Source organism: Pan troglodytes, chromosome 11 (assembly GCF_028858775.2).
Source record: "Pan troglodytes isolate AG18354 chromosome 11, NHGRI_mPanTro3-v2.0_pri, whole genome shotgun sequence".
NCBI classification, from domain to species: domain Eukaryota; kingdom Metazoa; phylum Chordata; class Mammalia; order Primates; family Hominidae; genus Pan; species Pan troglodytes.
Genome location: NC_072409.2, coordinates 11,693,709 through 11,754,656, shown reverse-complemented (window position 1 = coordinate 11,754,656; position 60,948 = coordinate 11,693,709). Strand labels below are relative to the sequence as shown.

Sequence of the window (60,948 nt, the reverse complement as noted above, 5' to 3'; positions counted from 1 at the left end):
CATATGGGGGACGGTCAGGAGGAGGGCCACCGCATAGGGCCATGCAATCCCTAGCATCATGTGAGTGGCACCCTGGATGCAGGCAGTGCAGTGGCAGGTCAATGCCTGGCCTGCAGGGTGGTCAGCTGGTGGAGACGCAGAGCGTTGGGAGAAGGCTGCTGGGTTCCCCTCAGCTCCTCATCAGCAGGGAAGGGAGCACTCGGGGAGCACTCCCACGCACCTGACACTGGCTGAGCCTCCTGTGTCCTGCCTCACTGACACCTCGCAGCCCCGGGGGCAAATGATGTCCATTTGGAAGATGAGGACATGGCCCTCCAACCCCCATTCCTTCCAGGACCACCTGTCCTCCAGCTGCCACTGGTCTGCCCCAGAAGCCCCCTTTGGCATGAGTTTCCCCTGACTCTATGCCAGGCAGACCTTGACCCCAGGCATTGATGGACACGGGGACTCTGTTCATGGCTTTGACTTCAGAGCAACCCCCGCAGCCTGACAGAAGGGAGACCGGCCCTGGGCTGCTTCTGGCTTTGCCCTTCAGCCCTAGCTTGGCAGACCCTTCCCAGACCCAGCCCACCTGGGCAGAGCCTAAGAAGGAGTTAGGAGAAAGACTTACAGGACTCAACGAGTGGCAGGCGGATGGCTGTGCCTGGGAAAGCAGAGAAAGCCTCCTAAAGGAGGGACGTTCGGGCTGAGCCTGCAAAGATGAGTCCGCGTGCGTGGGGTGAGAGGAGGCGGGTAGGTGGAGCACAGGCTCAGAGGTGGGAGCTGCAGAAGTCTGGGGCAGCAGGGCACAGCCAGCTTGGATTCACAGTCTGAAGGCTGGAGGTGGCAGAAGGTGAGAGCCCCAGCACTACCACGCTGGGCATGCCAGGGTCAGTCATGTCCTTGGCAGCAAGAGACACTTAACATGTCACATCCTGTTCTTTGATTTAGCAGGGAATAAAATGAGCACACTACGAGATACTGGAAATGCAAAGGAGTGTATGTATTCTCAAACATACCTATTCATGGCCTAAAGAGGAATGATAAAAACCTCTTTACCCACTTACTAGACAAAGAAAATGTACATTTTTAATTTCTTAGAGTCCTGGGGGTTCCCCTACCATAGTTTCAAGAGCCTTCATTTCTTCACTGGGAAAACTGATCCCAATAGCTCAGCCACAGCACAGAAAGCCCAGAATCTCGTGGGAACGGGCCCAAGGGAAAGCGGCCCCTGGTGCATCTTCCCTCTGCATCGAACATGCAGGTGGCTTGCTGTGAGGAGCACTCCACTTTCACTCGTCGCCCCCAATCCCCCTCCCCGTATCAAATCTTGGGGCGCTTTGCTGTTAAATCCCCAGAACAGACCTGAATTTCGCTACAAACCTGCAATCACCCGTCAGGCCACGAGGTGGCGATCCGGAGTCAGTCAGGTGTAGCCCACGTGGCCGGCGGAGCGCTGAGGGGCGGCGGGGACTGCGGAGGCTCCTGATGGTGGCCAAAGAAGGCAGGAGCGAGGACGCCGCCTCCGCAGAGGCTTCTGTGAGCCCCGCACTGCGTGGGCGCTGCTCACCGAGGACACCTCGGATTCCCCCACGCAACCCTGAGTGGATGGAAGCGCGCATTCCCATTTCACAGGACAGGAGAGCGGGCTCAGAGATGTTAAGGAGCCTGCCTGAGGCCACACAGCTGGGAAGCGGCAGGCTGGGGTCTGAACCAGGGCTGGGGCAGTGCAGAGACACACGAGGAGGAAAACAGAGGGAGATGGGCAGGGAAAAACCAAAAACGATAGCAACCGCTTTGGAGCCTTGTTATGCCTGACCCACGGACTCCTCACGCCGACCCGTGCGGCGGGGACTGTTGCCACCCCGTTTTATTGCTGGAGATGGTGAGGATCAGGAAGGCTAAAAGCCTGGGGGGCGCTGCTTACCCGCAGCTCCGTGGCCCCGCTTACCCGCAGCACCATGGCCCCTGCCTACGGCGCTTACCCGCAGCTCCTCGAGCCCAGAGGGAGGGCCATGAGGTGGAAGTAGGGGACAGCTGAGCAGCCACCCCCCACCTCCCACCCCCATCCCCTGAGCTGCCACCTCCCACCCCCACCCGCAGCCCCAGCCCAGCCGGCCCCTTTTCCCTCGAGCAAGGTCAGCAGGCTTAGGCCCTCCCCAGGCCCCAGGCCAGCTTCCCCTTCCCCAGGACCGCCTCCAGGCACAAGAGGGGGTCTCCCCGACCAGAGCGAGGCTCATCCCTCCAGGGGATGAGCCGTCCCCTGTGGATACCTCCAGAGCAGGTGGATACCTCCTTTAGGCCAGGGAAGCTTCTGCCAGCTGTGTTTCCTGTGACACCAGCCTTCCCTGCCCCATCTCTGAGGCTGATGGGCAGCTGTCAGGGGAACAGACACTTGGGCCTCCCGGAACCACACGGGCTGCGCCAGAGGCGGCATCGAGGCCTGGGCAGTGGGAGCTTGTGCCTGCCAGTCCGCCAGCTCTGAGCCTGGTGGCCAGAGCACCCCATTCCCTGTGACCCGTCCAAAGCTGAAGTCGGGGCCCCTTCTCGGATCGCAGTGCAGGGATGCTCTCAGCCATGTTCCTCACCACGCGGGGGAGCCCTAGAGCTCACGGTCAATTCACAGGCAGAAGGAAAAGAGTCAGAGAGAGGGGCGGCCCCAAGGCTTCAGTTTATGGAGGCATTGAAGGGCTAACAAATACATGGCCAATAAAGCACTTATTGCTTAAGCTAGTTTGAGTCGCTGTCACTTCTCACCAAAGAGTCCGGATTAAACCCCACACCATCTCACAGAGTTTTGGGGTGAATAAATGAGATATTTTTAAGTTTCTGGTATAAAAATCAGTGCTCAAAAAAAAATAGTAGCTAAAATGATTCTCAACAGAGCACGATGACTGTCTTTGCACTTTCTCCTTCACATTTCACAGCATCACTCCGTCTCACTTACACACACATGGTCTGCGAAAACTCTACACCTCACCTGTGCACGGATTTTGAGCCTGTATTTAAGAAGAGGCATTGCTTTGGAGACATTTTTTCTGCAAATTGCATCCAACAGGATATTGTCAAGAGATTTCCTGGGAACAAATGAAAATGATGATTTTTGATGTAAGATACGCAATGGACAACATATATCATCGCTGCAACAGAGGTTCCTGCTATCACGGCTCTCGTGGTCACCAGCACCTGCCTGGTGTGGGGTCTCCTCTGGTCCCCCTCACACACACAGAGCAGGGACAGCTGTGATTTATCCACAGCTGGAACTTGAGTCTGTGCCTCAGGGACAGGCAGCAGGGTACTTCATATGCAACAGAGTTCAATTGAAAAAGTGAATTATTGGTGCTGAGTTACTAATAAGCAAATAATCAGTTTATACCCATCACAAAAATGTCGACAAACAGAGTGATTGTGGCAAGGGCAGAAAACTGCAATCATGCTCGCAAAAATGAAGTGAAGCTGCAATTCTGCACGAAGGCAACTTATTGCATTTGATCTTTTTGCTTATAAAATGCCCTGCCAACACCTAGTAATAGTGTTAATAACGAAGATGACCACAACGATGATAGCTGCTGGACTTTGAGTACTTATCATGATGGGTCAGTGCTTCAGACATTATCTCTTTTTTTTGTTTTTTGTTTTTTTAGACAGAGTCTCGCTCTGTCACCCAGGCTGGAGTGCAGTGGTGCGATCTCAGCTCACTGCAGCCTCTGCCTCCCATGTTCAAGTGATTCTCCTGCCTCAGCCTCCCAAGTAGATGCGATTACAGGCGCACGCCATCACACTGGCTAATTTGGTATTTTTTGGTACAGATGGGGCTTTTGCCATGTTGGCCAGGCTGGTCTCAAATTCCTGACCTCAAGTGATCCCCCCGCCTCGGCCTCCCAAACTGCTGGGATTACAGGTGTGAGCCACCGCGCCTGGTCCAGGCATTATCTCATTCAATTCTCACTCAGAGTGTTATTATTATCCCTATTCCATAGATGAAGACACCAAAGCTCTGAGGGGTGAAAGGGCTTGTTCAAGGTCACAGAGCTGGTGGACAGCAGTTCCTGAGAGCAGGTTACCAGCGTAAACAAGCAACTCTGCCTAGAAGAAAAGCCAGGACAGACCCAGACAGGAAGACCCCCAAATTTTCTGCAACTATGCCATTCTGAGGGGTGGGGCAGCCTTCACCAACCCAGGCTCTAAGCCAAGGAGTGCCTTGGAGTGGCTTGAGGGTCGCAGTAAAGGCCTCTTTACAGTGAGGACTCAGCAGCAGGGCTGAGAGGTGTGGCCCCTCCTAAGCTGCTCCCTGGGCACCAGCCAGCAGGTTGGTTCAGACATGACAAGACAAGAAGAACAGGGAGAGAGGGAGACTGACGGCCAGAGAGCCACGCTCCTTCTCTTGGCCCATCCCAGCCCCAAACAGGAACAATCTGGGCTCCTTACATCCTTGCCTTGTGCTGTTCAGAGAGGAAGGGCAGAGCTCAGACTGGTCAGCAGCTTGCTAAGGTCACATAACCAAGCACAGATAGGAAATGCTTTACAGAGTTGGAAGGGAAGGGAAGAGAATTTTCACTTTTTACAGAATAAAGGCCCTTCAGGAAAAGGCACTGGGTAGCGTAGGAGCCTAGAAAGTTGGTGAACAGCTGGGCCTGGTGGCTCATGCCTTTAATCCCAGCACTTTTGGGAGGCTGAGACAGGTAGATCACCTGAGCTCAGGAGTTTGAGACCAACCTGGGCAACATGGAAAAACCCCACCTCTACCAAAAATACAAAAAACTAGCAAGGTGTGGTGGCATGCACCTGTGGTCCCAGCTACTCGGGAGGCTGAGGCAGGAAGATCACTTGAGCCGGGGAGGCGGAGGTTGCAATGAACAGAGATCATGCCACTGCACTTCAACCTAGGTGACAGAGAAAGACCCCATCTCAAAAAAAAAAAAAAAAATTGGCCAACAGTAGGCAGGTGATATGGTTTGGCTGTGTCCCCACCCAAATCTCATCTTGAATTGTACCTCCCTTAATCTCCATGTGTCATGGGAGGGACCCAGTGGGAGGTGATTGAATCATGGTGGGGTGGGGGTGGTTTCCAGTGCTGTTCTTGTGATGTGAGTACGTCTCATCAGATCTGATGGTTTTATAAAAGGCAGTTTCCCTGCACATGTTCTCTTGCCTGCTGCCATGTAAGACGTACCCTTGCTCCTTCACCTTCTGCCATGATTGTGAGGCCTCCCCAGCCATATGGAACTATGACTCCATTAAAACCCTTTTTCTTTATAAATGACCCAGTCTCTGGTATGTCTTTACTAGCAGCATGAGAATCAACTAATACAGCAGGTCAGGAGAAGCAGGAAGGAGCAGGGATCATCCCATGGGGAGGCCAGATATAGGAACAGATGTAGGAGCTGGGATTGGGAGGCTGGACAAGACCAGACTGGGACCACTAGGGAGCCTGGCCATACTCCTTGGCCCCTTTCCAAATCACTGGAGAAGGTAGAAACCTGTGCCAGTGTTCACGTAACCAGTCAGCACAGATAGGAAGATGCTCAAAGCCAGGACTTCTCAGGCCAGGACGCTGCTCAGGAGGGATGTCCTACCACTGAGCCGGAAAATATGAAGACAAACTATTGTGATTTTTTTCCTGGAGTTTTTGCAAACAACACAGCAGCTACATATATATATACATAGCAGCTACATATATATATATATATATATATATACACACACACACATACATATATATATGTAGCTGCTGATATATATGTAGCTGCTGTGTTGTTTGATACAATAAAATTTATGATTGTTTTATGTTCCTTGGGGAAGGATGTACATTTCTTCATTAAATATTGTCCCTCTTTGTTCTGTTAAATGCTTTTGGCCTTGAATTCCACTTTGATAATATTGTTGATACTCCTATATTATTTTTTTGTTTACCTTAATCTACTATAGCTTTGTCTTTGTCCAGCCCTTTATTTAACAATCTTTCTTTGCCTTTTTTTTTTGTTTCTTATCTTTCTTTTTTAAAAAAAAAAAAGCAGCACAATACTGGAGTTTATTTTCACTGTGTTATATTTGATACATACACAAAGAAAATATACAATTGATGTAAGTTATTAAGCATAATAAAATGAATACCTATGCCATCGCCAACCATAGGAACTAGAATATTGCCAAAACCATTGAGCCTTCCTGTGTATTCCACTCCATCCCGTCTTCCTATCTCACCCCTGAAGATAATCACTATCTTATGTTGTATGTTTATCAATGGGTTGTTTTTATTTATTTATTTATTTATTATTATTATTATTATTATTAGTTTGAGACAGAGTCTCACTCCGTCCCTTAGGCTGGAGTACAGTAAGGCAATTACAGCTCACTGCAGCCTTGAACTCCTGGGCACACATTATTCTCTCACCTGAGCTTCCCAAGTAGCTGGGACTACAGGTGCACACCCCTGCACTCAGCTAATTTTTTATTTTTACTTTACAATATAGGGAGATGGGGTCTCCCTATATTGCCCAGGCTGGTCTTTAACTATATTTATGTTTACTTTACAATATAGGGAGATGGGGTCCCCCTATATTGCCCAAGCTGGTCTTTAACTTCTGGGCTCCAGTGATCCTCCCACCTCAGCCTCCCAAAGTGCTGGGATTACAGGTGTGAGTCACTGTGCCCGGCCAGTTGCCCTGCTTTTTAAAAAATAACTTCTAATCCCCTAATTATATATTGTTCAGTTTTGCTTGTTTTTGAGCTTCATATGAGTGATATCAGATATGTGCAGTCTTCTGCTAATTTCTTTTTTCCCTCAAGATTGTTTCTAGCATGCACCCACATTGCTGCATTCACATTGCCACCATTCACTAAGCTATATATTAATGACATTCCATCTGTTTTTGTTGTCGTTGTATTTTGTTTTTGTTTTTGAGATGGAGTCTCTCTCTGTCACCCAGACTGGAGTGCAGGGGCGCAATCTCAGCTCATGAGAATTTATTTTTTGGATAGAGATGAAGGAAGGATCCAATGTCCTATTTTTCCATGTGGATAACAAATGATCCCAGCACCCTAGGTTGAATAGTCTAGCCTTTCCTGGCAATCTGAAATACCAATCCCGTGATATGTCAGGTTTCCATCAGTGTGTTTATTACTGTCACATTGTTCTGTTGATCTATCCCTGTGCCTGTCCCACATAGTCTTAACTACTAATATTTTATAATGTCTCTATTGCACTTAGAACCGGTTCTTCCACCATTTCTTCTTCAGGAGTGTACAGCTACTCTTGAGCTTTTTCTCTTCCGTATAGGTTTTAGAAAGTTTGTAAAGTACCTTGAAAAATTCGATTGGGATTTTGATTGAAATTGTAATCACTCTTTTGATCAATATGGGGATAATTGATAAAATTATGGACAATTTTAGTCTTTCCCCCCTTGAAAAGAATAAATCCCAGGTTTATTTAGGTCTTCTTTAGCTTTTTTTTTTTTTTTTGAGATGGAGTTTCGCTCTTGTTGCCCAGGCTGGAGTGCAGTGGCGCAACCTAAGCTCACTGCAACCTCCACCTCGTGGCTTCAAGCGATTCTCCTGCCTCAGCCTCCGGAGTAACTGGGATTACAGGCATGCACCACCACACCTGGCTACTTTTGTATTTTTAGTAGAGATGAGGTTTCACCATGTTGGTCAGGCTGGTCTCAAACTCCTGACCTCAAGTGATCCGCATGCCTCGGCCTCCCAAAGTGCTGGGATTACAGGTGTGAGCCACCATGCCACGCTCTTTAATTTTTTAACAAAGTTGTATCATTTTCTGTATCAGGTCTTGCACATCTTTTATTAGACTTATTTTTAGATTCCTTTCTGTCTATTGCTATTTTAAATATTGTCTTTTCCTGGATTGTTTACTTTCATAAAGAAGTGTGGAGAAAAGCAATTTAGTTTTGAATATTGGTCTTATATCCTGCCACCTTGATTAGCTCTTTCATTAATTCTAATAACTCTCAGTAGATTACTTTGGATTTTTCTATGTAGATAATCATATAATCTGGAAGTGATGATAGTTTTGTTTCTTTCTAATCATTATACCTTTTCTCTCTTTCTTTTGTTTTAAACACCTTGGCTAGAACTTCCAATAAAATGCCGATTAGGTAGCTATCAATTGGGATCCTTGCCTTGTTCTATTAAGGAGAATGTTTTTTACTTTTTTTTTTTTTTCTTTTTTGAGACGGAGTCTTGTTCTGTCACCTAGGCTGGAGTACAGTGGCGCATCTCCGCTCACTGCAAGCTCCGCCTCCCGGGTTCCTGCCATTCTCCTGCCTCAGCCTCCCGAGTAGCTGGGATTACAGGAGCCCGCCACCACACCCAGCTAATTTTTTGTATTTTTTTAGTAAAGACGGGATTTCACCGTGTTAGCCAGGATGGTCTCAATCTCTTGACCTCATGATCTGCCCACCTCGGCCTCCCAAAGTGCTGGGATTACAGGCGTGAGCCACCACGCCCGGCCTTTTTTTTAACTTTTTACTACTAGGTGTGATTTTGCTAAATTTTGCAACTTAAAAAAATTCCCTTGTATTCCTAGTGAGATAAAAATTTTAATCATGAAAGGATATTGATTTTTATTAAATGCATTTTTGCACAGATTTTCTCCTTCAACCCACTGTCACTGAATATATTTACACATTTCATGTACATAAAAATAGTATTATATGACATATAACATGATATTCTAATGTGTAATATAATGTTATATATATAAGTAATATATAAGCCATATTTCTGATATTAATATGATGTTAATATATAATATGTATTAATGTTTAACCACCCTCGCATCCACGGTATAAACCCAGTTTGGCCATACATTTTAAAGTGTTTTGTTGTATTCAGTTTTCTACTATTCTTTCACGATCTTTGCACCTAGGTACATGCATGAGGTTGTTCTGGTTTGGGTGATAAGATTGTATTGGTTTCACAAAGCGAGCTGATGAGTGTTCCCTCATTTTTTTCCTCTAGAAGAGTCTATATAAAATTATAATATCTGGCCAGGCGCAGTGGCTCACACCTGTAATCCCAGCATTTTGGGAGGCCGAGGCAGGCGGCTCACAAGGTCAGGAGATCGAGACTACGGTGAAACCCCGTCTCTACTAAAAATACAAAAAATTAGCTGGGCGTGGTGGCGGGCACCTGTAGTCCCAGCTACTCAGGAGGCTGAGGCAGGAGAATGGCGTGAACCCGGGAAGCGGAGCTTGCAGTGAGCTGAGATTGTGCCACTGCACTCCAGCCTGGGTGACAGAGCGAGACTCCGTCTCAAAAAAAAAAAAAAATTATAATATTATAATATCTAATCCTTGAATGTTTAAAATCATTCGGGCTTCGTGTTTTGTTTTGTTTTGTTTTTTAACCTTTTTGTGTGTGTGTGTGAAACAGGGTTTCATTCTGTCACCCAGGCTGGAGGGCAGAGGGGCGATCTCAGCTCACTGCAACCTCCACCTCCTGGGTTCAAGCGATTTTCCTGCCTCAGCCCCCCAAGTAGCTGGGACCACAGGTCTGCATCACCATGCCTGGCTAAATTTTGTATTTGTAGCAGAGATGGGGTTTCACCATGTTGGCCAGGCTGGTCTGGAGCCCCTGGCCTCAAGTGACCCATCTGCCTTGGCTTCCCAAAATGCTGGGATTACAGGTGTGAGCCACCATGACTGGCCAGTGCTTGGTGTTTTCTATGTAAAAATATTTAAACTACCACCTCAATTATGTTTAATGGTTATGAGACTATCCAGGATTTTTATTTCTTCTTGAGTCTGTTTCAGTAAGTTATGTGTTTCAAATAATTTATCCATTTTGCCTGTTTTTAAAGGTATTAATACATCTTTTTCATAGTTTTTGTTACTCCATTTACTTTTTAAAAAATTGATGGTGGCCAGGGGCGTGTGGTGGTTTACACCTGTAATCCCTGCTCTTCAGGAGCCTAAGCTAAGGGGATCGCTTGAGGCCAGGAGTTCGAGACCAGCCTGGGCAAGAGAGGGACAAAAAATTAGTCGGGCATTGTGGTGGGTGCCTGTAATCCCAGCTACTTGGGAGGCTGAGGCAGGAGAATCACTTGAGCCCAGGAGGCAGAGGTTTCAGTGAGCTAAGATCGTGCCACTGCACTCCAGTCTGGGCAACAAAAGCGAAACTCAGTCTCAAAAAAAAAAAAAATTTCCATGTGATGTTTTTCATACTTATAAACATATGGGAATTTTTTATTTGTTGTTTTGTCTTTAACTTTTAACTTAGTTGCATTGTGAGTCACAGAAACATGACCTGTATACTAGTTATTATAATTTGTTCAGAATTACATTATGTTATTTTTGTTGTTGTTATTGTTGTTTTAGTAGAGACGGGGTTTTATCATGTTGGCCAGGCTGGTCTCGAACTCCTGACCTCGTGATCTGCTCGCCTCTGCCTCCCAAAATGCTGGGATTACAGATGTGAGCCACAGTGCCTGGCTGAGAATTACATTATGTCCTGTGACCACAATATGTAGTCACTTTTTATAAATTCCCTATGTGTTCATGAATACATTTGTATTCTCTAATTGTTGGATTTAGGATTTTATTTGTATCCATTTGTTCAAGTTTGTTAATTATGTAGTTTTAACCTTATATATCTTTCTTAATTTTTACTTTGAAATATCAATAATTAGAGGAAATATGTTGAACTCTTCCATAGTAATTATAGATTTATCAGTTTTGCTCTGTGGTTCTATCCCTTCTAGCTTTGTATATTTTGAGGCTACTTTATTAGTTGAATTGTTATATCTTCCAGGTGCACTAAAACTTTTATCATTATTAGGAACTTTCTTTATCTCTTATAATAATATTGACCTTAATGACTATTTTTTGATGCTAATAAAGCCACTCTTATTTTGATTGGTATTTTTCTGAATACCCCTTTGAATATCTTTATTTTCAGCTTTTCAGCGTCCTTGCATTTTAGGAGTGGCTCTTGTAGGCAATCTATACTGAATTTTTAAAATCTTACATCTGATAATCCTCTCTTTTTTTTTTTAACTAAGGAGTTCAGTAGCACATCTACATTTCCTAAAAACTAGTGATAAATGTGGACTTGCATTTGCCATCCAACTTTGTGCTTTCTTTTTGATTCACCCATCTTTTTCATAGTTTTTGTTACACCTTTTACTTTTTAAAAAATTGATGGTGGCCAGGGGCATGTGGTGGTTTACACCTGTAATCCCTGCTCTTTAGGAGCCTAAGCTGGGGGGATTGCTTGAGGCCAGGAGTTCGAGACCAGCCTGGGCAACACAGGGACACCCTGCCTCTACAAAAAAATTTTAAAAATTAGCTGGGTGTGCACCTGTAGTCCTAGCTACTCAGGAGGCTAAGGCAGGAAGATTCCTTAAACACATGAGTTCAAGTTAATAAAGAGCTATGATTGTGTTACTGTACTCCAGCCTGGGTGACAGAAGAAAAAGAGAAAAGAAAAGAGAAAGGAAGGAAGGAAGGAAGGAAGGAAGGAAGGAAGGAAGGAAGGAAGGAAGGAAGGAGAGAAAGAGAGAGAGGCAGAGAGAGGAAGGAAGGAAGGAGGGAGGGAGGGAGGGAAGGAGGGAAGGAAGGAAGGGAGAGAGAGAGAAAAGGAAGGTAAGGGAAGGGAGGAAGGAAGGAGTTAAAATTAATATAAAAAAGGAAAAAAGAATGATGGTTTTCTCTCTTTTATTCCACTTATTTTCCTGTACATACTTGGTAGTTTCATACTCCTTTCCTATTCTTTTAGTAATTACCTGGAAATTTTGCCTTGCACATTTAAAAGAGTCTAAAGTTAATAATTATCTTATCCTCCTGAATAATGCAAGGCGCTTAAAGTGTATTAACTCCAGTCATACCTTCCAACTTGCATACAACTGATAACCAGTATTTGAGTCCTGCCCTTGTTTGTCCACAAAGCAGACATTATTATTACTATTGAAACGATTTTATACACACAATTTTTACTTAGATTTACCTACATGTTTGCCAACTCTTTTGTCATCATTTCTTCTTGTATGTTAGAATTACTTTTGGGGATCATTTTCCTTTCATTTCCTTTAGTAAAAGTCTAACAGTGGTAAATTCCCTCAGTTTTGGTTCATATGACGATAACATTATTTTGTTCTCATTCTTTAAAGATAGTTACACTGGTTGGGCGTGGTTGTTCACACCCAGCACTTTGGGAGGCCAAGGCAGGAGGATCACTTGAACCCAGGGGGTGGAGACCAGCCTGGGCAACATGGCAAAACCCCATCTCTACAGAAAATTTAAAAATTAGCCAGCCATGGTGGCGTGCACCTGTAGTCCCAGCTACTAGGGAGGCTGAAGAGGGAGGATCACCTGAGCCTGGGAGGCAGAGGTTGCAGTGAGCCAAGATCACTCCACTGCACTCCAGCCTGGGTGACAAAGTGGGATTCTGTTTCAAAAAAAAAAAAACGATAGTTATATTGAGTGTACAAGTTTAGTATAGGAAAAAGAAAGAGAGATCAGACTGTTACTGTGTCTATGTAGAAAGGAAAGACATAAGAGACTCCATTTTGCAAAAGACCTGTACTTTAAACAATTGCTTTGCTGATATGTTGTTAATTTGAAGCTTTGCCCCAGCCACTTTGACCCAACCTAGAGCTCACGGAAACATGTGTTGTATGAAATCAAGGTTTAAGGGATCTAGAGCTGTGCAGGATGTGCCTTGTTAACAAAATGTTTACAAGCAGTATACTTGGTAAAAGTCATTGCCATTCTCTAGTCTCAGTAAACCAGGGGCACAATGCACTGCAGAAAGCCGCAGGGACCTCTGCCCTTGAAAGCGGGGTATCGTCCAAGGTTTCTCCCCATGTGATAGTCTGAAATATGGCCTCATGGGATGAGAAAGACCTGACCGTCCCCCAGCCCGACTCCCATAAAGGGTCTGTGCTGAGGTGGGTTAGTAAAAGAGGAAAGCCTCTTGCAGTTGAGCTAGAGGAAGGCCACTGTCTCCTGCCTGCCCCTGGGAACTGAATGTCTCGGTATAAAACCCGATTGTACATTTGTTCAATTCTGAGATGAGAGAAAAACCGCCCTATGGTGGGAGGTGAGACATGTTTGCAGCAATGCTGCCTTGTTATTCTTTACTCCACTGAGATGTTTGGGTGGAGAGAAACATAAATCTGGCTTACGTGCACGTCCAGTCATAGTACCTTCCCTTGAACTTAATTATGACATAGATTCTATTGCTCACATGTTTGTTGCTGACCTTCTCCTTATTATCACCCTGTCCTCCTACTACATTGCTTTTTGCTGAAATAATGAAGATAATAATCAATAAAAACTGAGGGAACTCAGAGACCGGTGCCGGTGCTGGTCCTTGGTATGCTGAGCGCCGGTCCCCTGGGCCCACTGTTGTTTCTCTATACTTTGTCTCTGTGTCTTATTTCTTTTCTCAGTCTCTCGTCCCACCTGACTAGAAATACCCACAGGTGTGGAGGGGCAGGCCACCCCTTCAGTTTAGGATGATAATTACTTTGTCTTAGGACTCCAAAGATATTTTTCCATTTCTTAGGGATTTCCATGGTGGCTGTTGATAAGCCACTAGTATTTTATTTATTTATTTATTTACTTATTTATTTATTTATTTTTGAGTCAGAGTCTCATTCTGTCACCCAGGCTGGAGTGCAGTGGCACAATCTCTGCTTACTGCAACCTCTGCCTCCCGGGTTCAAGCAATTCTCCTGCCTCAGCCTCCTGAGTAACTGGGATCACAGGCGCGCACCACCACACCCAGCTAATTTGTTTGTATTTTTAGTACAGATGGGGTTTCACCATGTTGGCTAGGCTGGTCTTGAACTCTTGACCTCACCTGGTCCACCTGCCTTGGCCTCAGTTACTAGTATTTTAAATGTCATTCTTTTGCAGCCAACTTGTTTCTTTTCTCTGATAGATTCTGAGGTCTTCTCTTACCTTTTGGTCTTCTGCAAGTTTATTACAATGTGCCTAGGTGTGAATTCATGTTTCTTATAAGTTCTGAAAAGTTCTCAGCCCTTATCTCTTTGAATGTTACCTCACCTTTGCTGTCTCTATTCTTTCCTGTGGGTCTTAGTTATATAGTAGACCTTCTCATCTTTCCCTCCCCTCTCTCCTAAGCATCTTTCATATTTTACCTCTCCTTTTTCTGTGTTGAAAATTATGCAGAAAATTATGCAGAAATAGGTACTTTTGTGGATCCATTTTCTATTCGGTTGGTGCAAAATTAATTGTGGTATTGGCCATTACTTTTAATGGCTAAAATCACAATTACTTTTGCACCAGCCTAATAATTCATAATTATCTCTTCAGCTGCATCTGATCTGCTATTTAATCATCTGATGAGATTTTTGTATCATCAATTATAACTTTCATTTATGCAAGTTCTATTTTGGTTTATTTTCCAATCTTCCTGGACATTTTTGATAGGTTTGTATTCTGCATTCAGTGTGTGTGTGTGTGTGTGTGTGTGTGTGTGTGTGTGTGAATTCATCTTGCATTTCTTTAAATATTTTCTACATAATTATGTTATTTTCTGTATTTTGTCATTCCAACAGCTGAAGTATTAAAGGGGTATGTCTACACATATTGTTTTATTTGCTGACTCTCACTCATAGCGGCTTGTTTCCGTGTAGTTTGGTGACCACTGATTGTGAGTTCATATTCTGTTGAACTTAATCTGTGGGAATCCTGAGGGCCTACACTGGACTTACATTCCTACTGAGGCATTTGCATTCGCTTCTGCCAGGAGCCAAGGGGCTGCTATTAACCTGGGAGGACTTTAGCCACCTTTAAATGACTCTGGCACAAGGCAGGAGTCTCAGGTGCTCTCACCTTGCCTCTGCCCTAGACTTAATTTGCCTATCGCAGTGCTTATTTCATCATTTAGCTCGATTTTCTTGTTTCCCTGTTAGTCAACGCTCCATGCTTTAGCTTCAGTTCCCCACTGTCTTGCCACGCTTTTCTTGGCAGAGGACACTTAGTCCTTACAGATTTCCATTACTCTCTAGGAAGTCCAGCAATGCATTAAAATAATGGTTTTTTATTTGTTTTGTTTTTGTAACTCTTGTTTTTGTTGTTTTTGTTTTGAGCGGAGTTTCGCTCTTGTTGCCCAGGCTAGAGTGCAGTGGCGCGATCTCAGCTCACTGCAACCTCTGCTTCTGGGGTTCAAATGATTCTCCTGTCTCAGCCTCCCGACTAGCTGGGATTACAGGCATCCGCCACCACACCCAGATAATTTTTGTTTTTGTTTTTGTTTTTTTTTTTAGTAGAGACAGAGTTTCACCATGTTGGCCAGGCTGGTCTTGAACTCCTGACCTCAGATGATTCGCCCGCCTCGGCCTCCCAAAGTGCTGCGGTTACAGACGTGAGCTACCGCACCCGGCCTTGTTTTCGTAACTCATGCAGAATCCAGTTATATTTTCATGGGGTGACCTTTGAGAGCCCTAGCCCACCATCTTGCCAAAAGTAGAAATTCCATGGTGCTACTGGGATCCCCATTTTACAGATCGAAAACCGAGACTCATAAAATCAAATATGTTGCTGGAGACCACACAACACTCAGGCTGAGTGTTTAACCAGAGGCTGATGCTCCCCAAATAAGGAAATGTATTTTCAGGGTTGCAGCCTTGGCCAACGCTCTGGGATAAAACCACAAACTTCTGCTAAGGAAGGAATGAGGAGACCCAACCCAGCCCAGGGTGGGCAGGCCCCAGGCACCCAGCACCAGCTCAGCCAGTCTGCACGGGGCACTCCACCTGCACCTCCTCCCACCCTGGGAAAGAGCCAGCAGCACTTCTGGCACTTGGGTTTCCATGGCAACCAGTCACCCTGTGTGATGAGATGCAAAAGCCACAGGCAGTGAGTGGAACATTCCTGAATCTGAAGCCCTCATTACAGGTGGGTCTCCTGCAGCCTTGGGGACAGTGTGAGGGAGGCTCAGAGGAGAAAGAATTTGTGTGAAGGGGTCATGTTCAAACTAGCCACAATACCACTTGATAGCCCCTTTCTTTTTGCCCATACCCCGGTTATGATGGCCCCAGAGTCCCAGGTCCAGGAAAGTCCAGAAGCAGGGTGGAGTCGGCCTGCTGCTAGGTCCCACACAATACCAGCTCTGCCTTTTTCATTCAACAACAGTCCCTTCATGCCTCCTCAGGCCAGGCCCTCAGGATCCTCTGACAGATGAGGGTACCTGCCTGCGGTGAGCTATCTGGCTAGTGCAAGACTCAGACAGGCCCTAAAAGCCAATTACAACCAGGGTACAAGGGAGCACAGAGGCCATGAGAGCGCAGAAGAGCGAGTGCTCCCTGCAAGGAGGCTTCCCAAAGCAAAGATATTTGAGCCAAGCCGCAAAAAAATTCGTATGGTAGAAAAGGGAGGGAAGGGCCAGGCACGGTGGCTCATGCCTGTAATCCCAGTACTTTGGGAGTCCAAGGCGGGTGAATCACGAGGTCATGGGTTCAAGATCAGCCTGGCCAACATATAATGACATCTCATTTCTACTAAAAATACAAAAATTAGCTGGGCGTAGTGGCGGGCGCCTGTAATCCCAGCTACTCGGGAGGCTGAGGCAGGAGAATTGCTTGAACCTGGGAGGTGGAGGTTGCAGTGAGCCGAGATTGCGCCACTGCTCTCCATCCTGGGTGAGCAGGATGGAGAAAAAAGAAAAGAAAGAAAGAAAGAAAAGAAAAGGGAGGGGAGGGCATTACAGGCAGAAGGAAGCACAATGCGGTGGGCTCAGAGGAACGAAACAGCAGTGACTTTAGTAAAACAAGGGCAGGGAAGCAGAAAAGGTGACCACAGAGAGGAGCCACAACAGAGCTTGCAGGACACTGCTGTGAACTTGGGCCTTATCCCAGAAGGAGTGGGCAGCCTTAAATGGTTTTAGGAGAGTGTTGTCTTCATGGCATTGAGGATGGATAGGAGCCAGGGAACCCGGCAAAGGGCCCCTTGCAATAATGCAGAAGAGAGATCACAGTAACCAACATAAAGGGTGTAGCTACGGGGATATGCAAGGAAGGGGCAGATTTGGCTGGGTGCCATGGCTCACACCTGTAATTGCAGCACTTTGGGAGGCCGAAGCGAGTAGATTGCTTGAGGCCAGGAGTTTGAGACCAGCCTGGCCAACATGGTGAAATCCCATCTCTACTAAAAATACAAAAAAAATTAGCTGGGCATGGTGGCACACGCCTGTGATCCCAGCTACTCAGGAGGCTGAGACATGAGAATCATAGGAACCCAGGAGGTGGAGCCAAGATCGGGCCATTGAACTCCAGCCAGGGCAACAGAGCCAGACCCCGTCTCAAACAAAAGGGGGGCGACAGACTGGAGAAATGTTTAGGACAGAGCAGCTGGACTTGGTGAGATATTGGGGCAAAAAGGATGGTAGCGTCAACCTGAGAGGGGGCACAGGAGCAGGGAGGGACTAGGGTAGGGGTGGCCATTCAGGCCCCTGCTGGGTCATGTGAAAGTGACCAGTTTTCCTCATACAGATGCTGGGGCTGACCTCCCTGGAGTGTGATATCCAAGACCTTTTCTCTCCAGGTCAATAGAGAAAAAGAATGTTCCAGAGCCTTCTTCAGCCTGGAAGCTTCTGGCAGGTTCCAGTCACTCTGTGGGCAGTACCAGCTGCAATCTTGCCGCCAGGCCCCACCCACTCTGCACTGCACCACCCCTGGCATCCCACAGCCTCTGCAGGGGGCACCCCAGGCACCTCCAGGCCACTGGCCCCTGCATCTTCCGGACCAGTGTAACCAAATTTCTGTTCCGTGTATTTCTGTTCCGTGTCCCGTTTCCTTGTTCTGGTTACATGCATGTCACAGAGTTATGTCTGTGGCAGCTAGCTGTGTAGCCTGGGGCTGAATTAATAAGGAGTACATTGTAGAATCAAGTTAATGACTGCAACTCTAAGACAGGTGGCTTGGGAGTCAGACAGAACCAAGTTCAAATCCTGACTTATTCGCTCTGTGTCTTTAGGCAGTGACTCCTCAGACCCTCCGTGCCCTCTGCTCACCCTTCCTCCTGTCTCACCCCTCTGCGGTTCACAGCCCCTCTTCCCTCAGGCCCCTCTTGTTCACACTTATCTCCTGTTCATGTGCCCCTCTCCTCCTTCGACCCCATCCCCAGGCCACACGCCTCTCACGCCCACACCTAGGGCAGGTTCCCCACTGTCTCCAGATTGATACTGGTCAGTTACCTCAGGGTTCTGAAGGAAGAGCGCTGGGGCCCAAAGGCCACCCCATGCCCCTCCCTTTACCTCCAGCCCCCAACCTGGTCTCCAGGCAGGTGCCAGCCCGGGCCGGCCTCGGGGACCTGGCTGGCCTGCCTGGCTCGACTGGAGTATTCCGCCCTGACTCAGGTCTTGGGAACACCGCTCTGCCCCCAGGGGAAGTTGGGGGTGGCGGTGGCAACTGGGCTTCCAGCCTGGCCCGCATTTCTGCTCCTCTGACTCCCTCCCCCAGCAGTCCCCTCCCACCGCCCACCCCGCTGCGCTCCCCGGGAGCAGGGGAGAGGCGTGGCCCGAGACTAGGCCCAGAAAGGGGGCGGGGCCGGACTGAGACGTTCCGAGGCCAGCCCCGCCCCCTGGGCCCCGACAGCCCAGACCCCCTCCGGGAAGGCCCCGGGAACCAGAGTAGGGCACAGGCCGGGCGCCCCTCGGAGTTCGGACGCCCCGGGCCTGACCCGCACCCGGCCTGGTGGGGCCACCCCTCGGCCGGGGAGGCTCCCAGAGCCAGCACCCGCTTCCTCCCCAGGGCGGGGCCCGGCGGCCACGGGCCAAGCGCTGTAAAATTTAAAGAGGTGAGAGAGACACTTCGCAGAAACCTCAGCGGCGCGGGGAAATGAAATAAGGCCTCCCCCCGGGGCGCCCGCCCCCGCCCGCGCTGCCCAGGCCCCAGGTCACCCTGGAGGGTCCAGGTGCGGGCCCCGCGCACAGCAGCCTCTCCCCGGGCGGGCGAGGGCTCTCTCCCTTTCCAGCGCTGCCCCAGGCACTCGGGGATCGGGACCCAGCCAACGGCCCCAGTCCCAGGCGGGGGCCGAGCTGGCCCGAGAAGCTCTCCCCCTCCAGGGCAGAGAGCGTCCCCTCCCCCACGTGGAAAAGCAAACCCAGACCCCCCTGCCCTACTAAAAACTTGTCCCTCTCCTTTCTCGGTGTCCATGGTGGGTCTGGTTCCCACCGCTCCCTCCCTCCCCGCACAGTCTGAGACCCCCCCCCCCGGGCCGCCCCGTCGATCCCAGGTGATGGATGGAGCCTTCAGGGAGCCCGCGCGGGCGGGCTAGGCTCGGGCGGAAATGAAGAGGATAAGATCTGCGAGCAGAGCCGCCTGACACCGTGATATCCGCCTGGCTCGCTGCGCTCCGGGTGATGGATGGGGCGGAGCTCCCCACCCCCCAGCCCCGGAACCTGGCGCCCCTCCCAGAAACACCGCCCGGCTGCCACACATGCGGCCGCCGGACTCCCAGCCACCGGCGCACTCACGCGGCGCCCGCCACGCATCAGCCCGGCGCGCACGAAGGGAACCGTTCCTCTTCCCAGTCCCCTGGCGCTAGCACCAGCAGGACTGCCCTTAGCGCACACAACACCTTACCCACTTGCCCATCACACAGCCTCTTCCGCGCACGCACATACACATGCATGCAAGCTGCACGCCACCCCTCCCGCCCCCCAAACATGTGTTCTTTCCTGAGTCTTGGAGCCACTCAGGAAGAGGGTTTGACTACAGTGAAACTCAGCCCTGGGCGGGGGTCCTGGGACAGGGAACAGAACAGCAATTGCTAATTGTGCTCAGCATCTTGTTCGGCCACTGAACAGGTCGGGCTTGGCATGGACCACGGCAGCTGAGGCACCAGGACTGTCCGAGCAGGCCTCACCATCAGTGTTACCATGGTTACCATCTTCCTAGCATTATCACTCAGCGACATCGTCGTTACCATGGTTACAGGTACCGCATCTCCCTCTTCCGCGTTGCTGCCATTTGATTCCCATCACCATTACCATTCATTCATTCACTCATTCGTGTATCACTCATCCCCTCTATTCATCAGCTGGGGATAGAGAGATAAGTCAGTCGGTCCCCACCTTTGAGAGCGCACAGCTGAAAAAGGGGAGGCAGAGGTAAGCAGCCAAGAGCCTGGTGCATTCTGTAGAGCCCTGAGGAACAATGAGGCCTTGCCACATAGATGGCACCAGGCAGGAAGGACCACAGTAAGAAGAAAGGCATGCAGCTGTCAACAGCATCATCGCCACCACGGGGTGCTCCATGTGCTTGGAGGAGAGTACACTCTCCGGGGCAGGCAGGCAGGGCAGTCATGGGCAGGCAGTAAGGAGAGGAAACCGGTTTGGGCCACACCACGAAGGTTTAATGACCCAAGGTTCCTGTGGCACAGTGATTAAGAGCCAGCCTTAGGGAGTCTGAATGAAGGACCTGGACTTGAATCCTGACTTTGCCACCCCCTGGCTTAGGGACTTTGGGCCCGTCATTTCTGCAGTGTCTGGCACTTTGGAAGTGCTCTGGAAGTCATTGTTTTCATTACTATTCTTTTTCCTAGAGGCCACGCTTTTGGCCTCTAGGAAAGCTCAGGTTCCTCTCTTCCCTAACCTACCGCTAAGCCACACCCCTGAGGAGCCAACGTAGGTGGTTAAGGCCAAGGGTATTACTGGAGGGTGAAGTCTGGGAGCGGAGCTTTCCTAGAACCAGTCCACCTGTGTGTGCCCTCTCCTTTGTTTCCGTGTGGCTGCAGGCTGGAGGACCAGGGATTGTCTGTCATAAGGAAGGAGTTCCTACCCCTGCACATGCTAGGCAGGTAAAGGCTTGTTCCCGCTTACCTGAGCCAGGGATTCAACATCATGATTGGAACCCAGGGCCTTAGGTGATTGTTCTTTATCCAGGGTTTCCATCAGAACCACTGCTGGATTTTTTTTTTTTTAATATGGGTGCCTGGCGGCCTGGAAAACATAGCAAGACATCGTCTCTACTGAAAATAAAATAAAATAAAATAGCAGGACGTGGTGGTACACACCTGTAGTCCCAGCTACTTGGAAGGCTGAGGCAGGAGGATCTCTTGAGCCATAAGGTCGAAGATGCAGTGAGCTGTGATTGTGCCACTGCACTACAGCCTGGGTGATAGAGCAAGACCCCTTCTCAAGAAAAAAAAAAAGAAAAAAGATTTGTGCCTTATTATATCTGTCTGATTGTGCCTTCCTTGTCTCTTTTTACTACCTTCTTCACACCTACTGACTCAGAAGTGACTACAGTTTTTTGTTTTTGTTTTCTTTTTGTTTTTTTGAGATGGAGTTTTGCTCTTGTTGCCCAGGCTGGAGTGCAATGGCTCGATCTCAGCTCACCACAACCTCTGCCTCCTGGGTTCAAGCGTCTCCTGCCTCAGCCTTTCCTGAGTAGCTGGGATTACAGGCATACACCATGACACCCAGCTAATTTTGTATTTTTAGTAGAGATGGGGTTTCTCCATGTTGGTCAAGCTGGTCTCAAACTCCCGACCTCAGGTGATCCTCCCGCCTCAGCCTCCCAAAGTGCTGGAATTACAGGCATGAGCCACCATGCTCGGCCAACTACTGTTTTTAGCTGGTGTTTATTCTGCCTGTTCTCATGTTTACACTTTTACTATAAAGGTACCTGTAAAAATGTAGCATTATTTTGTGTATTTACATAAGTTGTTATAAACTATCATGTACATATTTACCTGAACAGAATCATTCCCAACTTTTCACTAAACATTATTTTCTAGGATTTGTCCACATTGATATATGTAGCTTTTGTTCATTCCTTTTATCTGATGATAAGTAGCCCATTGTACAAAACGACTGAAATTTCTTTATTTACCCCACTGTTTGTAGACATACAGATTGTTTTCTGGTTTTGTTGCAATTACAAATGATCATCCTCATGCATGTCTGTTTGTGTATTACAGCAAAATGGCTCTGGCGCATACACTAAGGAGTGGAATTGCTTGGTGCCAAGGTGTGTATATTGTCAAATTGTATTTCCAAATTGCTGTCCAAAGTTGTTGCCCTAATTTACCCTGCCACCAGCAGTGCGCAAATCTTCATTTCTCCACATCCTTACTAATACTTGCTACTGCCAGACTTTTAAATTTTTGCCCATTTGAAGGATGTGATATGATATCTTGTTAATCTTTTAACTGTGAGGGTCTTCACCCGATTATGAATGAAGTTGAGCATCTTTTCATTTGTTATGGGAAATTCCCATTTTCTCCTTTGCGTATTTGCTGTTCGCACCCTTTGTCTATTTTTCTGCTGGTTGTTTGTCTTTACCTTATTGGACTGAAGAAGTTGTTTACATAAACTGAATATAAATCCTTTACATTTTTTATTGTGAAAATATTTTCTCCCACTTTGTGGTTTTAAAATACTTTTGAAGAGTGTTATTTCAAATTTTATTTCATCTTTAGATGACAAAAAATAGCCATATATATTATATATTTATGGGGTACAATGTGATGTTTTGATATATGTTTAAATTGTGGAATGATCAAAGCAAGCTAATTAACAAATCCATCACTGCACATTCTTAGTTTTTCATGGTCAAAACATATAAAATCAACTAGTAATTTTGATAAATTTTTTTCTGTACTTCGATGGATGTAAAAACTTTTTTAAATTTAGGATGCCTTTATATATAATGGTTTTGGCACAAGGATAGGCAAATAAAACAATAGAACAGAATGAAGAGTCAGATTTATCAGTCTTCAGAGTTAGTGCTTTTCTTCCTCACTCCCTCCCTCTTTCCTTCCTTTCTTCCCTTCTCTCCTTCCTTTCTCCTTTTATTCCTTCCTTCCTTCTTTCCTTCTGTCCTTTCCTCTTTCCTTCCTTCCTTCTTTCTTTCCAATACTTAAGAAATTTTTCCCTAATCAAGACCATGAGATATTCTTTAATAATTTCTTCTATTTTATTTTTTATTTGTATTTATTTATTTTTTGAGATGGAGTCTCGCTCTGTCACCCAGGCTGGAGTGCAGTGGTACAATCTCAGCCCACTGCAAACTCTGCCTCCCAGTTTCCAGCGATTCTCCTGCCCCAGCCTCCCGAGTAGCTGGGACTACAGGTGCACGCTACCACACCCAGCTAATTTTTGTATTTTCAGTCAAGATGGAGTTTCATCATGTTGGTCAGGCTGGTCCCAAACTCCTGACCTCAGGTGATCCACCCGCCTCGGCCTCCCAAATTGCTGGGATTACAGGTGTGAGCCACCTCACCCAGCTGATTTCTTCTATTTTAAATGCTTTGATTTTTTTTTTTTTTTTTGCATTTAGATCTTCAATCACCTAGAATTTATTTCTATATATGATCTTCCAAATATTATATATTATTTTATATTGGCTTTCATATTGATAGCCAGTTCTTCCATCACTATATATTACATGGCTCCCCACTTCTGCACTGATTAGTGAAGCTGTCACGGGTATATACAGAGTTTTCTCTGACATATGGAAGTCAGTTTCTGGGCTCTACTTTTTGTTCTACTGATCTACTTGTTTATCCTTTGTCCCACCCATACAGTTTTAATGACTGTATCCGTATAAGAAATCTTGATGGTGGGCAGATGCAACAGAGACTGGCTAGCTCTTCACTACACCTATTTCCTCTTGTTCTTGGTACCACAACTGGGCTCCATCTCACAACCTCTCTTGTAAGTAGATGTGGCCACTTAAGTGAGTTCTGACCACTGATGTGAATGGAAACAACGTACACCATTTCTAGGCATTGCCTATAAAATGTCCCATGCATGACCCTTCATCCTCTTTCTCCTCCCACCACCTTGATGCAAACAAGCATGATGACCTTGAAAGATGGGATCCCAGAATGGAAGAAGCCTGAGTCTCCAAATTGTTATGTAAAGAAAGCTGCCCACTGAAAAGAAATGTCCATTTTGGATTTTACACCAGCTGGAAATAAATTATTATTATTATTTTCTTTTTGGATGGAGTCTTGGTCTGTTGCCAGGCTGGAGTGCAGTGGCGCAATCTCAGCTCACTGCAACCTCCATCTCCTGGGTTCAAGCGATTCTCCTGCCTCAGGCTCCCGAGTAGCTGGGACTACAGGTGTGCGCCACCATGTCCAGCTAAGTTTTGTGTTTTTAGTAGAGACGGGGTTTTGCCATGTTGGCCAGGATGGTCTTGATATCTTGACCTCGTGATCCGCCCACCTTGGCCTCCCAAAGTGCTAGGATTACAGGCGTAAGCCACCCTGCCTGGCCTAGAAATAAACTTTTATTATGCTTGGGCCTCAAATATGTTGAGGTTTGTTTGTTTCAGCAGCTAGTGTTACCCTAATACAGCATGGCTAAGTGTGTACCTACCCTCCCCCTTGTTCCTCCTCTTTAAAATTGTCTCGACTGTTCTTGGCTCTTACCCTCACAGGAATTTTAAGATCAATTGACGGACTTCCTTAAAAAAAAAAAAAAAAAAAAAACTTGCTATGTCTTTGGTTGGAATTCCATTTAATTTGTATATTAATTTGTGGGGACTTACTATTCTTATAATACTGAGTCTTTTCATTCATAAACACAGTCCACTTACTTAGATATTAATTATTAAATGTTAATAGATTTGGTTTGATTCAATATTATTAGATTAATATTTATAATTTATTTTATATATAGGTCTGTGTATCTTCTATTACATTTAATTATAGTTATGTGGATTTTGTTGCCATTGTAAATTAAATATTTTTCTTTTTTACATTTTATGTCTTAATTGGTTTCTGCTGTTGTATAGAAACCCAACTGATTTTTGAACATTTATCTTGTATCTAGCAACCTTGCTAAATTCTCTTCTTAATTCTAATATATTTTGTAAATTTTCAATGTAGAGAATCATATCAAAGATGCTTCCACTTGCTATTCCTTTTGCCTGGAACTCACTTATCCTAGATATCTGTATAGTTCATTTCTTCACAACCTTCAGGTCTCTATTCAAATATCATTTAATCAGTCAGGCCCTCCTTGACCTCCTATACAAAGTAATACACATGCATACAGTGCTCTTTATTCCATTATTCTACATTATTTTTCTTCTTAGGACTGATATAAATTGTTCGCTTATTTTTGCTTGCTTCCTGCGCTAGAATGTAATTTAGTGCAGAAAGTTTTTCTGTTTTACTTACTTCTGTATCTCCCAGTGCTTATTTCAATAGATCATTTTTAAATGAATAATATCAAATGTATTATTTCCTTTCCTATCCCTAATCCTGATTCCTCTTCAGTACAAAATCAAAGGGGTTGCTTCTAAGATTTCACCACTTATATTCTTTGTAATAGGCTTGTGATAGGTTCACTTTATCTGGTTAAAACATTTCCTTTAATATCAGCTTTTCTATGAATATAGTTTTTCTATAAATATGTCATTTTCTAAGAATTTAAAATACTTTATTATCATTGCAAATGGTTTTTCTCCATCTATTGATGTTAAAAATTATTTTTATTTTCAATCTGTTAATGTAGTGAATTGAACCAATAGATTTACTAGTAGTTAGCTATTCTTGTGTTCCTGGGATAAATTCAATTTAGTCTTGGTGTATTTTTAGTGTAAGATTTAAGGTTCATTTTGCCAACATTTTTAAAGGATTTTTACATCTATGTTCATAAGTAAGATTGGCCTGTCATTTTTATTTCTCTTACTGTTTCTTCTAAATCAGATATTAAGGTTATCTTAGCCACAGTATAGATGGAGGTGAGGGTTCATTCTCTAAGCAGTTTAAATAAGACAGGAGTTACCTGTTTCTTGAAATTTTGGTAAAGCTCACCTAAAAATAAATCCAAGTTCCGAAGTTTTTTTGTTTCTGTCTTTTTTTTTTTGAAACACAGTCTCACTCTGTCACCCAGGCTGGAGTACAGTGGTGTAGTCACAGCTCACTGCAACCTCAGCCTCCTGAGTTCAAGCAATCCTCCCACCTCAGCCTCCTGAGTAGCTGGGACTACAGGTGTGTACCACCATGCTTAGCTAATTTTTGTATTTTTAGTACAGACGGGGTTTCACCATGTTGGCCAGGCTAGTCTGGAACTCCTGACCTCAAGCAATCCACCCACCTTGGCCTCCCAAAGTGCTGTCTTTACAGGCCTGAGCCACGGGGCCTGGCCGGCCATGAGGTTTTAATTGTAGGTCAAATTCTTAAGTGGTTATATAAGTGATTATAGATCGACTTGAATTTTCTATTTTTTCCCAAAGCTGATATTGATCATTTTTTAGATTTCTAAAAAAGGTTTTATTTCATACAATTTTTTTTCTTTTTTTTTTTTTTTTTTGACAGAGTCTCGCTCTGTCACCCAGGCTGGAGTGCAGTGGTGCAATCTCGGCTCACAGCAACATCTACCTCCCGGGTTCAAGTGATTCTTCTGTCTCAGCCTCCCAAGTAGCTGGGATTACAGGCATGCACCACTACGCCCAGCTAATTTTTGTTTTTTTAGTAGAGATGGGGTTTCACCATGTTGGCCAGGCTAGTCTCGAAGTCCTGATCTCAGGCGATCCACCCGCCTAGGCCTACCAAAGTGCTGGGATTACGGGCGCGAGCCACCACGTCTGGCCTTCATACACGTTTTTAAATGACTTGGCAAAGAGTCAAAGTAGTCCCTTATGGGCCCAGCATGGTGGCTCAGACCTGTAATCCCAGCTACTAGGGAGGCTGAGGCAGGAGAATCACTTGAACCCGGGAAGTGGAGGTTGCAGTGAGCCAAGATTGCACCATTACACTCCAGCCTGGGCAACAGAGCCAGACCCCATCTCAAAAACACACACATACACACACACACACACACACACACCCCACAAAAACAACAACAAAGTAGTCCCTTATGATCCTTTTCATCTTTACTGTATACATCCCTTTGAAAAAAATTCTCTCTTTTTTTCTTCATTAAATTTGCTAGAGGTTGTCCATTTTACTAGTCTTCTCAGAGAACTAATTTTTTACTTTGGTGGTAATTTCTGTTGCTTCTTTGTTTTCTAGTTCATTTCTCTGTCTTCTTGAGTTGAAAATTTGGTTCAATTGTTGTTGGTCATCTTGTTTTTTCTAATACAGGTATTTAAGGCTATAATGTTCTAAGTTCCACTTTGGCAGAAACCCACACATTTTCTTATGTAGAGCTTTTATTGTTCTTCAGTGGTAAAGATTTGTAAATTTTTGTAAGGGATGTTACAGTTCCTTTTTTAACCCACTAACTATTTACAGGTAGTCCTGCACTCTAGTTAGCCTTTTACAATTAAATGCTAATTTCATGAGGTCTGCAGGATAGTGCTTCTTGGTTACTTTTGTTTCTTCGTTTATGTGTTAGAATGGGTTGATTTTTACAAACATTCCACACATTCAGGAAGAGAATGTATATGCTCCATTTGCTACATTCAGAATTCTACATGGATTCTTTACATTAGCTTAATTCTGTTATTTAGTGTTCTATATCTTCTTTATCTTTACTAGTTTTTTTTTTTCATACTCCCTCTGCTAAAAAGTGTTAAAATCTCCTAGTATAATTGAGGATCTGTCCATTTCTGCTTAATGCATTTCAGGCTATATCAAGTTCAGTTTTATATGTTCCTGGGAAGTTGTTTTTATAATTAATTACCACCCACTTTTCTTAATAGTTCTCTTTTCCCTGAAGTTTGTTTACAATTAACATTGCTATACCTGCTCTCTTTTTGTTACTATCTGCTTACTGTTTGTCTCTTTCCATACATTTACTACAACCCATGTCATTCTTGTAGATGTGTCTCTTGTAAAGAGCACTTAGAGCTGATTTTTTTTTTTTTTTTTTTTTTTTGAGGTGGAGTTTCACTCTTGTTGCCCAGGCTGGAGTGCAATGGCATGATCTCGGCTCACCACAACCTCCACCTCCCAGGTTCAAGGGATTCTACTGCTTCAGCCTCCCAAGTAGCTAGGATTATAGGCATGCGCCACCACGCCTGGCTAATTTTCGTATTCTCAGTAGAGACAGGGTTTATCCATATTGGTCAGGCTGGTCTCGAACTCCCTACCTCAGGTGATCCACCCGCCTCAGCCTCCCAAAGTGCTGGGGTTACAGGCGTGAACCACCTTGCCTGGCCTTATAGCTGAATTTTTAAACCAATCCAAAAATCTCTGTCTTTCAGTGGGTGAATTTAATTTGTTCACATTTACTGTGACTACTATTTTATTTAGAACTATTTATAACATCTTATTTATGTCTGCATGGGTCTCTTCACTATACTTTTCTTTATCCCTTATTTCTTTTTTTCTGTCGTCCATTGAATTAATCATTTCCCCTTTTCCCCTATTGGTTCATAAATTATATATTCTATTTATATTATTTGAATAGTTATCCTTAAATTTTAACATAATTGATATAACAAAGCCAAGAGATAATAATCAGTATCTCCGTAATAATATGAGAACTGATATTTAATTCATGTGTCAGCCCCATCATCCATATCTTTATTGCCTAGCTTTTAGTTTCACCTTACTTTTTTTTTTTTTTTTTTGAGACGGTCTCCTGCTCTGTCGCCCAGGCTGGAGTGCAGTGGCGCGATCTCGGCTCACTGCAAGCTCCGCCTCCCAGGTTCACGCCATTCTCCGGCCTCAGCCTCCCGAGTAGCTGGGACTACAGGCGCCGGCCACCTGTATTTGTATTTTTTGTATTTTTAGTAGAGACGGGGTAGTTTCACCTTATTCTTTACTCTCCCATTAGTTAGTTATGTTTTAGAGCTAAGGCTTACCATATTTTATCAAACCTGAGATTTCAGCAATTGTAAGAAATGCTATTATTTTATGGTCCCCTAAGAAAAAAAGGGGGTGACATCAGCAAAAATGGCAGAGTAAGGTCTTCTGAAAGTTCCTTCCTTCATAAAAGCAATGAAAACACTGGCAACAATTGTCAGAAACAACTCTTACAGAACTCTGGAAATTAATCAAAGGCTTGCAGCAATCTGGGAGTACTAAAAAAAAAAAAAAAAAAAAAAAAAACAGCTAAATCTCAGTAAAAACAGCGAGCTCTGTGGCATTTTAACTTTTCCTATTTCCACATCCCCCGTCCCCAGCTCTCCAGTAGCCTTTTCACTGCAATTACAGTAAAAATCAACAGTCTGGTAACCAGTGGAAGGGACAGAAGGGGTTGGAGCAGTTCAAAGTCCCATTCCCAGAGAATTGTCAGTATTTGACTTGTCTGGTGGTTCCACGGAAGATCCCACTTAGAAAGCTGTCTTTATTCCACCTGATTCAGAGCTCACCCAGTGAAAACAACTTTTCTTCAGGCCCATATGCCCAAAACATTAGAGGCAATTGTTGAACATTGGGTGCCAGAGGCTGCCGTAGCTGTTGGGGCAAGCAAGAAGCTGAGCAAAAAGCTTAAAAGGAAAATCTGGGGAGTGAGATGACAATAGGGGGCCTTTTAAAAGCTCCGACGTATCCCAGGGAATCAAGAAAGCCAGACACATCTGTAGGGCTGTGCACATGCTCTGGAAAGATGTGGGAAGGCCTTAAACTCTCACCTCTGGCTAACCTTGAAGCTCTGCATCAGCAGGAAGTGAAGGCAAAAGCGGAGTTGTACGCTGCCTGACTGGATGTTGAAGGCATGCCCCAAAACACACATATACACAAATATAGCCCCTCAAAGAGACTTAGGGACTTATTGGTTCTAGGCATTTAAGAAAATGTCGACTGGGCACGGTGCTCACGCCTGTAATCCCAGCAATTTGGGAGGCCGAGGCAGGTGGATCACACAATCAGGAGATCGAGACCATCCTGGCCAACATGGCGAAACCCCATCTCTACTAAAAATACAAAAGTTACCTGGGCATGCTGGCGCGTGCCTGTAGTCCCAGGTACTTGGGAGGCTGAGGCAGGAGGTTCACTTGAACCCGGGAGGCAGAGGTTACAGTGAACCAAGATCGTGCACTGCACTCCAGTCTGGCGACAGAGCGAGATTCCATCTCAAAAAGAAAAGAAAAGAAAAGAAAATGTCTGTCCAGCTGTTACCTGGCCCACTAAGGTAACAAATCAGAGATTTCAGTAGCCAACACATGACAAGGAATATGTCACAGTAGCCACACATGACAAAGAATATAGACCTTGCAGAATTTGTTCAGAAAAGTCACTAAACAAGCAACAAAAAGCTACCACAAATACAAACCTTGGGGGGCAGAAAGGAGAGGAGGAATTGGATTTCCAGAGTTGCCACATTAAATTATTTGAAATGGCCAATTTTCAACACAAAATTGAGACATGCCAAAAAAAAAAAAAAGCAAGAAAATATGGCCCACAAACAGCAAAAAAGCAATAAATTGAAACTGTACCTGTGGAAACCCAGACATTGAATTTATGAGGAAAGCAACTTAAATCAGCTATCTTAAGTGTGTTCAAAGAACTAAAAGAAACCAAGTCTAAAAACTAAAGTGAAGTATGAAAATAATGTCTTATTAAGTAGAGAATATCAATATCAATAAAGAGATAGAAATTATAAGAAAGGGCTGTGCAGTATGACTCATGCCTGTAATCCCAGCACTTTGGGAGGCCAAGGCAGGAGTATCACTTGAGGTCAGGAGGTTGAGACCAGCCTTGCCAACATGGTGAAATCCTGTCTCTGCTAAAAATACAAAGATTAGCTGGGCATGGTGGCACACACCTGCAATCCCAGCTACTCGGTATGCTGACACAGGAGAATCACTTGAACCCAGGAGGCAGAGGTTGCAGTGAGCCAAGATCGTGCCACTGCACTCCAGCCTGGGTGACAGAACAAGACTCCTTCTCAAAAAAAGAAAGAAATTATAGGAAAGAACCAAATAGAATAGTCAAAAAGTAAAATAGCAGAAGTAAAAAATTTACTAGAGGGACTTAATGCAGATTTGAACAAGTGGAAGAAAGAATCAATACACTTGAAGATAGGTCAACTGAGATTCTCTAGTATGAGAAACAGAATAAAGTGAAGAAAATAAATGAAGAAAAATGGACAAAGCCGCAGAGACCTCCAGGACATTATCAAGCAAACCAACATATGTAAAATGGGAGTTCTAGGAGAGGAGTAAGAAAGGGGCAGAAATAATATCTGAAGAAATAATGGCTCCAAAATTTCTGAGTTTGATGAAAAATGTTAATCTACAAATCCAGAAAGCTCAATGAACTCCAAGTCAGATAAAATCAAAGAGATCCACACCTAGACACATTATAAACTATTAAAAGACTATGACAAAGAAAGAATCTTAAAAACATCAGAAGTAGACTCAGCATGGTAGCTTATGTCTGTAATCCTAGCACTTTGAGAGGCCAAGGTGGGAGAATCACTTGAGGCCAGGATTTTGAGACCAGCCTGAGACACATGGCAAGACCCTGTCTCTACAAAAAAATTTAAAATTAGCTGGGCATGGTGTCCCATGCCTGTAGTTCTAGCTGCTTGGGAGGCCAAAGCAGGAGGATTGCTTGAGCTCAGGAGGTCAAGATTATAGTGAGCTATGATCATGCCACTGCACTCCAGCCTGCAAGACAGAGCGAGACTCTGTCTCAAAACAAAACAAAACAAAAAGTAAAGTGACTCACTACAGACAAGGATCCATAATAAGATTAACAGCTGATTTCTCATCAGAAACCATGGAGGCCAGAAGACAGTGAGATGACATATCAAAGTACTGAAAGAAAAAATCCAAGTCAACCAAGAATTTTATATCTAGCAAAGTTATCCTTCAAAAATGAAGAAGAAATTAAAACATTCCCTCATAAAGAAAAAAATCCTAGACAATTTATTACTAGTAGGTCTGCTATAACCGTACAAGAAATAACTAAAGGAAGTCCCTCTAATGAAAGGACTGAAATGCAAGGACACTAAGCAACAATTTCAATCTGCATGAAGAAATAAAAATCACTGGTAAAGGTAACAACATAGGTAAATATTAAAAAATAGTATAAATGTATTTTTTTGTTTGTAACATTTTTCTCCTATATGATTTAAAAGACAACTGAATAAAGCAATAATTTTAAATCTGTGCTGATGGACACTCAATGTATAGAGATGTAATTTGTATGAAAATAATAGCACAAAGAAGGGGAAGGGGATGGAGATATGCAGGAATAAAGTTCTTGTATGCCATTGTAGTCGTACTAATATAAACTAGATTGTTATAAGTTAAAATGTTAATTACAATCCCTAGAGCAATCACTAAGAAAATAAATCAAGTAAGTTTAAAAAATGACAAGACAATGAAATGATACACTGGAAAAAATATATTTAACACAAAATAAGGAAGTAATAGAGGAATAGAAGAACAAAAAAGTTATAGGACATATATAAAACAAATAGCAAAATGATAGATTTAAATACCACCTTATCGGTAATTACATTAAATGTAAGTGGATTGAGCACTCCAATTAAAAGACAGAGATTGGGAGAACCATTTATTTTTAAAAAAAGATCCAACTATATACCGTCTATAAGAGACAAACTTTAGATTTAAACATACAAATAGATTGATAATATAATAAAGGATGGAAAAATACATACCATACCAACATTAACCAGAAGAGAACTAGAGTAACTATCCTAATATTAGACAAAATAGACTATAAGACAAAAAAGTGTGTATATATATATATATATATATATATATATGAATCATACAAGGTATCTCTTCTCCAACCACAATGAAATGAAATTACGAATCAATAACAGAAGGAAATTAGGAAAATTCGCTATGAAATTTCAACAACACAGTCCTAAATAACCAATGGGTCAAAGAAGAACTCAAAAGAAAAATTAGAAAATACTTTGAGATGAAGTAAAATAAAAACACAGCATACCAAACTTAGCTAAAACAGTGCTAAGAGGGAAATTTATAGCTGTCAATGCATGTTTTTAAAAAGAATGACCTCAAATCAAGAACCTAAACTTCCACCTTAGGGAACTAGAAAAAAAATTAAACTAAACCTCCAAAAAAGCAGAAGGAAAAAAATAATAAAAATTAAGTTGGAAATAAATGTGATAAAGAATAGAAAAACAACAAAGAAAAATCAACAAAACCAAAAGTTGTTTCTTTAAAGGATCAACAAAATTGACAATTCTTTAGCAGACTGACCAAGAAAAGAAAGGATTCAATTATTAAAATCAGAAATAAAAAAAGAAGAAAATGTTACTGATCTTATAGAAACAAAAAGGAATATAAGGGAATACTATGAACAAATTAAATAACCTACATGAAAAGGATACATTTTTAGAAAGACACAAACTACTGAAACTAAATTTAAAAATGGAATGTCTGAATAGACCTATAACAAACAAAGGGATCAAATTAGAAATAAAAAACTTTCCACAAAGAAAAGCCTAGGACCAGATGGCTTCACTGGTGAACTCTACCAAATGTTTGAAGAAGAATTTATACAAATCCTTTACAAACTCTTCCAAAAAACAGAAGATGAAATGTTACCATGCATTCTATGAAGCCAGTATTATCTGGATACTGAGACACCGACAAAGAAATCACACAAAAAGAAAAATACAGAACAATATCCCTTATGAATATACATGTAAAAGTTCTTAACAAAATATTAGCAAACCAAATCCACTAACATTTAAAAAGGAGTATACACTATGACCAAATGGAATTTATCTTAGGAATACAAGGTTGGTTCAACATAAGAAAGTCAAACAATGTAACGCACTATATTAATAGAATAAAGGACAAAAGCCACATGGTCAATAAATACAGAAAAGCATTTTACAAGAAAGAATGAGATTAACAAAACTCTGATGCAGTGCTTCAATTTTACACTTACTGAAAGCTTTTTAAAAACATCTATTAGATTTATTTTGTCATAGATGTTTATCATATATTACTCTCATGAATATATAAGAGGAAAATATAAGTGAAATCAATGAATTCCTAAAACTTTTCACATTCAGAGTACAACTCTTCTGAAGAATTGGTCAATATATATGTATATTCATATATTCATATCAAAGTATGGAAGGAGTACTAAAAAATACTGCAGTCCTTATTTCTGCAATGGGTGACATAGTTATCGTCAGTTTTTTTAAATTTCCTTCTTTCAACCACCTAGTTCATAGTCCCTTTGCACTTATCAAGCACTCAACTCGTTGTGGTTCCTTGCCTTCTGGATTGACCCTAGCTTTCATTCTGAAGGTCTGTGCCACTAGCAGCCTTGTCTCTATTGGGATGTGGTGGTTCTTCATTAACCTTTATTCCAGGACATGAGACTACTAAAAGTTACCCCCAAAAGACTTCTTGTATTCCACACAAACTCCTCCCTGCCCTTATTATAGAAATCCAAATTCTGGACTGATTTCTGGATCAATCAACCTAAACAGTACAATAAATCCTTCATTGCCTATTAGTTCATTGGTGTGAAGAGCCCAGTGTGGCCAGCTGGCAAACTCAGCTTCCAATTTAATGAAACCACATCTATACCCACTAATGAGAGCATTCCTCCCTTTGGAACCAACACCTCTAAACCAGCAGAGCCCCAAGTGTCAGGGACATGAAACAAAAATTTTGCTAGTGAACCACTGGGGTAAAAGTGAAAAGGGCCACTCTCATTTCCACCCTTTGATTCCAGGACCTTGAATCCTGTTTATGGAACAAATGAGACCACATATTGGTCACAATGATTCAGAGCATATACCATATCTTAGAAGGTTCTGCCTTAGCCCTACAAGATGTTGCCACACACCTGGTGTCATAATTGAGTCTTCCAAAAGCCATGTCATTTTATCAGGCCAGCTGCCACAGAGTAATGGGGAACCTGATAAGCCCAGTGAATTCCATGAGCCAGGAGCCTTCTGCCACACTTACTCATTTTCTGTAAAGTGAGTTTTCTCTGGTTAGAAGTGATGTTGTGCAGAATGCGATGACTGTGGATAAGGCTGTTGCCATAGTTTGAATATGCTTTGTTTGTCCCCACAAAATCTCATGTTGATATTTGATCCCCAAAGTTGGAGACTGGGCCTAAATAGGAGATGTTCAGGTCATGGGGGTAGATCCCCCATGAATAGATTAATGCCCTCCTCAGGGGTTAGGAGCCAGTGAGTTCTCACTCTATTTGGTCCTATGAGAGCTGATCATTAAAAAGAGCCTGGAAGTTCTCCTGCCCTCTTGCTTCCTCTCTCGCCATGCTCTCTGCACATATGGCTCCCTTTCACCTTCTGCCATGAGTAGAAGCAACCTGAAGCCCTCACCACAACAAGAGGCTGGCACCATGCTTCCTGTACAGGCTGCAAAACCATGAGCCAAATAAACCTCTTTTCTTTGTAAATTACCCAGTCTCCAGTAGTATCCCTTTATAGCAACACAAAACAGACTAAGACAGCTGTGGATGGTGATTTTGAAAGAAGCATTGTGAGCAGAGAAAGCAAATCCACATCCAGAGTATCTATTCCAGTGGCAACAAAGTGCTGCCCCCTTTATGCTGTAAGTAGCCCGTATAACCAAACTGCCACCACATGGGGGGAATGGGCCCCCCACTGGAGCCTATGGGGAATGGGGCCATCTTGGGGGCTCAGTGTTGGTCTCTGCTGCTGGCAGGTCAGGCACACAGCAGTGACTGTGGCCAGATCAGCTTTGTTAAGTGGAAGTCTATGTTGCTGAGCCCATGAATAACCTCCATCCCTGCCTACATAACCACTTAGTTCATCATCCCATACAGGAGTAACTGGGGAGAGAGGTTGACTGGAACCCAGAGAATGGGGCATCCTGTCCACCTGAGTATTATGATTCTTCTCTGCTAAAGTTACTCTTTGATGGGCATTTGCATGGACACAAATATCTTCACACCATGTGAAAATTTAGGTTTATTCACATATCTCTTCCCCAGATCTCTTTGTCACCAACTATCCAATCTTGTTCTTTCCAAGTCCCTGACCATCCAACCAAACCATTAGCCATCTCCTGCAATTAATTTTTATTAATCACCACAGATCTATACCTCTTTCCAGCTCTCCTTCCAGGAGAAATGAACAATAAGGTGCACTGCTCAACTCTCCACTGGGAGGACTTCCCATTCCCACTGCTCTTCGGAACCACCCCAGAGTGTGGTTTAGTACTACAGTGGTCCACCTATAGATTGTTCCAGCCTGTCTTGCAGAACCATTTACTTTCCAGTCCAAATGTTTTCTTTCTCAGTTAACTGGTCACTGGGAAACTTCTCATGACTGCACAGGTACAGACTGAAAAGGAGGAGGCAAAGTAGGAGAACCAGGAGTCACTTGTGCCTTTCAGATCCACTCAAGCCCAACCTAGTACAAAACACCTCTGCTTGCTGAGGGATTGATGGGATATGATGATGTGGATACTGCAGAGTTGTCTGTGGGCCCACCAGGCACACAGTGAAGTTGACACAAGCCAAAACTCCATTAGTCACCCAATTGCCATAATCCCCTTCTTTCATTGGTGAACCACGATGTCATTTTGGGTCCCCAAGCATGCAGTGATCTCCAAAAGTCTGGTTCTTTCCCCCTCCCCAGTGTATAGTCACCCTGGGAAATGGCTGCTGGTACCTTAGGAAGGTCTAGGAGGAAGAGTCATGATGTATTGAAAAAGTTGCAGTGCACACTTTTGGCAGTAGCATTCCTTGTGTTGATTCAAGTCAGACTTCCATTCACTGGACCTAGAGCTTTTTTGCTTATCCGAATCAAGCAAGACTTCAATAATCAACTGCCAATGCTAAAGCATTCTTCAGATCAGACCATTCTGGATACTGCTTTGGCTTCGCTGTCCATTATGGGAATCATGCCCACCTTGTCTCTGTTAAGTGCTACCACTTGGTCCCTGCTACCCCAGGATCCCATCATCCCTATTGAATCCAGAGAGCTCAGTTTCATGGCTCATGGCATCATTTCCCACTGTAATTCCTCTCTTGAAGAGAACTGATACTATGGGACTCTTCGGAGTTGCTGAGACTCCCTTCATCAATACCAATGCATTGCTTTTTCTTTTCTTTTCTTTTCTTTTTTTTCTGAGACAAGATCTCATTTTGTCACTTGATCATCAAGCTCATTGCAGCCTTGAATTCCTGGGCTCAAGTGATCTTCCTGCCTCAGCCTCCTGAGTAGCTGGGACTACAGGCATGTGCCACCATGGCCAGTTCAGTTTTTTTGTAAAGATGGGGTTTCACTATGTTACCCAGGCTGGTCTCAAACTCCTGGCTTTAAGCAGTTCTCCTGCCTCAGCCTCCCAAAGTGCTGGGATTACAGGAGTGAGCCACTGCACCCAGCCTTATTTCTAAAACCCTTGGTGAGCATATTATTTCCTAAAACTAATTATTGGTGAGCTAATTATCTCCTAAAGCCTTGATAAGCATAAACTTAGGGCCCTCCTGGGAGACATGGAGAGGGGGTGGGTGAGTAGGACATAAACAATGAATCTCTTCCAGCTTTCTGTCCCTAAGTTTTGGATATCTCCCTCTGTAGTATATCAAGAAAGTCATGAAATTTCATCCTTATTCAGTACGGTCCATATATGGATCCAGGTTTCAATCAACCAACTGAGCAACTGTTAGAGTCCCTCTCAGCCACTCAAACTACTGCAATAAATCTAGAGTCTTCACTTACATATTAATATCAATAAATTCAGCCAGATTCTACACTATATTGCTCCTACCAAAATCTGACAGTTAGGGTCCATTCCCATGTTGATACAAGTTGGAGACACCTTATAATTCTTTTCTGTATGTACAATGCCTCCTCATGGGTCACACTTTGTGCTTGATCCCATGAAGCTTACTGGGTTCGAGTCTGGTTATAGTTCTAGAAGCAATGAGTGTGTATACGGGGTGGGGGTGGTGTAGGTCCTGAGGAAGATGGCCATTCCCCTGTAGGAATATCACCTCAGGAGTGGCCATTAGAGATTTTCCAGGCAAGTGGTGAGTAAACTCCCCAGAGGGAGAGGAAGGGATGCTTCCACTGACAAAAAGCTTGGTGGGATTGGGAGTTCAAGGTTCTTATCTTCATCGGAATCTTCCCAGATACCCCCACTCCAAATTTTAGGGTCGCACTCCTTCTCAATCAATGACCTCTAACTTTAACATGAGACCTTCCAAGGTTGTAAATTCAATGAGCATCATAATTTAGCTACCCAAGGGATTAGATTTAGAGTTTCGTTTTTAGAAATCAACCTGCAGCTCCAGGAGGTGAAGTTTTTTCTTTTCAGAGCATATGGAAGTGCTTCTTGATTGTTTACCCATTTCTTCATCTGAGAATTTAAAGCCCTGCACTCATCATCTTCCTCTCCAAATTTTCCAGTGCACTTAGAAGCAACCAACCTGTTGGGCGCAGTGGCTCACACGTGTAATCCTAGCACTTTGGGAGGCTGAGGCAGGCAGATCATGAGGTCAGGAGATTGAGACCATCCTGGCTAACACGGTGAAACCCTGTCTCTACTAAAAAATACAAAAAATTGTCCAGGCGTGGTGGCTCACACCTGTAATCCCAACACTTGGGGAGGCTGAGGCGGGCGGATCATGAGGTCAGGAGATTGAGACCATCCTGGCTAACACGATGAAACCCCATCTCTACTAAAAATACAAAAAATTAGCCAGGCATGGTGACATGCGCCTGTAGTCCCAGCTACTCAGGAGGCTGAGGCAGAAGAACAACTTGAACCCAGGAGGCAGAGGTTGCAGTGAGCCAAGATTGCGCCACTGCCCTCCAGTCTGGTGACAGAGCGAGACTCCATCTAAAAAAAAAAAAAAAGTAAAGAAGCAACCAACCAACCCCTGAATCCTTGTACCATTTATTTCCATCAAAATGTTCTATGGCAGTAGTTACTTGTTCAACAAAAGTCATGCCTTCTGTAGGCCTTGATGCCAAGAGTCTAAAGATGATAATTTAATAGCTCTTCTCCAGCACATGCCATCAACCACCGGCATCCCCTTTACTCCTAAAAGCAGTATCCTTAATGCCTCTATATCTACTCGGATGGGAGAACCAAACCACATTCCCATCCTTAACATTCTCTTCCCTGGAAAGCATCATTAGTATCAATAACTGCATCAGTCAGGGTTTGGTTAGGGAAGCAAAGCCACTGTGAGTGTTACAGGATACAGATTTATTACAGAGATTAGGCCTGAACAATGTGGGTAGAGCTAGGGAAGTGAAGCTCATGGGGGGAATTGGAGGATCACAGGCAAAGTCACTAAGTCATCCTCCTCCTGATGCATCGGAGGCTCGGTTGGAATCGAAACCAAACACATCGAGCCACTAAAAATGGGATTGCAAAGGGGTCATTGTAGGGAGGTCCATGGGACGCTGTTGCCTCTTGGTAGCTCCTCCTCTGTGACTCCACAGTTAAGCATCTTGTAGGGGACATGGAGCTGCTCCTGGTCAACAAGAAGAGCCGGTTGTGGAACAGAGAACAAGGAAGACAGGTTGGGACCCACCCTGCACCTCAGCATCTGTCTGTTACCATACTCGACCACAGTGACAATCAGGGAACCATGGCAACTCCTGCACTTCTTCCAGCCACCTCCTGTCTTGGTCAAGTGTCCCCTGGAAGGAGATTCTGGGAGCGGTAGTTCATAGCTTAACCAAGCTGGCACTAGAACATTGCAGTACAGGGAATATAATGGCTTTAGAGCTCATAAACTTGCAAGTTATTATTTCAGATGCCGATTGAGACTAGATTGCTCTGTCAAAGCATTCTCCAAATGGCGTGGAGAGAGAATCTGATGGTCTCAGCTTGGGTCCTGTGTCCACTACTTGTTTAATCAGCTATGCCCAAGGGACATATGTCACATTATGGCCTGTGGCCCTCCCCTGAGAATCAAGAAAAGGGAGTTGGTTCACAGCCCTCAACTGGTATTGTGTAAAATCGAGGACTTTGCTAGAATTTTTGTTTGTTGGTTGGTTGGTTGGTTTTAGAGACAGAGTTTCACTCTGTTGCCCAGGCTAGAGTACAGTGGCATGCTCATAGCTCACTGCAGCCTCGAACTCCTAGGCTTAAGCGATCCTGCTGCCTCAGCTTTCCAAATGGCTAGGATTACAGGTGTGTGCTACCACACATGCCCAGGTTTTTAAAATTATTTTTGGTAGAGATGGAGTCTCATTATGTTGCCCAGATTAGTCTCGAACTCCTGGCCACAAGTGATCCTCCTGCCTCAGCGTCCCAAAGCATTGGGATTACAGGCATGAGCCACACACCCAGCCGGAATTGAGAACTCTGCAGAGCTGCTTACTAATGTGAGGTACCCTGATCACAAGAGAAAGTAGAGGCTGTGTGCATAGGAGCTCACGCTCCACTCTGGGTGCCAGGATGGCAGGAACCAAAGGGAAAATGGAAATCTTCAAAAGATTTTCCCTATGGGCCAGGCACTGCATTAGGCTTCGGAACCAACACAATATCAGCTTTTGTGGAACTTACAAATTAGAAGGTTTTAAGTAGTTGGAGCCTGGCGCACAAAAGAAGGGATCAGAAAAGACATTGAGCTTGTTGGTGCTAGGAGACAAGTAGCTTTACCCGTCAACAGGCCCAACAGTCCCCTGTGGCATGCTCATCATTGGGACCACCACTGCCCCTTGCACTGTCACCTGAGAAGCTTACGTGTACAAGCAAAAAAGATTTCCTAAACATCTGTTGCCATGCTAGGAGACTATTCTGTCTTCTTTTAGGTGATGGTCAGTTAGGTGGGACCACAGCGGGAGACATAAGAGAGGCTCAAGGAAAGAAAGTTTATTATTCTCACAGCTCCTGGAGAGACAGAATCACTGCAGGAGGACTCGTGGTTGAGTGCCCTTATCAAGGGTCAGGGTGAAGTGCACAAGAAAAGGTGCAAGGGAATTTCATTGGTGGATTTGAATGTTACCAGGTCACAGTCAGGGGAGGACAGGAGCCTACCCTATCACACAGGTCACCTGGCAGGGTGCTTTCTGCAGCCTGTTTGTGGAGGTGACAGGAAAAAATATAAAGTTCTAAAAATATACAATACAGGCCAGGCACAGTGGGTCATGCCTGTAATCCCAACACTTAGGGAGGCCAAGGAGGGCGGATCACCTGAGATCGGGAGTTCGAGACCAGCCTGGCCAATATGGTGAAACCCCGTCTCCACTAAAAACACAAAAATTAGCCAGGCATGGTAGCGGGTGCCTGTAATCTCAGCTACTCAGGAGGCTGAGGCGGAGAATCGCTTGAACCCCGGAAGCAGAGGTGGCAGTGAGCCAAGATTGCACCACTGCACTCCAGCCTAGGTGACAGAGTGAGATTCCGTCTCAAAAAAAAAAAAAAGTAATACAGAGATGGAGCAAGGGCCTGGAAGAACATGCAAGAGAGGAAGATGCTGGAAAGAACTGAATCAACACGGTGGTTTGAGATCAGTGAAATATGCTCAAGGTCTTCTTTTTTCCCTCTCTCCCTCCCTTCCTTCCACTTGCCTTTCTTTCCTTCCTTCCTTCCTCCCTCCCCGTTCCCCTCTCCAGGAGAGATAAGGAGGCTGGGGCAGTCTGCGGCTCAGTGGTTAGCCATTATATATTACTGGTCACATATTTTACACTCGGCAGCATGAAAAAAGGGCATAAAACTGCAATTAAATGTCTGAACTGTTGCTATTTTGGAAATTAAAACAGCCTACATTATCCTCGGTGCAACTCCGATTACTGACTCAGGGCTGAGGAGCAGTTATTCCCACCACTTTAACCGACTTCTTTCCCATAAAAACCCGTTGTTAATGGGTCCCCGGGGACCTCTGAAAATAACAAGATCTGTAATAAAGAAATTAATAACATGCAGAGCAGGCCACAGCTAAAAAGCTTTTTAGAATACATTAATGGTTCTGTTCTGAATGAGGAATACTTGTACCCAAATTCCTCCCTGCTGTGTTTGATTTCTGGTTGATGCCAGGGGATGGGGGAAGGGGACTTTTTGGCTGCAGTGGCAGTGGGAGGGTGGTCCCCAGTGGTGGGGGGAGTCAGCCACTCCCCAGTGTCAGCCTCCCTGCAGACAAGGGAGCTGGCAGTCCGGAACGCTGCCCAGCCTCTGCCTCCTCTTCCCTCTGCCTCTCCTTAGTCCTCATGATTTCTCTCTCAGTCTCCTCTTCCTCTGTCTCTGTCACTTTCTGTTGCCATCTGTTTCCTCTTTCTCATTATGACTTTCTCCTTCTTCCTGTCCTCCTTTCTTCGCCGTCCCCACCCACCAGCCACACTCACTCTCTCTCTCTCCTCTTTCTCTCCCTCTTTCTTCCTATCTCAGTCTTTATGTCTCATCTCTCTCTCCATTGATGTCTCTGCATTTATGTCTCTCCCTTCGTCCTTCTCTGTCTCACTGTATTCTGTTTTCTCTCTCTTCATTTTACATTCTTTTTTTTTTTTTTTTTGAGATGGGGTCTCAAAAAAATGGTGACAGACAAGACTCTGTCACCCAGGCTGGAGTGCAGTGGCACAATCTCAGCTCACTGCAACCTCTGCCTCCCAGGTTCAGCGATCCTCCCACCTCAGCCTCCTAAGTAGCTGGGACAACAGGCGAACCACCATGCTTGGCTGATTTTATTTTATTTTATTTTTGTATTTTTGGTGGAGACAGATTCACTGTGTTGTCCAGGCTGGTCTCGAACTCCTGGGCTCAAGTGATCTGCCTGCCTCAGCCTCCCAAAGTGTTGGGATTAGAGGTATGAGCCACAGCACCTGGCCTTCATTTCACATTCTATCCTTCCCTCAGTTTCTCTGTCTCCACTTCAATGCTTCTCTTTCTGTATTTCCGTCTCTCTCTGCCACTATCTTCCTAATACATACATATATATGTACACACACATGTGAATGTTTATATATCCGTACATATCACATATATTGTATGTGATCTTTCTCCTCACCCTTTCTCAACCACCCTCCTCCCACATCTTGGTTTCCCTCCTGCCCGTCTGTCTGGCCTCATCTCCCCTAGATTTTCTGCCTCTTCAAGTTTGAAAGTCATACATTCTATATCTGCTATTTTATTGGTTATCTTTCAACTTTTTTGCCCTTACATTTTTTATTTTTATTTATTTCTTTATTTTTGAGACAGAGTCTTGCCTGTCACCCAGGCTGGAGTGCAGTAGTGCGATCTCGGCTCACTGCAGCCTTTGCCTCCTGGGTTCAAGCAATTCTCCTGCCTCAGCCTCCTGAGTAGCTGGGACTATAGGTGCGCACCACCACGCCTGGCTAATTTTTGTATTTTTTTAGTAGAGACAGGGTTTCGCCATGTTGGTCAGGATGATCTTGATCTCCTGACCTCGTGATCCGCCCACCTTGGCTTCCCAAAGTGCTGGGATTACAAGCATGAGCCACCATGCCCGGCCTGCCCTTATATTTTTGATGCCCATTATTAAACATGCGTTTTTCAAACAATGTCTAAAGTTAATCAGAGTCTATGTAATTCACCCCCAAAAAATCCAAGAAATTGGATATTTTTCTGATTCTCTCTTCTACACACATGCACACACACATGCGTATACACACACACACACACATACACAGACTTTCAGGTTTGAATTGTGGTTTCAGCTTGTTACTTAAATAATTCTTGACTATCACTAGTCAATAAAAATTACTGGCATGTGTTATCATTCCATTGCCTTGCCATTGTTTCATATAGTCCACTATTTCCTTCTGGCTTTATTTTTCTTCTCTCTCACTCTCTCTCTTTTTTTTTTTTTTCTTGAGACAGAGTCTTGCTGTCACCCAGGCTGGAGTGCAGTGGTGCGATCTCAGCTCACTGCAACCTCAGCCTCCTGGGTTCACATGATTCTCGTGCCTCAGCCTCCTGAGTAGGTAGGATTATAGGCATGCACCACCAAGCCCAGCTAATCTTTTTGTATTTTTGGTTGAGACAAAGCTTTGCCATTTTGACCAGGCTGATCTTGAATTCCTATCCTCAAGTGATCCATCTGCCTCAGCCTCATGATTTCTTTCTCAGTCTCCTCTTCCTCTGTCTCTGTCACTTTTGTTGCCATCTGTTTCCTCTTTCTCATTATGACTTTCTCCTTCTTCCTGTCCTTTTTTCTTCCCCCCCCAACCAGCCTCTCTTACACGCGCTTTCTCTCTCCCTCTGTCTTTCTTCCTATCCCAGTCTGTCTTTCTTTATGTCTCATCTCTCTCTTCATTGATGCCTCTGCATTGTGCCTCTCTGTCTCACTGTATTCTGGGATTTTGCCCTTCCCTCTCCTCCCTTACCCTCCCCTCCCCTCCCCTCCCCTTCCCTTCCTACAGGGTATTACAAGCGTGAGCCACCACAGCCGATTTTTCTTCTTTCTGGAATTCATTTTTTATTAGCCATAAGTGGATCACTCATGGCCATTTAGCGTTAATAAAAGATGGCCTTTCTTGGGTATCTGAGATACCCTGACATTTAAATGATGGTATAGAATTCTGGGTTCAAAGTTATTTCCAATCAGCACATTCAAAAACGTTACTACTCTTCTGTCTTGCGTCCATTGTAGCTGATGAGAAGTCTGATGCCCATTTGATTCTCAGTTCTTCATAGGCAATTGATCTTTTTTGGGATGGATGGTCACTGTTAGGATTTCTATAGCTCTAGTAGATAGATGTTTGCAGTTTTGAATCTAGTCTCCATGTCTCTTTTCTTTTATACTTTTCTTCTTTTTGTTTTCTTTGTGCTATGTTCTAGAAAATTATTTTAGCTTGATCTTCCAGCTCATTAGTTTACATTTCAGCAAACTTGAAAAGTCAACAATTACCTATTTCTTATTTACAAGCTCTCTAATCCTTCCTTCCTTCCTTCCTTTTCTTTTTCTTTCTTTATTTTTGAGACAGGGTCTCACTTTGTCTCACAGGCTAGAGTGCAGCTGCAAGATCATGGCTCACTGTAGCCTCCATCTTCCCGGCCCAAGCGATCCTCCCACCTCAGCCTGCAGAGTAGCTGGGATCACAGGTGGGCACCACACACCCAGTTAATTTTTTTGTTTTTTATAGAGACAGAGTCTCACTTTATTGCCTAAGCTGGTCTTGAACTCTTGAGCTCAAGCGATCCTCCCACCTTGGCCTCCCAAAGCACTGAGATTACAGGCATGAGACACCATGCCCAGCCAGATTCTTTTTTATAAATGCCTATTTGTATTGTTCCATAAAAGGGGTTCCCTCCTTTATCTCTATGATCATGACTATCCTTAGTTCAAAGTCCTTTTTTTTTTTTTGAGGTGGAGTCTCGCCCTGTTGCCCAGGCTGGAGTGCAGTGGCGCGATCTTGGCTCACTGCAACCTCTGCCTCCCAGGTTCAAGCAAATATCCTGTCTCAGCCTACTAAGTAGCTGAGATTATAGGTGCATGCCACCATGCCCAGCTAATTTTTTTTTTTTTTTTTTTTTTTTGAGACGGAGTCTCGCTCTGTCACCCAGGCTGGAGTGCAGTGGCGTGATCTCGGCTCACTGCAAGCTCTGCCTCCCAGGTTCACGCCATTCTCCTGCCTCAGCCTCCCAAGTAGCTGGGACTACAGGCGCCCTCTACCACCCCAAGCTATTTTTTTGTGTGTTTTTTAGTGGAGACGGGGTTTCACCGTGTTAGCCAGGATGGTCTCAATCTCCTGACCTCGTGATCCGCCTGCCTTGGCCTCCCAAAGTGCTGAGATTACAGGCATGAGCCACTACGCCCGGCCAATTTTTTGTATTTTTAGAAGAGACGTGGTTTCACCATGTTGGCCAAGCTGGTCTCGAACTCCTGACCGCAAGTGATCCACCTGCCTCAGCCTCCCCAAGTGCTGGGACAAAGTCTTTTTCTGATTGCTCACTCATCTGTTTCCTTGGATGTGTCCCCCACCTGTTGAGCTCACTGTTGCTCTTCACTCTCGGTAGCACTGACACCCTGGGTGGGTGCTGGCCGATTCTCAGCTGACACTCACTTTGGAGAAGAGCCCCCAGTATATGCTGTGGTGGCACAGCCTCCTTCTTCCTGCTGTGACTTTAGCTGCTTCCTTCTTTTAGGGATTCTTTTCCTATTATTTTTATTATTTCTATTATTTTTCTATTTCTGTTGCTCAGAACATTCTCTTTTTTGTTTTTGAGCACACTTTTTTTTCATCAACTTACTTTATAAATCTTCTCCTACCATTTCTAGGGTTTAATGAAATATGGCAGGATTTTTGTGCTCACTTAGTCTCTGCCAGGAAAGCAGATTGCCTGGCCCCTGGGAATTGAGTGTTTAGCCAAAGTGTCACCCCAAGGCTCGTGCAGACCAGGAGTCTTTGGTGCAGTTCCATCCTCACCTTTACTAATCAGTACCCAGAGTCCAGGAAGGAGCAGCCACAGCTTGGGTAAGGTCATGATGAACCCCAAGAGACACCCCAGGACAGCAGAGCATCCCCAGGGCAGCGAAGCTTCTTCCATCTCCTCCTCTTAATCTTCTTGTTTCTGTTGTTCTTTTTCCTTTCCCTCCAGCCCCAGCACCTCTTCCCTGTATTAGTTAAAACTCTGAGGGCTGAGCACGGTGGCTCATGCCTGTAATCCCAGCACTTTGGGAGGCTGAGGCGGGTGGATCACGAGGTCAGAAGATTGAGACCATCCTGGCTAACACGGTGAAACCCCGTCTCTGCTAAAAAAATACAAAAAATTAGCCGGGCATGGTGGCAGGCACCTGTAGTCCCAGCTACTCAGGAGGCTGAGGCACGAGAATGGCATTAACCTGGGAGGTGAAGCTTGCAGTGAGCCAAGATCGTGCCACTGCACTCCAGCCTGGGTGACAGAGCGAGACTCCGTCTCAAAAAAAAGAAAAAAACCTGTGAGTTATTGTGATTTAAAAAAAAACACACACACACACAACCTACTAGCTTAAGCAAAAACGGGGATTTATTGGAAGAATCCTAGAGAAGAAAATAGTGAACAACCAAATTGAGGAAGGACAGGGGTGTGGCTGAACCTCAATCCCTGGATCCCGGGAGTGGAGTGCTGTGTGTGGGCTTCTCTCCATCTCTGCTCATCCCACTTCTCTGCATACCTGCTTAACCCTCCACTCCCACTATACACCAACTTCCCCTACCCCTCAGCCCATATGTCCACAGGACAGGACACCTGTCCACCAAGGGCTCCAGAGTTGGCCATGTTACAGCCCGGGCCATCAAGAGAGCCTGATTCAACCCTCACTAGATCCAAGATCCTAAATCCAGGGAAAGAAATCACTGGCTCAGCTGGCCATGGAAGACAGACATGGAGATCTACCACTTATATTCCCCTTCAAGGAAAAACTTGTTGCCCTACTGCAAGGAGGGGAGTTAGCTGCCAAGCCCTAACTATTCATTCTTTCGGGTCTACCTCAGCTTCGCAGCCAAGGTCATTCTCTTCTTAGGGTGGTCTCAACCAATGACTGTGCAAGACTGTGGTGGATGGACCCAATACAGGACTCCTCCAACTGGTGATCACTGTTTTCTGGAGCTCTGCACTGGGCGGGCACAGCCTACGTAAGTTTGCATCACCATCTCATGGCTCACACGCCCATTCCCACTTCCTCCTCCTTTCTCCTTTCACAGGTGTACTTCTCAACAAACTGTTTGCATTCCTAACTCTTTCTCAGTTCCTGCTTACCTGAGAACCCAATCTACACACAGCCCACCCCTTGGCCATCCTCTGAGCTTATGGGATCAGGCTGACATTGCACAAAATAGCTGCTCTCATGGAGATGCATGCTTGGAAAGGGGACATTACCCTGAAAAAGAAGTGCCCAGAACACGCCTTCTCCTGCCCCTCCAGGTCTAGATTTTTATTTATTTTTATTTTTATTTTGAGACAGAGTCTTGCTCTGTCGCCCAGGCTGGAGTGCAGTGGTGTGATCTCAGTTCACTGCAACCTCCACCTCCCAAGTTCAAGCAATTCTCTGCCTCAGCCTCCCGAGTAGCTGGGATTACAGGCACTCGCCACCATGCCCAGCTAATTTTTTTTTTTTTTTTTTTGTATTTTTGGTAGAGACAGGCTTTCACCATCTTGGCCAGGCTGGTCTTGAACTCCTGACCTCCTGATCCACCTGCCTCGGCCTCCCAAAGTGCTAGGATTACAGGCGTGAGCCACCATGCCCAGCCTGTTTTGGGTATTTTACCACAATTTCTCCATGTACTCACCAACACCTGCTATTTTCTGGGGTTGTTTGATAACAGCCATCCTAATGAGCGTGAGGTGGTAGGTATGAATTTTTTAATTGATACAGAATAGTTGTACATATTTATGGAGTATATGTGATGTGTCGACACATGCATACAATGTGTATTGTATGCATGATATCCACCACCTTGAACATTTATCTTTTTTTGTGTTAGAAATATGGAACAAACCTAAGTGTCCATCAACAGGTCAATGGATTTTTATTGGGATGGGCGCCCAGCCATCCCCACTGACAGGGCAAGCCTTGGTGTTATGCCGGCTGTGATGAGCTGCCAAGATTACCCTCAGGACCAAGGCACTCACTCAGCTTCCAGAAGTGTCACCTGCTGACAACTTACAACTAAACTCCTCCCTCCCTGGGAGTTGCCTTTGGCTGGAAGGACCTGCCTCCTCCAAGTTTACATTCCTTTCCTCAGGATGGCACATGCTCAGTGACTGGTCGGTGCAGAGGAGGCCCAGCTTCAACTCAGAGTATCTCTGAAGAGCCGTCCCAGCTTCAAAGCTCCTGGCACAATCAGCTGAGGTCTCTGCTGTTCCTACATGGCAGTTCACCTTCACCCTCTGCCCAATCCTGCTTCCCTTGCTCTGGCTCTTGGGAGCAGGAAGGACAAGATAAAGTCATGTGACAGTCTCCCCAAGGGATTCTAGGACAAATCTAAGTTTGAGGACCACCGTACTTAACACTGGAGCAGTTCTAGCTAGACTCATTGGAGCCCCTGACAACAGGGAGGTTAGCCGCAGCAGCATTTGAGGCCCCAACCTGACACCTCTGGGCTTTGAACTTCGTCTAGGGAACATATACTCCTCCCATTCCCTGGGAGGCACCGACTGACTCTTGTCTATGCTTTGGTTCCCTGAGGACCTCCACCTGCACCTTGATCACCAGGAGCTTCAAGGGACAAACATTCCTTACCCAGACACTGACCTGCAATCTCGGCCCCCACGGGTTGGTCCTTTGCACACTCCATGCTGTGATTCATGCTGGGATCCCATGAGGAATGCTCTGCCCACTGCTGGGTCCAGCTCAACTGACCTCCTTCATGAAGTCTTTTCTGATGCCTCTCACCACCAGCCCACACAGCTAGACTGGACTGGGCACTCTTTGAGGGCAGAGCTTAGGTTGGATTCTCCTCAATACTGTCAGTGCCCAGCGAGCACCGGGCCCAAAGCAGGCATGTGAATATCACCTGCAAGGGAAAGGCCTGGCTTGGCCCCAACAGGATTTGTCTGATCTTGTCCCAGTATTGACTAGACTTCAAGGAGGTGTTGGTTCTATCGAAGGTGAAACTGCTCCTGCTGCCTGAATCCCAGGGGCCTGCTTCTGTCCAGACACGTCTGCCTACCAGCCAAGGTGGAAGAGTCCTAAGTAGCTGGGCCAGGCCCAAAGTAAACCTCGGAATGCAAGGAGGTGTTCACCCTGCACCTGCATACTTCTGGGAGTGAGCACCTTCTTATATTTTGCTCCTTGGGAAGCTGCTTTATAACAATAACAATAACAGCCACACGGGGCTGGGCACAGTGGCTCACACCTGTAATCTCAGCACTTTGGGTGGATCATCTGAAGTCAGGAGTTCGAGACCAGCCTGGCCAACATGGTGAAACCCTGTCTCTACTAAAAAAATACAAAAATTAGCCAGGAGTGGTGGGGAGCACCTGTAATCCCAGCTGTTCCGGAGGGTGAGGCAGGAAAATCGTTTGAACCTGGAAGGCAGAAGTTGCAGTGAGCCGTGATCGCGCCATTGCACTCCAGCCTGGGAGACAGAGCAAAACTCTGTCTCAAAAAAAAAAAAAACAAACAAACAAACCACAAGGCGGGAGATCACCTGAGGTCGGGAGTTCGAGACCAGCCTGACCAACATGGAGAAACCCCCGTCTCTACTAAAAATACAAAAATTAGCCAGGCATGGTGGCACATCCCTGTAATCCCAGCTACTAGGGAGGCTGAGGCAGGAGAATCGCTTGAACTCGGGAGGCGGAGGTTGCAGTGAACCCGGGAGGTGGAGGTTGTGGTGAGCTGAGATCGCGCCATTGCACTCCAGCCTGGGCAACAGGAGCGAAACCCTGTCTCAAAAACAAACAAACAAATAAATAAAAAAACAAAAACAGCCACACGTGATCATGATATCTGGGAAGCAGGTACTATGTGTGGGGCTCTGAGCCGCTTGCATTGCAGTAAGTCTAATCCACTCTACACCCCAAAGAGATGGGAACTTAGACATCTCCATTTTATAAATGAGGACACAAGGCCCAGAGAGGTAAGTGACTGCCAAGCTGACACACAGATTTGCTCCCAGCCCAACCTGGCACAGTCATCCTGACCCTGGGGAGGAAGCCATTTCCCTCCACGGAGCTCCATCGTGTTCCCCCAACACCCCTAGACTGTTCCCTCCTCTGAGTCTTTGCACAGGCTATGCCAGGCACCAAGTGAAGTCATCTGGTGCCACGCTGCCCTGAGTCCTTGCAACAGCTCTGTGCAGTGGGTGCTATGGCGCTCCTCATTTTACAGGTGAAGAAACTGAGTCTCAGGGAGGGATGGCGGCTCACCATTGGCCACCCAGGGTGTCAGGGGCAGAGCTGGGAAGAGTTCTCTTCTCCTGCCTCCCCATGGGACTCCTCTGTGAGACCTTCCACCAACCCTCACCTCATCAGGTATTTATGGTTTTGCCCATAAAAGGACAAGCCATCCTGATAAGATAGAAACGTTTTATGGGGCAACAAAAATATAGATAAAATTTTATAGTGCAAATCAGGGGGAGGAAAGTATTAAGTTCCACAAACACCTTTAAATTTTAAACAGCCCCCATTGCAGGGTCCCTGGAGCCAAACTTAAGTAATGGATCAGAAAAAGGATAAATCTCCCTGGTCCCCTGTGCGACGAGGGGAGAGGCCTGATCGACAAGCAGACAGCAAAGGTGGGGTGCGGGTGGCGGCCAATGCAGTGCCGGGCCCTGGCGGGCCGCAGTGCGGGCACAGAGCCTCATCTTTATTGTACTTATAAAATATACATGGCCCTTTATTGAATTGCCTGCTGTCGAAATCTGCAAGAACGTTATTGCCTTTTACTGTCCTGGAGAGAAGCAGAGCAGCAACATCTGTGTAATTTCATAAGATGCAGGAGCCATAAATCTGATTGTGCCGGATATAAGATCGATCGTAAAAAATCACGCATTGAACATGGGGGATGTCAGGAAGCAGCAGGGGCAGGAGCAGCTTGGGGGGCCCGTTCCGAACCCCGCACCGCAATTCCGGTGGGTGCTGGCCGGCAGGTGCTTTGGAGGAGCAGGGCCTGCTCTGTGGGGCCCAGGGCCTCTGAGGGAAGGGCCGCTGTGTCAAGTCAAAACCTTCCCCAAGCTCTGGGGAGACCCACCCACCCAGAGAGAAGCAAGAACCAGAAGGGGACCCAGGAGCTCCTGTCCTTGGTATAGAAGAAAGACGGGCAGCTGTAGACACAGACACACGCACCCACTCGCTCACAGGCACCCCAGTGTCAGGGACAGCCCAGGGACACAAAGGCACAAAGGAGACACACCCCCCTTTCACCTCCACCCACCGTGCCCCAGCTGCCTGATTCTTCCTGTCTGTCAAAACTTGCTTCATATCTTCAATTAAAAACTCAGTGATATGGGGCCAAGTGCGGTGGCTCATGCCTGTAATCCTAGCACTTTGGGAGGCTGAGGCCCGCAGATCACTTGAGGTCAGAAGTTCAAGACCGGCCTGACCAACATGGTGAAACTCCATCTCTACTAAAAATACAAAAATTAGCCGGGCGTGGTAGTGCACGCTTATAATCCCAGTTACTCAGGAGGCTGAGGCAGGAGAATCACTTGAACTCTGGAGGTGGAGGTTGCAGTGAGCCGAAATGGTGCCACTGCACTCTAACCTGGGCGACAGAGCAAGACCATCTCAAAAAAAATTTTTTTAATAAAAATAAAAAATTTAAAAACTCAGTGATGTTGAATACGCCTGTTGATATTTGGGGGTAGAGACAACCAATAAAACCCCTCTCTTTCCCTCTGAACTTGGAAGCAATGGGAAAGAAGTCACAGAGACAGGTGAAATACGGGCTGGGTGACTGATGAAGCAGATTGGAGAACACGGCTTCCTGAGCCACCCAGTGGGCTTCCTCATGCTCCTCCTGGACTGAATTTGCCCTTCCACTCACATGCTACCCCTGCATGGGCAGAGGCTTCTGGGGCTGCCTACAGTACCCCTGTCATGAACAGGCAGCAGGCACCCTCCCTGCAGGCAGGCCAATGGGTCAAGAGAGCCCCACAGGGACTGGGAGGGGCAGGCTCAGTTCCTACTCCCACATGCACGGTCAAGTCTCACCTCCCTTGGGGCGGAATCAGTGAGGGATGCAGAGAAAAGTCAGGAGTATTCCTCATGGAAGTATGAGTCTTCCTAGCAACAAGGGGAGCTCCATCCCTGGCCTCTCTCCTGAGATGAAGTCCCAAGAAACTCATCAGAAAATGTGAGAAAATGGGAAAGGTTTGAACAACAACTCTCTGTCCTCTGAATGCCTGTAAATTACTTTTTCCTGTTAATCACAACTGCCCTTGCCCTAAAGTTGTGTGAGAAGAGTGAATTTTTAAAGGGCAGGAAAATGATACCGAGAAAGCAATTGGTTGCTCCCAAGGAGATGGTTTTCCAGCAGCACTGGATTAGTTCTCTGTTGCTGCGTGACAAATTACCGCAAAACACAGGGGCCTGAAACAAAAGCATTTGTTATATCATGGCTTCTTGTAGGTCTGGACTCCTACAAGGTGCAGCTTAGCTGGGTCCTCTGCTCCGAGGTCTCTCAGAGGCTGCAATTAAGGTGTTGGCTTGGGCTGCGGTCATCCTAAGGCTAACTGGAGAAGGATCTGCTTCCAAACTCACTTATGTGGTTGTTGGCAGCATTCAGTTCCTCATGGGATGTTGGCCAGAGGCACCCTCAGTCCCACCTTATATAAGCCTTTCCCACATGACAGCTGGCATCACAAAGCACCCAAGCTGAGAAGGCAATAGAGAGGGGATGGCAGCAAGCCAAGTCTTTTGTGACCTAGTTCCAGGCATGACGTCTCATCACTTTTGCCATCTTCTATTCATTAGAAGCAGGTCACTCCCAAGGGGAGGTGAACACCCAAGGGCATGAATATCAGCATGTGAGGTCCTTAAGAACCAAGTCAGAAGCTGCCTACTGCAAGCACTCTTTCTCTCTTTTCTTTTCTTTTTTTTTTTTTTTTTTTTTTGAGATGGAGTCTTGCTCTATCGCCCGGGCTGAAGTGCAGTGGCGAGATCTCGGCTCACTGCAACCTCTGCCTCCCGGGTTCAAGCGATTCTCCTGCCTCAGCCTCCTGAGTAGCTAGGACTACAGGTGCGTGCCACCACGCCCAGCCAATTTTTGTATTTCTTTTTTTTTTTTTTCTTTTTTTTTTTAGATGGAGTTTCACTCTTGTTGCCCAGGCTGGTGTGCAATAGTGTGATCTTGGCTCACCACAACCTCTGCCTCCCGGGTTCAAGCTATTCTTCTGCCTCAGCTTCCTGAGTATCTGGGATTACAAGCATGCACCAACATGCCCAGCTAATTTTTTGTATTTTTAGTAGAGACGGGGTTTCTCCATGTTGGTCAGGGTGGTCTCAAACTCCCAACCTCAGGTGATCCTCCTGCCTTGGCCTTCCGAAGTGCTGGGATTACAAGTGTAAGCCACCGCACCTGGACTAATTTTTGTATTTTAGTAGAGATGGGTTTCACCATGTTGGCCAGGATGGTCTCCATCTCTTGACCTCGTCATCTGCCCACCTCAGCCTCCCAAAGTGCTGGGATTACAGGCGTAAGCCACCGTGCCAGGCCCTTTTTTTCTTCTTTGAGACAGAATCTCACTCTGTTGCCCAGGCTGGAGTGCAGTGGCACAGTCTTGGCTCAATGCAGCCTTGTCCTCCAGTGCTCAATTGATCCTCCCACCTCAGCCTCCTGAGTAGCTGGGACTACAGGTGTGTGCCACCACACCCAGCTAACTTTTCTTCTTCTTTTTTTTTTGGAAAGACAGGGTCTCGTTATGTTGCCCTTAGGCTGGTCTCAAACTCCTGAGCTCAAGCAGTCCACCTGCCTCAGCCTCATAAAATGCTGGGATTACAGGTGTCAGCCACCGCACTTTGCCTAAGCACTCTTCCTAGGAGCTCCTCTTCTCCAGCCACAACCAGGACCCAGAAGGATCCCTGAAATTTGTGTTTCGAAGCAGACTACAATGAGAAGGCAGGCATGGTGGTGTCAGACTGATGAGCGCAGCCAGGGGCTATGACCAGGACAAGGACTGTGGCCCTAAATTCAACCATGGGATTCTTTACATGAAGGCCTCAGACCTGCAATTGGGATAGATGGTATAGCACACTGTTCTTGTCCAATCAATCAGCCATTGCCAATCTCACTTACCCTTGCCACCATCCACTATAGGCCAGAAAGCTGTTATTTTTCTCCCAGGCTCTTTTGCAACTGGGATAGCCATGAGATCCAGCTTTGACAATGAAATGTAAGTATTCCAGGTGGCTTCTGGGTAAGAAGCAGCTAGTGTCATCTGCCTTTCCTCCATCCTGCCAGGGACAGAGACATGCTGTCTGGAGTGGTGACAGCTACCTTGTAACCATAAAAAAAGTGAGAGCAAGTTGACAGTCATGAGGAGAGAGAGGCCCACCTGCTAAGAATATTGAGTTAGAAAGAGAGAAAGGGTTTTTTTGGTTTTTTGCTTTGTTTTTGACCTTGGCTCACTGCAACCTCTGCCTCCTGGGTTCAAGCCATTCTCCTGCCTCAGCCTCCTGAGTAGCTAGGATTACAGGCGCCTGCCACCACGTCAGGCTAATTTTTGTTTTTCTAGTAGAGACAGGGTTTCCCCATGTTGGCCAGGCTGGTCTCAAAGATCTCAGGTGATCCGCCCACCTCGGCCTCCCAAAGTGCTGGGATCACAGGCATGAGACACCGCATCCAGCTGAAAGAGAGAAAGAGCTTTGAAGGCATGAGGAGAGGGTCAACCACCATAAGCAACCACCTTTCTCCATTTTTTTACGAGAAAATAAGTTATTTGTTTGAGCCAACGTGCGTTGGGTTTTCTGTAATCTACACAGCCCAACACAATCTCTATCTGACCAATAATGGTAACCAACTGGGGAAAATGCAGTTTGAAAATGGGTCTCCCCCTCTGTGACGCAACACATTGCACCAGTGTACAGATAACAAAGTGTTTAAAAGAAATGCTCTCCAATTTGGCAGGAGTGTGGGGAAACAATCATTCTTATGTACTGCTGGTGGAAGCATAAATTGGTTTAGCCTTATTAGAGAGTAATTTGGCTGTATCTATTACACTATAAAATGTAGAAACTCTGACCTAGAAGCTTTAGCTGTATAAATCTATCTTAAAGAAATAATCACATGAATGTATAACGTGATAAGCATAAGAATGTTTACTGTAGCATTACTTATAATGGCAAAAATTGGAAGCAACCTATATTTCCATCAGCAGGCCCACAGTTAAATAAGTTATGGTTGATGCCTATGTCACCTAGTATAATGGGCACTGGCCACATATGGCTACTGAGCACTTAAAGTGTGGTTAGTCCAGGGCCAAGCATGGGGCTCATGCCTGTAATCTCAGCACTTTGGGAGGCCAAGGTGGGAAGATTGGTTGAAGCCAAGAGTTGGAGACCAGCCTGGATAACAAAGTGAGACACCATCTCTACAAAAAAATTAAAAAAAAAAAAATTAGTCAGGTACCCTGTAATCCCAGTTACTTGGGAAATTGAAGCATGAGGATCGCTTGAGCCCAGGAGTTTGAGGCTGCAGTGAGCTATAATTGTGTCACTGCATGCTAGCCTAGGCAACAGAGCAAGATCTCATCCCTTAAGAAAAAAAAAAATAGCTATTCCAAATTGAGATGAGCTGTAAGTGTAAAATATATGCTAGATTTCAAAGACTTAATGTTCTGAAAGAATGTAGATTATGTCATTAATAATTGTATATTGTTTACATGTTGTAATATATTGGACACATTGAGTTAAGTAAAATATATTATTAAAATTAATTCTACTTGTTTCATTGAATTTTTTTCAACGTGGCTGTAAGAAAATTAAAATTACATGTGAGACTCACATTATATTTCTGTTAGACAGTGGCGTTTTAAACACAAACGGAAGAGTACTCAGGCTTTAAAAGGGTGAGGTAGGCCAGGCGCAGTGTCTCACACCTGTAATCCCAGCGCTTGGGGAGGCTGAGGTGGGCGGATCATGAGGTCAGGAGTTTGAGACCAGCCTGGCCAACATGGTGAAACCCTGCCTCTACTAAATATACAAAAATTAGCCAGGCGTGGTGGCGTGTGCCTGTAATCCCAACTACTTGGGAGGCTGAGGCAGGAGAATTGCTTGAACCCAGGAGGTGGAGGTTGCAGTGAGCCGAGATGGTGCCACTGCACTCCAGCCTGGGCAGCACAGTGAGACTCTGTCTCAAAAAAAAAAAAAAAGGTGGGGACACTGAGGTAGATATGAATGTGCACTTAGCAAAATGCCCACAATATGACTCAGTTAACAACACATTTATAGAACTTAAGAATTAGTATGATTCCAATTTTGGAAAAGAAAAAAAGTGAGTGTTGCGTGCATCGACAAAGTTGTTTGTTGTTTTTTGTTTTTTTTTCAGACAGAATCTTGCTCTGTCACCCACGCTGAAGTGCGGTGGTCTGATCTCAGCTCACTGCAACCTCCACTTCCTGGGTTCAAGCAATCCTCCTACCTCAGCCTCCTGAGTAGCAGGGGCTACAGACGTGCACCACCACACCCAGCTCACTTTTGTGTTTTTGTAGAGATGGGGTTTTGCCATGTTGCCTAGGCTGGTCTCAAATTCCTGAGCTCAAGCGATCCACCTGCCTTGGCCTCCCAAAGCGCTGGGATTAGAGTTGTGTGCTACTGCGCCCCGCCCAAAGCTCTTAAAGGACATACTAAACTACTAACAGTGGTTACCTTGGAGTGAGCTCAAGGAATCACTTTTCATTTTTTGCACATCTGTTAATGTATTTCTTGTGTAACTGAAATGATTTTTAATAGGAAAGAGAGAGGAGTAACGGCAGCAAAACAGTGGCTGCCGCATTTTAATCATTAGAACCCGGTTGCACATTAGAAACCGGGTTTCTGTAAATACAGAGGGGCCAGTCAGGGAAGAGAAGAACTACAGAGAAGGCAGCCAGACAAGGGGACCGTGCCAGGGGACAGCAGCTCAAAGGAGGCTGTCAGCCAGGGTTGAGACGCCACACTTGCGCAGCATCCTGGCGGCACTGCACTGCCCTGCTGTTCAGCTTCAATGCCGCTGCCCTACTGCTTGTTAAAATATTTTGAATCTCCTCCCTGACCTCTAGGGACCCATGGCTGGACGTCACCACCAAGCCCTCTTGAGAGGGGCACAAGATATGAGTTTTCTAAGGGCTGCTGTTTAGTAATGCTGCGTGTAATTCACCCACTTCAGTGGGTGACAGACAAAACAGACAAAACATGCTATTGACAAGGAAAGGAATAAAAAATTGGCAGCGGATATCAAATTTACCATACTAAGTGTGAGAGAGAAGATATCTTTTACAGAGTTCTGGAATTAAAAGGATTGCGATGCTAGAATTATTTTTATTTTTTATTTGATGCTAGAATTCTTTTTTTTTTTTTTTTTTTTTGAGACGGAATCTCGCTCTGTCGCCCAGGCTGGAGTGCAGTGGCGCGATCTCTGCTCACTGCAAGCTCCGCCTCCCAGGTTCACGCCATTCTCCTGCCTCAGCCTCCGGGGTAGCTGGGACTACAGGCGCCCGCCACCACGCCCGGCTAATTTTTTGGTATTTTTAGTAGAGACGGGGTTTCACCATGTTAGCCAGGATGGTCTCGATCTCCTGACCTCGTGATCCTCCCGCCTCAGCTTCCCAAAGTGCTGGGATTACAGGCATGAGCCACCGCGCCTGGCCGATGCTCGACTTCTATACCCAGTCAGAATACTATTCATAAAAGACAAAAGCAGTTCAGACCTGTACCACCAATATATCCTTTCTGAAACAGTTACTTCAAGAAGTATCTAGTTAAAATAAGGTAGTTTTAAAATGTGGTCTACAAGAAACATGAGTAAGAAATCAAAACTGTTAAGCTGATAGTTTATTCTAATGGCTGACAATGTGGTTGTGGAATTTTATGCAATCTTTCAAAAAGGATTCTTGAAATATAAGAGGCATAGAGTAAACAACTAATAATAATGTGTAATTTACCTTATTGTTAATTTAATAATGCTTTTTAAGTGTAGATGATAACGAAAGAGGCATTAAGACATTGTAAAGGACAACTTTTTTTTTTTTTTTTTTTTTTTTTTTTTTTTTTTTTTGAGCCGGAGTCTCTATCACCCAGGCTGGAGTGCAGTGGCGAAATCTTGGCTCACTGCAACCTCTGCCACCCGAATTCAAGCAATTCTTCTGCCTCAGCCTTCTGAGTAGCTGGGATTACAGGCACGTGCCACCACACCCAGCTAACTTTTGTACTTTCGGTAGAGACGGGGTATGGCCATGTTGGCTAGGCTGGTCTCGAACTCCTGACCTCAGGTGATCCACCCGCCTCAGCCTCCCAAAGAGCTGGGATTACAGGCGTGAGCCACCACGCCCGGCCTGTAAAGGACAACTCTTAGTTGAAGAGCAAGAGAGAGGTTATAGGCACCACTTAACTTTTGACATTGATAGAACCATAATTTTAAATATGTTAAAATTTTATATCAATAAAACTAGTAGAAAACCATATATAGTTACCCAAAAAGGGGGAAAGAAAAAGAAGAAAGATCAACGCCCTACAGTACAAGCCAATAAGGAAAAAAAAAAAAAAAGCAAACCACACAACAGTATAAGAAACAGAAGCGTAACCCAAGGGGTGAAAAACAAGATCATACTGTTGCATCCGAGGGAAAACTCAATTATTAACTGAAAAAAAAATTTTTAATGTTAAATTCTATTAAAAAACAAAGATTCTCAGATTAAATAAAACAGAAAAACTACTTCCAGTTATTTCCTGATGAGTAACAAACCACTTCAAAACTTAAAACAACAATGAACTGTTATTTCTCATGATTTTGTAGCTCTGGGATGCCAGCATGGCTTGGCGGGCGTCTTTTGTTCCACAGGGCATGGGCTGGGCTCACTCATTAAGCTCCATCCTGCGGGCGGCTGGGCTGAGCAGTCCAAGATTTTACTCACATGGTGCCTCCGTGCTCCTGCACTGTGGCCTCTCTTTCTCCAAGCCTGCCTCACAGTTTAATATTCCAGCCTGAGCTTCCTTAAAGTATGCCTGCTGGTTTCCCCAACACAACCTGAAGTCACCTGACTGCTTAAAGGCTAGGTCCAGAACTGACATCATATCACTTCCTCTGCTTGCTATTGGTCAAGGCAAGACACAAGGCCACCCGTATTGGAGGAGAGGAGAAACAGACCCCACCTCCTAATGGGCAGAGCCATCAGGCACGAGATAGGCACAGGAAGGATTTATGGTGGCCATCTTTTGGAGACTGTCTACCTCAATTATGCTTTACAAGGGATTCCCTCCAAAGTTAAATAATTATGAAAACTCTAAAATAAATACATTCCAGGGAAATCCAAATAGAAGAAAGAGAGTGTGGCAGTGTTCATATTTTCAACAGTGTAATTCAAGGGAGGCAAAGCGTTTAATGGAACTGAGGGATTTTTTTTTTTCTTTTTTTTTGAGACAGACTCTTGCTCTGTCGCACAGGCTGGAGTGCAGTGGCACGAACTTGGCTCACTGCAGCCTCTGCCTCCTGGGTTCAAGCAATTCTCCTGCCTCAGCCTCCTGAGTAGCTGGGATTACGGGCGCACACCACCACGCCTGGCTAATTTTTATATTTTAGTAGAGATGGGGGTCTCACCATATTGGCCAGGCTGGTCTCGAACTCCTGACCTCAGGTGAGCCACCCCCCTCAGCCTCCCAAAGTGCTGGGATTACAGCCGTGAACCACCATGCCTGGCTGGGATTTTTTAAATAATTGTATTGATAAAATACCCAATCATCAAGAAAATATAATAGACATTTGTCGAACACTTACATGAATAATTTCATTTAATCTCATAACAATTATGTGAGGTAAATGTTATCTTTTTTGCCCCATTTAACAGATGAGGAAACTAAAGCTTAGAAAGATTAAGTAATTACTCCACCCCTACATATTTTGTAAGGGGAAGAACCAAGATTTGAACCCATGTACCCTAACACCAGAGTTCGTGCTTTTGTTTTTTGTTTTTGAGACAGGGTGTAACTCTGATTCCCAGGCTGAAGTGCAGTGGCATGAACATGTCTCACTGCAGCCTCGACCTCCTGGGCTCAAGTATCCTCCTACCTCAGCTTCCTGGGTAGCTGGGACTACAAATGCAAGCCACCGCTCCTGACTAATTTTTTTTTTTTTTTTTTTTTTTTTTTTTTTTTTTTGTAGAGACAGGGTCTCAAACTCCTGGGCTTAAGCGATCCTCCTGCCTCCTCCTCCCAAAGCATTGGGATTACAGGCATGAGCCACCTCGCAGGGCCCAGAGTTCGTGCTCAATCACTGGGTGGCTGATTAATCATGAATCTGAATCAGACAGATACATGGGCAGAAATACTGAGAAGAATATATAAAGCAAAAAGCAAAAATTGAGGCTGGGCATGGTGGCTCACGCCTGTAATCCCAGCACTTTGGGAGGCCGAGGCAGCCAGATCACCCGAGATCGGGAGTTTGAGACCAGCCTGACCAACATGGAGAAATCTCGTCCCTACTAAAAATACAAAATTAGCCAGGCGTGGTGGTGCACACCTGTAATCCCAGCTACTGGGGAGGCTGAGGCAGAAGAGTCACTTGAACCCAGGAAGCGGAGGTTGCGGTGGGCCGAGATTGTGCCATTGCACTCCAGCCTGGGCAA

At 45.2% G+C, this 60,948-nt stretch overlaps 1 long non-coding RNA gene across 1 annotated transcript; it reads left to right on the top strand.

The window, feature by feature from the left end:
• The first annotated feature begins 18,803 nt into the window (after nt 1-18,803).
• Nucleotides 18,804-23,954, top strand: LOC129135983 (uncharacterized). The gene is made up of 3 exons (XR_008537183.1): nt 18,804-19,903; nt 21,891-21,940; nt 23,499-23,954. It is a non-coding gene; the product is annotated as an uncharacterized LOC129135983 (long non-coding RNA).
• The last annotated feature ends 36,994 nt before the right edge of the window (nt 23,955-60,948 follow it).